Raw genomic sequence first — 62,389 nt, forward strand, 5'->3', positions numbered from 1 at the left:
TATTCCATTACATGTATTCATCAAAAGGGGGCATCATTTTTTGAAAAATACGACATGATACAGAAGGAAATTCATGGAAATACTATAAGCCATCTTTTTATATTTGTAATAACCAATAAAGTAATGTTAAGTCCAATAAATGCGATTTAAAGGTTCTGAGGGTTGGGGTGCTACGCTTTGTTCAAATGATTTTGAGAGTTCGATTAGTTTTGGACAATTTTCAGATAGACATTGTCAAAAAAATACACCCCACACGTTCACAAAATTACGTACTTTTGTTCGTGTGACATAAAAAAAATTCCAACAAAAAAATGTGTAACTTTTATGACCGCGATACCGTTGAAATGTGCGTTTTTTACCGAATTAGATAATGCATTTTGAAATGATTATATTCTCGTAACAGTTTCAATTTATTGACCATTATATTTGACCTGTCACCTTACTTCCGAAAGAAGTAAGAAAAACGTGATCCTTAACTTTTGTTGTGCCTAATCAACTTATGATCGAAACTACATGCTTTTAATTACATCACGTTCCATGTATAATGGTGTAGCATGAAACTTTTTTATTTTTTAATATTAAAATTTCACAGAGAATCCATCTATAATAACATATACTTCCTGGCACCGCTACCGTACGTTTTCTTGGCTGAATTATAAGGGATAATAGTTATTTGTGAGTAAATTGTACGAATTACAATGGCAAATGTTTTTTTCATAAAGGTGCTCGTTAAAAATTCACATTAATTTTCCCCCTAATTACAGGCGACCCTTTGCAAAAATACAAAAAGACTCTGCGCAAAATAAACGTATAAAAGATAGAGGTACCGTGTATTTAATATAAGGAAAATAATCTGCTTAAGAGAAGCTTTAAAAAATGAATAGGCAGCTTGAAGCCCCAATGCTCATTAAATTTTATTTTTTTATTCAGACCGTTTCTGTTGAATTCGTAATAAAAAGGTGGTGGCTGGTTAGGTACGTCTTTTTCAAAACGTTAATTTTCTCTACGGGATATTTATAGATACTTATGTACCTACCGTCTTGATATTGACAGAATGATTAATATAAATATCATCAAATGCATTTAAAACAGCCGAATAAAGCAAAATGTGTGAAAAAAGTAAAAGTTTCGCTATTCGTATTCCGTAAATAATTGAATTGTGTGGAAAAGAAAATAATGATCCCCACAGATAAGTTCTTGATGCAAAGATAAGGACTAATCTCATCAGATATGAGAAAAAATCATTGTTCCATTAAAATAATTTGTTCTTAAAAAAATCTACCAGACAATAAAAATTCTTGAGAGCGTTAACTTAATGAACCCTGTAGTTTTTGAGATGAAAGGATATCAAATATTAAAAAGAATCATGAATAGTCTAATCTTAAACTATTGATCTTGTATAACGATACTTTAAAGGATGTGCTTGAAGCTAATTAAATGGTTTATAAGTTTTATGGCATCATTAACAGTTCCAAACAGTCTGATGTATTTTTCATTTAAAATTGAAACGAAATATTAATATTGTTGCAAACATTTATTGACATTATCTTTTCGACTTTGTCGGCTGATAGAACTTTTATTATACCTTTTAATAGCTAATGACAACTTGCTCCGCTGGGTTTACTTTTAAAATTGTTGTAAACGTTTGTTTCGTGGTCGATTCGCAATCCCAAATGCACACCAAAATGGAGAACTCTTGAAGAGTATAGGCAATTTCAAACATTGTTATGACAGTGTATGAAAATGCCTTAATTTAGTGCCAAAACCAGCTCCACCCCTAAAAATAATGGTCCTTGTACATTCATGAACATTATCGATTCTTCGGGTTTAGTTCATATTCTACCAAAGGACAATCTCAGGTATTCGAGAACATTCGGGCTGGAGATCATCCTCGAAATATTAAAAAACACTATAGTACATATATAGGTACATTCTCACATTCTAAACGGGTGTTTGGTGGTCGGTGGAGGACTCACAAACCCAGATGACAAATTAGTAAATGCTTTTGCGGCCACTAAATGAACTGATGCTGTTCTGAATCGGGTCTAAAGGCCGTCGCGTATTGTAGTTGCTTTCTAACGTTTTAATAAGTGGCAAACTTCTTCAAAGATCCTTCCATCTCCGATGCTGGGACCTGGAAACCGATTCCGGTTCTAGAACATTCTGCTCAACGACAATTCTAAACATTCTAGCTGAGAACAAGGTGAAAAACATTCAAGAGCATTCTAAACAGGTGTTTATTGGCTAGTGGTCGACTATCAAACTCACACGCCCATTGTAGGAGATTGCGAACATTTTTAAAGTATTTTGGACAAAAAATAAAATGCCCATTATTTATATATTGATTAATACTAAAAATTTATTAACAAAAGTTTTCAGCTGTCTATAAGCATTATCAGAAAATGTGTATATATAAACAATTAAAAATACGCTTTCGTAAAATTATGCGTAAGATTAATTATTCCCCATAGAACTGAAGTACATAGACTACGTTGTATTCCTTCCCAACGATTTAACCTGGTAATTGATCATTACAAACGGCCATAGCACGTGTATTACGTACATCGCGTCGAGAGGGTGTTGATGATAAAGGGAAGTAAAATGTAAATGGCTGAAAAATGATATCTATTGGTGAAATACGAAAAAGAATATTTACTGTTTTTCGGATTTATATAGTTTATGTTGTACGTGGTAATTGTAGCTTTGTATATTATTTAACTGAAAAGTAGAGCGAAGGTAGATTTTTCCCTTAGGGGGTGCGAAGTAACTGCGAGATAAAATGAGATTTGTGGGGTTCCCTATGTTGCTTAAGTAACTGTGTAGTAGTTTTTGTGAACGTGTGTACAAGTGGTGGAGTAGTATTAAACGTTAAAATCCGGGATTATCCGTATTCGTCTTACATAGTACCAATCATACCAATAATTGCTACGTTGGGTATTATTCTACATGACTACCCATCAGCTCTTATGTTTTCAGAGATTGAAAACATGGCCAGCAACCGACTGTAATCGATTTTCCGGTCCCCTGTATATGCTTTCTTCGATATCCTCTTGTTAAGAATAATCAGTTTTTAAATTTGTTTCCTTCACGTAAATTGAGAAAAGTGCAATACTCTCAAACTTTTCCGTCGCTTGTGAAAAACCGATTATGAATCGATGGAACCGGGAAATCCGTCAGAACGATGCTGCTCTCCTAATTTCAAAATAGACCACCATTGCAATTGTGATTCTTTCGACAACATGATTTAATCCACTTTAAAAAAGTTAGCCGACCGAAAAAAAATATCATCACTATAACAGGATCGTTTGTCCTAAGACGGTGTCTAGCTCTCTTCATAGATACTAAGTCAGCGACTTCCAATTTTTCCTCTCCCATTCACTGTTCATAATTTATTCAAACTTGTGAATAGTATTATTTATGTACAAAATTCGAAGTCAAACTGTTACTTTCAACTGCTCGACTAAAATGTACTTCGAGTTTTAAATTATTTATTATACTAATCATTGACGCAATTTTTGTTTTTTTTTATGTCGTCTAAAAACATGGTTCCTTAAAGTCACTCTTTATGAAAATTATTGAAATATATTATCTAATGTTTCTACTGAATTGTTCCCTCAACATAAATAACTGCAATAGAATCTGTTCTAGATATAAAGAGGAGGGAAGTGGGTTGATGAGGAGCAAAAGGTTTGATATAATCTGACCAGGGTTTAAAAGAAGACGTAATGACACTTTTGAGAAACACCATGAACTCAAATGGGAATATTCACAAAATTTGTTCCTAAAATTTTATTTTTATAATTTTTATTTCTTCACTGCTGGCGTCACTAGATCTTCTACCAAAAACGCTCCAATGAAATTCGTACTATGTATGTTGATTAGGGTTAAGTTACGTTAGTTTCTTTTGTAGTATATAGTAGTAGCTCATCAGTTCTCAATTTTTTTTTTGCTACGGAACCGTTTCTGACCCACCCGTTTTTGACGTAACCCCGTCTCTACAAAAACGTAAAGTGATGAAAGTTTTGTACCTGACTCCTTACACCTTTTTGGGTAGGTACATATTATTCAAAATGAATTTTGAATTCAAAATCATTATTGCAATTATATATTTAATGTGCACACTTTGTGTTTACAATAGCGTTAAAAATTGATTAATGTCAGACAATTAAATTCGAATATCCGGAATGATATCCAGTCTAGTTTTGAATTTGTTTTTAGTGTAAGCGTAAACTGAAAAGCTCATCTGTAATCTAAAGTCGAAATAAATAGAAACAAGAACCGTGAAAACCTTTTCAACAACTGCAGGATATCCGTCGTTAAGTTTGATCCAAAGGTCATTCAAATTTGTTTTAGGGAGGATGAATTCCTAATATCCATCATGTTCTCATACTCCGACATGATTAACATTGATGATTTAGTATAATTTTTGAGCGAATTCTGTACTCACAATCACTGGCTATCCAGTGACTGTGTGACTCCTCTAGAAAATATTCTTTCAAGGATTTTTTGAGTTTCAATAGATGTTCGTTTATGGTTAGATATAGAATAATTGCTTTTCGAAAAATTTTGTATATTTTTACTAGGACAAGAAACGGCGTATCTCGCGGAATCCATGTGACCACCAGGGTTTCGTGGAATACCATTTGGGATCCGCTGCTATCCCTTTAAAGTTCGAAGAAAACGCGTTAGTCATATGCCAGTTGTGCATTGCTACAGGTTTGGACATTTACACTCGTCCAAAGTCTGTATAAGAACTGTAAAATTTAAATTTTGATCGTAACGAGACGCCCAATGGTATAGGAGTGGTATACGGCCAATAGCTCCATGATTTAGCCGTTTATTTTTGTCCCAAATCGGTGACAGAAATGATAATAGAATGTTCAATCATCAACGAAAATGTGTATCATCTGGCACGTCTTGGTTTGCTTATGACACAATTTTCCCCTGACGTAATGAGAGAAAATTTTTTATTTTCCTTATTGTCGCGAAAAATCTTCCGTATGACAATTCGATCGAATTAACTTTTGCTTAAACAGATAATAAAAATTATTTTAATTATTAAGTAGTTATATTAAGAACACGATTGCGTTGTGAAACAGCATTTGTTGAAGTGATTTCAGACAAGATGATACGGATTTTTTCACGTATGTCTTTATGGTCGGTTCTGACTTTCAACCTATTTGTAAAATCGTATCGACCATAAACGGATTTAAAATGCCTTCACTTTCATAAAGGAAATCTAAAAAAATGTGGAAATAATGGGAGCAAACAAACCTGAGAAACGGATTCCGCATGACGACAATAATTATTCTTCTTCTTAGTTATCTACCAGGGCTGTTCAAAAAAAATTCGATATTCTAGAAAATTTTAACTACAAATTAATATTTTTACATATTTTCATATATGTATATTACTGTATGGTAAAAATGCAATTTTATAGTTTTTGGCGATGGTTTTTGAGATTTTCTTTACCCGCTTTTAGTGCAAATTACCTTTTTGTTTGTTCAGCGGTTCTATTTTTTGAGAAAGAAACAATCCTCTTTATCTATTTTCGAGTTTATTAAATTTGTACTCGTTGTAATTTTGTTTATTTAAATTGTTTTTACTTAAAAGTCGTTCTTTTTTTGTGCAAATTATTATTAGGGTAATGAGCGATTTTTGTTTGAATTGAAGTATGCCATACGTCTTTTTTGCTTTGGCAAAATTTCACGGTTGATACTTCCTATCGAAAAGGCATTTCATAAAATTGGTCACAGTTCTTTTATTATTGATAACGTGAGATAGATTTTTAATTAAACGTAAGTTGTAATGTTCTTGTCGTTAGCTGTCCCCTTCTTAATATGCCCGATCTGGCACCTTACGGGGATATTAAATAATTAGAAGGTATAAATAGAGATCTGTTCAAAAGAACTGCGAGTGCTCCTGCCCAAACAAACAACCTAAATTTAACTTTCCGGTAGGTGATAACAGTGATAACGAATATTGTTTTTTTTTCTTTTTCATTTCGCGTTTTTGTGCTTTTCTTCTGTTGGAAAACTAATGAAAACTGTGTTTCAGAAATCGGGAAGTACGACATGTTCCGCTTTATCGTCATTGCATTTTGCGCGTGTAAGTATGAAAAATATACTTGCAGTTTATGATTATGAAAAAAAATTCCCCCCAGAAATAGGATATATACTCAGTAGCCCTATTCGAAAATTAAAAAAAAATCATTAAAGTATAGGAAGGGGGTGAGGGTAAAATAGAAACCTTTTTGATAATTTTATGTATTATTAGCTAACCAAGATTTATGGAGATTTTTGTTTGTTAAACTCATATCTTTTTTGAGATACGTACAGATACATTTTCTCAATGTTTGAAATCATTTAGTTATGCTTCACTAAGCGTTAATTTCTTAATAATAATTATTTTGAATTATTCAAAAAACTTTTTAATATTGTCGCATACAGCGTGCAACACTGAAGCAACAAAAACTTACCATTAACAGTATTTCATGCATAAAGATTTTAATTTTGAAATAATTAAAAAACCAAGTTAATAACAAATGGAAACTTATACCTATATATTATGTTATTTTTTGAACTTTACATGTATCGTTCAAAAATAGATTTAATAGGTTCTTTTATGATTTTAAAATAAGGGAAAACATTAATGAAATAAATAATTTTATTTATCATAAATTTATATATTAATTAATTTGTCTAAATTTACTATTAATTTCTTTCTGTTCCAGTCGCGCTGGCAGCATGTAGTCCATCTGCGGAGAGGCAAGAATACGACAGTGACGATACATTTGGATCTGAATCTCATCATTTTCATAATGTGGACGGGAACAGCGGTAAACAAGGATACAGTCAGGGCGCAGGATTACGAGCTATAGCCCAAGGATCGGCCGATCAAGCCAGCATAGCCGTTCAAAATCAGAAAAGTGCAGCAGAGCAGGCAGCCTATGTCGCTAAAAATACTTTAGCACAAGCTGCTAACCAAGTAAGTGTTTTTATTTTATGACCGATGTTATTCTATTTCAGTGACGTGGAATTTACGTGGTTTCCTATATTCACGTATGTATTCCTCTTGGTAATCTATAATAACTACTAGAATAATACTACAACGCATTGGCAAATGAATTAATTTATGTTTTCCTAATTACTATTATACGACTTTTAATGCCTTTTTGTCATTTACGATACCATTTCGTTAACCATCATCGCAATTCTAAATATACGACAGTAAAATTATTATTCACCTTACCGCGTAAGTACATCGTTGCGACATCTTTGGTCGGAGTACTACAGTACTAAGGCGCTCGGGATGCTACCGAAATGACCGCTGTCAGCTATTATTTATATATATTTTACGTAGAACATAGTACATAGTACAGATTTCAAAATAATAATCTTCAATATTATTAGGTATACAAATTTAATAGAAGGAATATTTAATAATGAAACATTTTAATTAAAAATATGTTTAATATAATATCTACTTTAATTTAATGATTCCAAATTAGTGTGAATTACCTGCGTTGGTTCTACTGAAATGGGATAAATACACTTGAGTTTTTATTGTGGTAGAAAGTAATGATATACGCATATTTTACTTTATTGACTGCTAAGGTGTTTGATAAGGGCGGTTTTAAGGCGAGTCTTCGGTGATTAAAGGGGCAGATTCATAGGTAGGTTTCACTGTTCCTTCAGCTTTTCTTAATTTTATTCTGACGCTGTTTGAGTTAATTCGTGTTGTATTAAAACTTCGGTTCCTCTCATAAATAATCTTTGTTAGTAATAGTTCAAAAATTCACGTATGAAACAAAAACATTTCCATTTGTCGAAACCCTTTGAGGTTTTTTTATGGCAAAATTTATTTCAAAATGAAACGTACAAATTTGATTTTGGGCATCTCATATAGGAAATTGGTCATGAAAAGAGACCCTATAAAAAATGTGACATGTACACGAAGAAAAAAAGCACGAAGGTATAACGAAAAACAAAAGAACTTGTATAGAAGTGTCGTACTGTTTTTAGGCTTCTGCCACAGCCCAAGCAGCATTAGCAGGCAAACAGGTAATTCTTCAAGGCATAGAACAGCAATTACAAGATGCCCAAACGGCACTGGAAGGTGAAGAGCAGCAGTTGCAACAAGCTCAGAGATCAGCAGCCGTGGCTCAACAAGCTGCACAGCAGGCAATGCACCACGTTAACGTACTAACAGCCGCTTTGAACGCTGCTCAAGCCACCTCAGACCAAGCAGCCCAAGCTGCATCTGAAGCAGCAGGAGAATTAGGCGCTCAAACAGCGATGATCGGTGCAGCGAAGCAGAGGGTTGCAACGTTGGCAGAACAACTGCATGGTGCGCGAATTGATTACGAGGCAACGCTTGCAGCTGCACAAAGAGCACTTCAGGCTGCACAGCTAGCACAACACAACGCTGCAGAAGCTGCAGCTATAGCTGCCAGTGGACTTAACAAACCACCCCAGCCTCTTCCGCCACCACCACCTCCACCACCAATATCTGGCAAAGGTGGTGCTGGTGTACAAGTCGGCCATAACGAATTATATTCCATTTCCGCGGAAGGTTATTCCGGCTATCATCGTTATTAATAATGACATTAGATAAACATATAACGATTATATTTTTTATTTTGCTTTTTAAGTGTATATGACTTTTGTAAATTTAATAAAATATTATTCTACTCTGATTAACTAAGAAATCCACCACCAAAAAAAAGTGAAAAGCGAGCAATCATCTTTGAAGAAATGTTTTTCGCACAGAACGTCGTAAAGACACCTGGAAAAATACAATTTTATTAATTAAAATTCAGTGATTAAGATGATGTAATATCTGTTAAACAGAGATTACCGTTGAATAGATGATAAATAAATATATTTATCCATTGAAGGAGACATCAACTAATTAAATTAAAAAAGTTAGAAAGTATATATGAAGTGCTTTTTAGAAGTTAAAATTACAATTGAGCCTCGGATCACTGGTGAAATTTGGAAAATTACAAGTTTTACTTTAAACTGATTATATTATTAGAGAGAGCTTTGCGACGACAGAATATTAAGTTAATAAGGAGTAATGATTTAATTCTTGAATAACTTAAACTGCATGGCAATCGTAATTTTGATTTAATCAAATTAAAAAGATAAATAAGAGAATAAAGTAAAAAACTGTTGGATTTTATTTTTTATAGCGAATAAAGCTGTAGCAGTTTAGCCAAATTAAATTACTTTAAAATTATAATTTTTGTATCAGAATTCAGACAAATTGTTTTTTTATTACTTTTTTGAAATATTTTTATAGGGATACGGTAATGTTTTTGTATTTGGCATATTTTCCAACATCCTCCCAAAAAAAAAACAATTTATGGTCTTACAACGAGACATATGAGATGCAAAAATGTTAAATAACTGTCATAAGTAGAACTGTATGAATTTATTAGTTAACGTTTAATCAGTTTTTTTACAAAACTGCGTAAGCACGTCAATATTTGCCAATCTTTTTACTGGTAATAAATCAAAAAATGCATTTATAGTTAGTAACGAATAATAAAGTCCAAATGTGTGAGAAATTTATCAAAAATTATATTTAATTTGTAACTGAATATTAATTTTTTTTAATGTTTATAAAAATTCTCAAAAAAGATTTATTTGTAATAGAAATTCGAAAAAGTTCGTGAGTATATGGCAATATGTTTCATTGTCTTCACAAAAAAAATATTTTAATGTTTATGAGACAAAATATAATAGTCAACGTAAAGGAATAACAATACGTAGAGATATAAAGAAATAAAGATGTAGTTAAAAATTATTTGAAATTTATAAAGAAATATTTATTACAGATTATACAACAAATTGCCGGCGATTGTCAGTTTAATCGATTTAATGGGTTTTTGTTATAGTGGTAAATTTGACTGGAGGAATATGTAAATTCGGCCGGTTTGTAGTCAAGTAACACTAAAAACATTTTAATTGTCAAATGCGGATGATATTAAATAGATCTCTTGCAGTAGGGGTAGGCGGTACTTGACAATTTGTTGATAAAATAATCTAAACAAGGTATCAGTATACTAGTTATACTTTCACTAATTTTATGCATTGATATTTTAAACATTATCAAGCGTGCATCACATGCAATCAAATAGGAAATTGCAGTAATGTATATTAAAAATTATTTTATCTGAAAGTGGAAAAGAAATTCTAGTTTTGGGCAATCGTAGGTACAATTTTCGGGAAAAAATAAAAACTTAATGAAAAATGGAGATGTAAAAAAAGCATACTGATAATTATATCTATTAATTAAAGAGACTGCTATTTTCTTAGATAAAGTTTTGTCTATGTATTCCTTATATTTGAATTTCAATAACTAATATATAAAGCAGTATATAGAATGGAATGTTTCTGCAAAAAAAAATACATAAAGGTAATTTTTTCGACCGAATTTACTCAATCATCGGCACATGTGTAGAAAAAGGTCAACTTTTTCTACCTGCCGTAATTGCATAAGGATAATAATGCCTAAGGCAGTAAAAAACTAATGAAAACATAAAAAGGCGAGTAGCGTAAGTGCCTAACTTTGGAGAAAAAAATTACAATTTGTATTAGGTATTTTTAAAATCCTAAACAGGAAGTTAGTTGGTCAATAATTTGCATATAGGTATTATATTCGGTTGTCTAACTTTCTAATAAAAATGCACAGGAATAATAATGGCGAAGGAATAAATGAAAGTCAGAAAATAATTTTCTAATATATTTATAAAAAACATAAAAAGTCTGATATCCAACAAAATATGAAACGAGAAACTTCCCATTTGATAAATACAAACCATGTAGCAAAACGACTAACAAACATACAAAAGTGTATAAAAGTAATATAAAAACAATACACTAGTAATAAAAACTTTACATTCAAGATAAAAAAAATATAGTTCTACTTTGGTGCTAGAATATCGACATTTTCCAGATAAACAGTGGTGGAGTGGTTATAAAGTCAACAAGTAGGTTTTGAAACAATTGACTATTCTATATGACGGGCTTTACCCAATATTGCACTAACGGTAACTACAAGACATAAACCGAGCCTAATCGAAAACTCGGTTCAGTTAACATCGCATTGTCGAAACTTACATTAAAATATACCTATCGAACTAAATTGTTGTTCGAAAAAGTTATAAAAGTAAAAATATACTTGAATTTTTCTTTTAATAAATATACCGCTCGATAATAAAAATTTATTTAATAAGGAAATTAATTACTTACCATAAATAATTAATAATATATGCATCTATTACATTTTTGTTTTATGAAACAAATTCATTTATAGTTTAGCATAATATTATAAAAAAAATGAATGGTACAACTATTAAACAACATCTAAATTTAAAGAACAGATTAAAGTAGGTAGCATTTTTATTGCAATTGTTAGATAAAACGTTTGATCTAAAGAATATGCTATGTGTTTCACTTCAGACTAATGAACCTACGCCCAGGAGGCGAGCAAATATATAAACAGTAGAAAAAGGAGTGTAAATCTTTACAAATCATATCAATACATATTTGTACCATGTCGCAGATGGTTCCCATCTAGCGCGGTGGCCACAGCACAGAATCAACCACATTTTCCTTTGTGTCTCTTTGTGCCTAGTAGCCTACTGCAATTTTATCGCTCCGCGCCTTTTTTTTTTTTGTTTTAACTATTCTCCTAAGATTACCTAGGAAATTTATTAATCAATTCGTTAATTACGGGTAAAGATAAAACTCTGCTGCGCCAAGCGGAGACTGCTCAGGGCGTTATTGCATACATCAAACTTCACTAATTACCGTTATAACAGTTTAGTATAAAAATTCAAATTTAAAATATACATAATCTCCTAATGAACCTCCACATGTTCACTTCTGGCCCACGTCCGTTTTTAGATAAGTTTATCGAATCGAACCATTCAACATTTTTTCTTTTTTTTTTTTTTAAATTTAATTTAATAACAAATTCTTATAAATAGTCAAAATTGCAACATACAATTACATAGGTACATCGCGAATATCCAAAAATATTTTGTCGAAATTTAACAAATCGTTAATAGTAATTCGTAAAAGAATATATGATGTGCTCCTTAAAATTAAAACAGCTGATAAACATTATCTAGGCGGTTACACAACTAACCTTGAATTTTAATAGACATTGACAAATCTTGTCAATTACTATATAGTTTTTTAAAAAACAGCCTGGCGATCTTCTTAAAAACCTACTGTATAGCATGTATTATAATAATTAATTCAACCACAGAGCTCACGCGTAAAAAGATACAGTCGGTAGCACAGTTTTTTTTCTTTTTCAGCAACTTCAATATTTCTTTAATTTAAATAAAATTCATTATATTATTATTTATAGAATGCCCTATTCCGTAAAAACTGAGCGGAATACGACAAATAAAAGTTACAAATAAATAAATAGATATTTTTTCCCTTTTTCAAATTAGAACTTTCCGGTAGGTGATAANCTCGCGACTAACGTTTATATAAAATATTTAAGCGACTGCGTTCAATAAATAATTTAATTGTTAGATGAATCAATTAAAGAAGAATTACGCCTGTTTATCGACAAATAAGAAAGTTAAAATAATAAGAAAGTTTTCTCTATCCTATGACTACAGTATTAAAGCTTGTTTTTTTTTTTTTTTAAGTAGTATAGTACGAAAAGTTTCGGTAATTCTCGTTAGTAATTAATTAGCAAAATCTACTACAAATATTCTTCAAACCGGCTGAAGTTGTTTTTTATTTGAATGAATCGGTCGATTTGTAAGTGATCATGTGAAGGAAATTCATTGAATACATTAAGACGTCTATGATATCACACACCAAATAAGGGATGTTAGGAATACATGAGGACAATAAGCAAAGCAGCGGTTTTTGGGTAGAAGACGGGAGCAGACTGGTCAGGTACTTGGGGCTAAATACAGGGTCGAATTTAACGTTGAAATGAGATGCGGACCCTTAAAATATTTACTTCTTTTGACTTACGTTCTACCACCCATAAAACATTTAAAGAGCAGAAAATAAAGACTTTGCAAAGGTAACGTCCCAGGCATCATCGCTGTCCCCTTAAGTCCGACCCTGTCTAAGTGTTTTGCCGCAAGGGAGAGCTAGCTCCCTTTACTTTCTGCACAGCGCTATAGATTAGACTAGTATTTACAAATACCCTGAAGTTAAAAAAAAAAAGAAAACAAAACGTTCTCCAAATCTCGTAAAACGAACATACGACATCCTTCTGTGCAGGTGAAAGGGGGGTCTACGAGGTATGTCAATAAACAAATGAGACTCGATTTCAAGTAGTAAAATTGCCTTGCAAAAGTTTAAGAATAAAACAAATAAATTAGAATTATTTTAAAATGTTTTTCAAAAATAGCATTTCGATTATTAATCCCCGATCTAATCAAGAGAAGGCACACCTTTGCTCTCATTTTTTCACGTTTTCATAAGAATAAACGTGTTTGGCAACCGTTGGGGGGTCCATGTCTTTTCAAAAAGTGCGTCAGAAACTGAAAGAAGTCAACGTCTGTCTCAGTATTTTAGTGTCACACCTCGTATTTCACATTGAACAAGGTAAAAAAGACAAACGTCGCCTGATATACATCATAACTGTTCTTAATCATTTCCCTATCGTCAGGCGTCTTATTTAAAGAAGATAACTGGTTACATATGTATTTAAATATGTATAAATTGCTACTATAGAATTATGCCTATGCAAAAAATAGCATGCCGTCTGTGGTAAAAAAAAGCCAAAACCGACGGCAGCCATACTAAGCGCTCCTGCGTTAACACCAGCGGAAGGGTACTGCTCGGGGCCTGTCTGCACCCTCTTTTACTAAAGGCTTATGAAACTCACGACCAGGCCTTGAGTGGATAGTTGCCCAACAGTGTTCACAATAATACTACAAATTAAATTAACACATTCGACATTAATTCATTTACCTTTCTTAGTTTCTTTCTCGTCGTCGCAGCGACTATAGAATTTAATTTATTGAATCGCCTTTTTCTTTTGTTCGTTTAAAACTAAATCGTCGAGTACAATTAATTTGTTCTTCACAAGGAAGTTTAATCATTACTAGAGCGTAAAAAGCAAAATTACTTCTTGAATTGTATTACAAAACAATTTTTTCCAAGAGTTTACTTATTATTTATCTACCAGCAAACGAATTATTATTGAAAATCACTCGTAAAAGTTACTACTTCTTGTTTAATTAAATAAAATCGATTAACTGCTTTTTCTTTTTTGCAAATTGATCGTTCAAGCGACGAAATACTTTTAGATAATAATAAAATCTCGTAAGATTGAAAACATTTCCAGACTACTAAACTGAAGTTGTTTAAATTCCTTTTTGACAAAATTCATCAGAGCCCAAAATGTTAACCGGATGTACTCAAACAACATAAAAAATTGGAAGAGCTAAATGGTGCTTTTTGATTTTGAATCGTTTACGTACATACCTGCAAACATGTGACATTTGCACAAAAGAAAGGTGCAAACTTCCCACCGCAGCGTTGTCCCTGGCATTCATCACACATTTGGTCATCTAGTACGTATGGCTTTACTTCGACTCGTTTGTCTATATCACCATGTTGTAACTGCACAAATCGTGCACTAATGGCTGCAATATAACTCTGCTGGTTACTAAATGCAACCCTTCCAGCTCCTTTAGGATATTTCAGTTCGGGATCCGTGTCTATGCCTGCATAGCATACGCCTCCATACAACCGATCCATTATCATGGCTAGTTCAACTAAAAACAACGAATCTTTTTTTATTGAGAGGCATAACTTTTAGGGTTCTACGGCAAAAGGACATAAACTGAACATGTAAGTAAGCATACGGTAAGGAACCTGAAGAAATTGAAAAACTCTTTATTTTGTGATATTGAAACGTTTGGCTTTAAACTTTACTTGAATCCAAAAAGGACTTATTATGTTAAATGTTATTGAAAAGAACATTCTCACTGGAAAAAACAAGTTTAAGGGTTCCACAGTGAAACGACAAAAACTGAATTTGAAAATGATGATGATGCGGAAAGGAACCTAAAATGATTGGAAACTCTTTATTTTATGATGTTCCAGCGTTGAGAATTTTGATTTTAGTGAAATAGAAGCTTAAAAATTGAATTTGTGAGTGAACACGGAAAGTAACCGGAAGGATTGGAAACGATTTATGATGTTAAAGCGTTTGGCTTCTAGCTTTATTTTAATCCTAATAGAACCTTATTACGTCAAATATTTCACTGAGAAACACACGTTTTAATGTTCCACACCAAATCGATAAATTCAAAAAAAAAACCTGGAAGGATTGGAAACGATTTATGATATTGAAACGTTTGGCTTCTAGCTTTATTTTATATCCACGAAACGAACATTTTCACTGAGAAACACAACTTTTAGGGTTCCACAGCAAAACGACAAAAATTAAATTTGTAAATGATTACCCTGAAAGAATCCTGAAAAGATTGGACATTATTTTGTGATGTTGAAGCGTTCAGGTTTTTGGTTTATTTTAGTGAAATGGAAGCTCAAAAATTGAATTTGTGAGTAATCACGCAAAAAGGATTAGATTATTGTAATGTTGCGGTTTTCGGGTTTTAGCAGTAAGTTACTCCAAAAAGATCCTTATTACGTCAAATATTAACGAAACGAGCATTTTCACTAAGAAACACAAGTTTTAACCGACAAAAATTGAAATCGGAAATTAACCTCGAAGTACTGGAAACTCTTTATTTAATGATGTAAAGCGTTTCGCATTTAGCTTTATTTGAATCCAAACAAAACCTTATTATGTCAATTATTAATAAAACAAACTAACGCAAGTTTAAGGGTTCCACTCCAAACCGACAAAATTTGATTTTGTGAGTGATGACATGGGAGGGGATTGTGAGGGATTGGAAACTATTTATTTTGTAACGTTGCAGCGTTGGGATTTTAATTTTATTTGGGTCCAAAAAGAACCTAATTACGTTAAATGTTACTGAAACAAACATTTTTAGTTAGAAATGCAAGTTTTTGTGTTTTACACCAAACCGATAAAAAATGAATTTGTGAGTGATCACAGGGAAAGTAACCAGTAAGGATTGGGAATAAATATTTTGCGATGTCGAAGAGATTTTAGGTTTATTTCAGCCCGAACAGAACCGTAATATGTAAGGTATTAATAAAACGAAAATTTTTATTGAGAAACAACTAAATCTGCTAGTAAGAAGTCAGAGTAGCTTCATTAATTAATGTTCCATTAAGATTTGAATAATGTGATTTTGAAGCCCCTTTCGAAAATTTAATTTTCAGTCATTTGAAAAGTACCTACCTGCCTTTTCGAAACAATCTATAAACTCTTACAGGAAAACTGAAGAAAGCTTTCAATTAATGAAATTTATAAACTGTTACGAAATCTGAAAAGTGTGCATATCCGAGACGCAATTGTCCGTTTTAGTTTTATCGAGTACAAATAAAGGGCAAAAAGAAACATTTGAAATTTGCTGCTAGTCTTGTAACTTGCCTGCCTTCAGTGGACGTGGTACTCCTCCAACAAATACAGTCTTTCGGGGGTCTAAAGGCATCGAAGCATCTAAAACGAAATCAGCATCGGAAAGTCTCCATGGCCGAATTTGAACGGGCTTGTCTTTAATGGTAGGTGAAGAGACACAAAGATATAATTTATCTTCGTCGGTGATGCAGGCGTCAATTAAACTTTGTACAGAATTTTCGTCCTAAAATTAAAAACATGTACATCGTCTGTATATAAGCAATAAGTATCAAGAAAGTTTTTTTTTTATACTACGCATTGTACGATAATAATATGGAAAGCATTATGACTTTTTTTACTACGGTAAACGTTATCTTGTTATTAACCCACGTTCTATTGTAGATTTATATAGGCCAGTCCACTTTAGGTTTCATTAACTTCGTTAAACACCGGGGCAATATTATTGCTGCTCGACAAAATGTGATTACAGTATCCCCTTAACTGCCAGGATGGTCTTATTTATTTCTAAATTAACTTGACGCCTTTTAGGGTGTAAAATATAATGTAATAGGTTGTTTAAATAACCCACCTATCGTCGTGAATGCTTTTTAACTTATACACGATATAATATAATTTAAAGGGCAGGTAGATAAATGTAATAGTATATATATATATATAAAAGAACTCACCTGAAATAGCAAAAACGCATACCCCTTTGGTGGAAAATAGGATTTGCTTTCGGCTTTGTGTGGCCAATCGACTACGAGTGGTCCAAATCGTCTAAAACTTGCTGTTATTTCATCTTCATCGATGTCAGGTGGCAATCCACCGACAAAAACTTTCCTGGAGAATCTTTCTCCTCCCTCAGAACCTTGCGAATGCGGGGATGATCTAGATGGAGAACTTAGGGGTTGGGTACTTAGGGTACTATCTGCAAGATGACTAGGCTCTTCTAACAGTACTGTCCCGGCTTGGTCATCCAATCCAGGGAAATACGGAGCTTTCCCTAAAAAATTCATTTCTTCTTCACAACGTCTTACGTCAGCAATTATACAATATTAAATTCCGTAGGACATTTATAGTCATTCGTACTTTAAATGTTTTAAAACAAATGAATTAAACATTAAATATTATTATAAATAAAAACTAGAAGGTAAAGCTTACTGGAATGTATATTGATTTTTGTCATAGTCTAAAAAAATTAAAATAAGTTTAAGGTGTGTGGTACTGTCCTTTATAAGAAACGCTTGCGCCAGCACATGTTCTTCAAAGGGCAATGGCATGTTAGCACGTGCGTTAACAACTCGCTACATTTTCTATATCATTAATGCCAACGACTAAAAATGTGCACAATCCATGTGATTAATTATTATTTTTTTGTTTAAATGTGCGAAGACTTCATTGACTTGTTAATTAACCGTTTTTTTTTTTCATGACGTTAGGTCACAATATTTTACACAATATAATATTGACACGATTTCATATAAAATTTAGAAAGCAGTACAGTTTGTGCAATATGATTTGAGTAGCCAAACCAACGTGCTAATCATTACATATTTACTCTTTGCTATCTACCACTTGTTTTAGGTATTTGTGTAGTTTTCCGATGTTAATTTATTAATTACCTAATATTTCCAAGGTTTTAATACTTACCATGTAACTGCGTTAGAGACTGAAACGCACTTGTGTTGCAATTTATGAAACCTGAAAATAAGGGACAACTATTAGTGAAAATGTTAAATTAGGGTTGCAGGTTGTCAGGAAGTTGTAATTTTCAGGAAATAGGTACAGGTTGGTTCGCAGTAAATAGTTGATGGCATTCAGTGTAACCTTAATAAGGAACATCCTTATTTTATCTAATTGTACATGCCATGTACATGTGTAATACATAAATATAATATTATAGCTTGTTTGGTTAAGTAGATAGATATACAAGAGAAATATTAACAACAAATGTCAACAACAACAACATACCTACTACAGTAGATTTTTATTCATTATTGCATAACTTTAAAGTGGATCTGTTTTTAAGTTTTAACGCGTTAGGACAAGTATTTTTTTATAATGATTTTAGAATTATTATAAAGTATAATCGTAATATATACAAATTACGTGTCACGTTGTTTGTCCGCAATGGACTCCTAAACTACTTCACCGATTTTAATCAAATTTGTACACCGTGTGCAGTTTGATTCAACTTGAAAGATAGGATAGCTTAAATCTCAATTTATGATCGCAATAGTATATAAAGTAAGGGAGTTTGGTCACGGTGGGTGGACGTGGGTGGCGAAAATGTGAAAAAATACATATCTGCCCCTTTCTAACATATGAGACCTTTTGGAAAGTTCTAAAAATTTCTGAAATGATCCAGAAAACTCCAGAATGTGTGCAACTGTTACAATCGATCTAGAATGTTCTAGAAGGTTCTAAAAATTTCTGGAATGATCTAGAAAGTTCCAAATTGTGTGCAACGGTTAAAATCGATATGCAATTTTCCAAAAAGTTTTAGAAATATCTGGAGTGATTTGGACAGTTCCAAATATCCGCAATTAATTATCAAAGATTTCTAGAATTTTCTAGATTTTGTCCAAATATTCTAGAATATTCTAGAACGATCTACTATTATTAAGAAGTTTTATAAACGTACAGGGTGGTATCTAAGATAGAAATGTATTATTATATTATTTTAATCAGAGCAACGCCGGGTTTCGCTGCTACTTGATATTCTATAATTCTATATCTGTTTTACAGATGCTTGATGAAGTCTAAATAAAAAAGTCGAAACGTTGCCGAATCAATAAATTAGTGGTTTAATATTGTCCCTTCATATTCCTGCTACGTATTTTATGTATTAGAATTATTTTCTAAAAAGGCATGTAGTTTTATTTTTTCACCTATATTACAAACTTTAACAATAAATAACTACACGTCAGATAACATTATCTATCACAATTTTGTTTGGAGGTCTACGCGACATGTATATGACTAAATCTGCTAGTAAGAAGTCAGAGTAGCTTCATTAATTAATGTTCCATTAAGATTTGAATAATGTGATTTTGAAGCCCCTTTCGAAAATTTAATTTTCAGTCATTTGAAAAGTACCTACCTGCCTTTTCGAAACAATCTATAAACTCTTACAGGAAAACTGAAGAAAGCTTTCAATTAATGAAATTTATAAACTGTTACGAAATCTGAAAAGTGTGCATATCCGAGACGCAATTGTCCGTTTTAGTTTTATCGAGTACAAATAAAGGGCAAAAAGAAACATTTGAAATTTGCTGCTAGTCTTGTAACTTGCCTGCCTTCAGTGGACGTGGTACTCCTCCAACAAATACAGTCTTTCGGGGGTCTAAAGGCATCGAAGCATCTAAAACGAAATCAGCATCGGAAAGTCTCCATGGCCGAATTTGAACGGGCTTGTCTTTAATGGTAGGTGAAGAGACACAAAGATATAATTTATCTTCGTCGGTGATGCAGGCGTCAATTAAACTTTGTACAGAATTTTCGTCCTAAAATTAAAAACATGTACATCGTCTGTATATAAGCAATAAGTATCAAGAAAGTTTTTTTTTTATACTACGCATTGTACGATAATAATATGGAAAGCATTATGACTTTTTTTACTACGGTAAACGTTATCTTGTTATTAACCCACGTTCTATTGTAGATTTATATAGGCCAGTCCACTTTAGGTTTCATTAACTTCGTTAAACACCGGGGCAATATTATTGCTGCTCGACAAAATGTGATTACAGTATCCCCTTAACTGCCAGGATGGTCTTATTTATTTCTAAATTAACTTGACGCCTTTTAGGGTGTAAAATATAATGTAATAGGTTGTTTAAATAACCCACCTATCGTCGTGAATGCTTTTTAACTTATACACGATATAATATAATTTAAAGGGCAGGTAGATAAATGTAATAGTATATATATATATATAAAAGAACTCACCTGAAATAGCAAAAACGCATACCCCTTTGGTGGAAAATAGGATTTGCTTTCGGCTTTGTGTGGCCAATCGACTACGAGTGGTCCAAATCGTCTAAAACTTGCTGTTATTTCATCTTCATCGATGTCAGGTGGCAATCCACCGACAAAAACTTTCCTGGAGAATCTTTCTCCTCCCTCAGAACCTTGCGAATGCGGGGATGATCTAGATGGAGAACTTAGGGGTTGGGTACTTAGGGTACTATCTGCAAGATGACTAGGCTCTTCTAACAGTACTGTCCCGGCTTGGTCATCCAATCCAGGGAAATACGGAGCTTTCCCTAAAAAATTCATTTCTTCTTCACAACGTCTTACGTCAGCAATTATACAATATTAAATTCCGTAGGACATTTATAGTCATTCGTACTTTAAATGTTTTAAAACAAATGAATTAAACATTAAATATTATTATAAATAAAAACTAGAAGGTAAAGCTTACTGGAATGTATATTGATTTTTGTCATAGTCTAAAAAAATTAAAATAAGTTTAAGGTGTGTGGTACTGTCCTTTATAAGAAACGCTTGCGCCAGCACATGTTCTTCAAAGGGCAATGGCATGTTAGCACGTGCGTTAACAACTCGCTACATTTTCTATATCATTAATGCCAACGACTAAAAATGTGCACAATCCATGTGATTAATTATTATTTTTTTGTTTAAATGTGCGAAGACTTCATTGACTTGTTAATTAACCGTTTTTTTTTTTCATGACGTTAGGTCACAATATTTTACACAATATAATATTGACACGATTTCATATAAAATTTAGAAAGCAGTACAGTTTGTGCAATATGATTTGAGTAGCCAAACCAACGTGCTAATCATTACATATTTACTCTTTGCTATCTACCACTTGTTTTAGGTATTTGTGTAGTTTTCCGATGTTAATTTATTAATTACCTAATATTTCCAAGGTTTTAATACTTACCATGTAACTGCGTTAGAGACTGAAACGCACTTGTGTTGCAATTTATGAAACCTGAAAATAAGGGACAACTATTAGTGAAAATGTTAAATTAGGGTTGCAGGTTGTCAGGAAGTTGTAATTTTCAGGAAATAGGTACAGGTTGGTTCGCAGTAAATAGTTGATGGCATTCAGTGTAACCTTAATAAGGAACATCCTTATTTTATCTAATTGTACATGCCATGTACATGTGTAATACATAAATATAATATTATAGCTTGTTTGGTTAAGTAGATAGATATACAAGAGAAATATTAACAACAAATGTCAACAACAACAACATACCTACTACAGTAGATTTTTATTCATTATTGCATAACTTTAAAGTGGATCTGTTTTTAAGTTTTAACGCGTTAGGACAAGTATTTTTTTATAATGATTTTAGAATTATTATAAAGTATAATCGTAATATATACAAATTACGTGTCACGTTGTTTGTCCGCAATGGACTCCTAAACTACTTCACCGATTTTAATCAAATTTGTACACCGTGTGCAGTTTGATTCAACTTGAAAGATAGGATAGCTTAAATCTCAATTTATGATCGCAATAGTATATAAAGTAAGGGAGTTTGGTCACGGTGGGTGGACGTGGGTGGCGAAAATGTGAAAAAATACATATCTGCCCCTTTCTAACATATGAGACCTTTTGGAAAGTTCTAAAAATTTCTGAAATGATCCAGAAAACTCCAGAATGTGTGCAACTGTTACAATCGATCTAGAATGTTCTAGAAGGTTCTAAAAATTTCTGGAATGATCTAGAAAGTTCCAAATTGTGTGCAACGGTTAAAATCGATATGCAATTTTCCAAAAAGTTTTAGAAATATCTGGAGTGATTTGGACAGTTCCAAATATCCGCAATTAATTATCAAAGATTTCTAGAATTTTCTAGATTTTGTCCAAATATTCTAGAATATTCTAGAACGATCTACTATTATTAAGAAGTTTTATAAACGTACAGGGTGGTATCTAAGATAGAAATGTATTATTATATTATTTTAATCAGAGCAACGCCGGGTTTCGCTGCTACTTGATATTCTATAATTCTATATCTGTTTTACAGATGCTTGATGAAGTCTAAATAAAAAAGTCGAAACGTTGCCGAATCAATAAATTAGTGGTTTAATATTGTCCCTTCATATTCCTGCTACGTATTTTATGTATTAGAATTATTTTCTAAAAAGGCATGTAGTTTTATTTTTTCACCTATATTACAAACTTTAACAATAAATAACTACACGTCAGATAACATTATCTATCACAATTTTGTTTGGAGGTCTACGCGACATGTATATGTGTAAGTGTATAGTCTACATATGTATTTTTTTTTGTGGATGGTCTTTTATATCATCAATTTATCATGTTTTGTAAATGCTTTTCCTTTTGATACCATCTTCTTTGTACGTCTGTACATATTACAATCTTTATACATGTGTCTGTGTTGGGTTAAAGGTGAATAGTTCCTGACATAAACGGATAGGTATAAGGAAATCAAAAGAATTAACATATTTCAAAAATTGAATGAAAATCGAATAATGCCTATATTGCAATAAATTCCTACATTCAATCCCTTCTAGGCGTTTCTGAAAGTCGTGTTAATATGGTTTCAAAATCGGCTAAAGTTTTTAGCTGATTATAGTATCGCAATGAGTAGGTCATGTTATAACTAAAGATTCGCAAAATGGTTTTTTAAAAGTATTTAAATACAAAATGCAAATACTTTTTTGATATTAAACAATAAGAGAATGAAATAGAATCCATAGTTTCTCTAGCTTTAAGTTCATCCATTAATTGAAGTTTTTCGAATCGTTTTCTAAACATTTTGGATTATAAGCATTTATTAGCACATCACAGTATCTTGTAATTTTCAGTTTTACACAGCTGGCATATATCAATTCGATATTGTTTTGCGGACTGTTTCGTCGTAATTCATAGAATTTAGTAGTTTCTTGCTAAAAGTACGATAAGTGGTGATTTAGCAGGTGCTGATATCAATTTGGAACTTCAAAATTCCATGGACCATGACATTGAACCCGGAAAACAATATCGATCCAATATTTTAGATTATCCAATCTCAAGGAGTTTAGAATTTTTTGAGCTCTCNGATCAGAACCAAAATAGGGTTGCAAATAATTTTATTGATGTAAAATTAACATCAATCATTTAATATCAAAATATTTACAAGCCCATTTTGTTTCCGATCTTTTACACATTGTAATAAGAGAAAGAAATGAAATCCATAGTTTCTTTAGCTTTGGCTTCATCTAATAAGTAAAGTTTTTCGATCGTTTTGGAGTATATGCATTTATTAGCACACCACAGTTAAAGAATTAGAAGGCATTCATGGAATGTCTCTTTGTTGCCTTTTTAAGCTTCTAATACCTTCATTAGCCAATGTGAGCAACTTTCATTCATCATTTTGTATATTATTTGATCGGTGATATTAGCAAAACTTTTAACGGCGAAAACGTATTTTGCATTTTGCAAATAGAAAATACGTTTGGAAAAATATTTCAAATAAAATACAAACTGCTTTTTTCAAAAAGTATTTAAATGCAAGATAAAAATAGGTATTTTTATTTCCGGCCTGGTACCAGATAATGACGCTGGATAAAAATTGAATTGAGATAGGTCGTTTTCATCAGTATGGCGGAACTGTTACAATTTCTGTCGCTTGTTGGATTGTAAGGTTTTGATTAACGATAACTTATTAATATGTTTTTATCACCTTGCAGATTTTTAATGTTTATAAGCATTATAGGATGGTTTCAACTAGACCTTTTCGTTGTAAATTGCCAACCAAGAAAATTAAAATTTTATTAGTTCAGTGTTTAAAACGACTCTTTGATGAGGGTGGCATGATATTTAATGGAAAGGTTTAACGGTAAAACCACTATCCATAAAAACCTACTGTTTCATTTTTAAAAATTACGGTGTATGTCCTAATCGAGGAACCCAATTCATATTTTTTTAACCTACGGTTATATGTCTCCCTTCTAAGTGAAATAGCAAATTATTAGTAATGGCTACGATATCGACAACGGTAACAGTTTTTATTTAACTAATAAAATATTCAGTTTAAGGGCGCTCTAAACAATGAATTGAAAAATCATTTTACCACAATAGGTGCCTTCAACGATTTTCTTGTAATTTTCGTTAAATTACACACCCACGAAGCAATACAAATATAAATCGACAGGAAAAACTATTTAATTCTACTGCTATATAGGAAAACATATTTCATAAAAAATTGATACACACATGCATGACCTGGATTTTGTCTGAACTCGATAATGTGAAATCGATTATTAGTCTCGAAGGAAAACGGTAGTTTTTATATGATAAACACACAATTACATACAAATAAAGAACGGGTAAACCTACCCGTAACATATCTATACACATATACCTAAACAATAATATTGATTGGATTTTAGAAAACACCTTAAACACAAGTTTTAAATTAAGCATTAGTTATTAATTTAAGGTTAAATAATTACTAAACAGTGTGACACAGAAATTTTTAAAAAACCTAGAAATGAATTAAATTGTTGGTCATCATCATAAGGCCTTTAGTCGTAAGACAGGCACCTCCACTTTTTCCTATCTTAAGCTAATTTTCGCACTTCCCTAAAACAGTAATCTAACCAAGTTCTACCTCTACTCCTCTTAACTCCTGTTGCTTCTTATATGTCTCTGACTAGCCCTTCATACCTGAGAAAGTGTCCTACCAACCTATCTGTCATCTGTTCTCCTATTCTTTGTAATACCTCTTCATTTCTAACCTTCTCTGTCCACAGCATCCTCATCATTTGCCTGTAACATCCCATTTCGAACGCTTCTTGACCCTGTGCTCTTCTCTGTTTTATATATCTACTGCTCCATCCATCCTGACTTATCTGACTTACCGTATATCGAAAATTAGCTACTTCTTCTAATTATTCGCCTCCTATCTTTATATTTGCTCTTTCCCTACTTTTTCTTTCCTTTAATACCAGTATTTCCGTTTTACTTTTATTTCTGTTCATACGATACTGTTTTGTCAATACCGCTTCCAATTTATTTAAGGCTATCTCTAGCTCCTCCTTGCTAGACGCTAATACTGCTGTATCATCGGCAAATCTAAGCATGCGCTAATCTTTTGCTCCTGTATATCTATCCCTACAGTTGTCCTGTTTTTAATGATGTCAACATTTTCTTCGGTGTATCTCTCTATCTCATTCCTACATTTTGAAGTTTATTTAACATCTTGTCCCGTTCAACATTGTCAAAAGCTTTTTCTAAATCTACAAACCCTATGTACGCACCGTTTCCTTTTTTCTATAATTTTCTCTATTGTTACCCGTAAAAATAGAAGCGTTCCTCCATTTCTTCTAAACCCAAATTGATGTTCCCCTAATAGTTCTTCCGTCCATTTCTCCATCCTCCTCTGTACAATTCTAGTTAAGATTTTTGACGCATAAGAAGTTAAGCTAATTGTTCTAAATATATTGCACCTATCCACGCCTTTCTTTTTAGGTATGGTTACTAACACGTTCCGTTTATAATCCTCCTGGGCTTTCCCCTTTTGTAAATATGACTAACTAGTCTAAACTTATGATCTCTAACCGCTTGTCCTACATTTTAATGCTTCATCAAATTCTTCTCTCATTATTGGATAACCTAGCTCATCTATCCACACTATCTTCCTTCTGTAATGTATCTCCTAACTTTCTCTAAATATTCTTTCCACCTATCCGCCTTTTCCTCATTTTCTAACAAAATGACCCCTGCTTCGTTTCTTATATTATTACTACTGTCTAGAATTCCTTTTAACTGTTGGTAAAATTTTAAATTTTTAATTTGTTTCACTAAACGATTTAAATATACTCATCTAATTTTTATTTTTATATAATAGTTTAACCTTTTTTGACATACTGTTTTGATAAATAATAATTTTTAATTTTGAGAATTTTTAGAATTAGACAGATCGTAATAGTAAGTACCATATATACGAGGGTGGATTGATAAGTTTCCGGCCTGACCAAGAAAAACAAGGTTTTTAAAAATTTTTTTTTTTTATTTCTCAACATAATCTCCTCCAAGGCTGATACATTTCTCATAGCGGTGTTCCAGTCTATTAATGCCATCTCTATAGACTGATTCGTCAAGCTCCTCAAAATAACCATTTACAGCTTCGATTACTTCTTCATTGTCCGCAAATCTCTTACCGCCAAGCCATTTTTTGAGATTAGGGAACAGAAAATAGTCACTCGGGGCTAGGTCTGGAGAGTAAGGAGGGTGCGGCATCAATTCAAACTTTAGATCGTTGATTTTAGCCGTCGCAACGATTGACGTGTGCGCTGGTGCGTTATCGTGATGAAACAAGATTTTTTTCTTCGCCAGATGAGGTCGTTTAATTTTCACCTCGTGGCTCAAACGTTGCAATAAGTCTGCGTAGTATTGACCAGTGATAGTATTACCCTTTGCAAGGTAATCAATGTATATAATACCTCTTGCATCCCAAAAAACAGTAGCCATAACCTTGTTCGCCGAAAAAATTGTTTTTGCCTTCTTTGGAGTTGGTTCCCCTGGTCCAATCCACTGTTTAGACTGTTCTTTGGTTTCAGGAGTGTAGTGGTGGACCCACGTTTCGTCAACGGTTACGAATCGACGCAAAAATTCGCTTGGATTACGCTTATACAATGACAAATTTGCGGTAGAAATGTTTTTTCGAATCAATTTTTGGTCGACTGTTAGCAAACGCGGCACCCATCTTGCACAGAGCTTTTCCATATGCAAATGTTGGTGCAAAATATGTTGCACACGTTCATATGACATCTTACAGGTCTCAGCTATCTCACGCACTTTCAATCTGCGGTCTCCCAGCACTATTTGATGAATTTTTTCGATCATATCTGGAGTTGTGACCTCAACGGGGCGTCCTGAGCGAGGCCCATCAGAGGTGCTCACACGACCCTTTTTAAACTCGGAAACCCACTGCTTAACGGTTGAATATGACGGGGAGGATGTCCCCAGTGTTGAGTCCATCTCTTTTTTAATTTCCTTCGGCGTTAACCCCTTCAAATAAAAGTATTTGATGACAGCACGATTTTCCTGCTTTTCCATTTTTACGAAAACCACAGAGGCGTCTTGTTCAGCGTGCTGTCAAACCTACACTAGCAAGGAGATCGGGCTGAAACTATAGCTACAAGCTATCCAAGGATGGTACTATAGAATGTCACCTCAAGGTAGGCCTAGTGGCGTCATCTCTTGGTTAGGCCGGAAACTTATCAATCCACCCTCGTAGGTAAAAAAAGTTGCAGAAACTATTCTTCACGCCTAATTTCTATCCGATATTTCATTAATTTCTTGATTAGGTAATAAATATCCACTTGCCTAAAGAACTAAAATAAAACGTTTCTTCAAAAACCCACATTGTAATGCAGACAAATTCATGTATTATCTAGAAACCTTTATCTAGTGTAGATAGTGTTCCTTTTTTAATTCATATGGTACATACAAGTTTCGAAAAAAAAAATCATTGTAGCTCATCAACCTGTATCGATTTAGATTTAGACAATGGATATATATTAGGCATTTGAAAAAGAGCAATAAATACGCGAGACTGTATATTGCAATCAAGTTTGTCACCTTGCTCTGCACATGTTATATAATATCGCGAAAACGAAAGTAGATTTAGCTGTTAGTTACAACGGAAACCGCTAAACCAAAAACCCAACAAAATACATAGAAATGCTAACTTATTTACACAGTATTTATCCGAATTAAATAATAGTAAACATTAATTTGAATGTGAAAAGAGATTTGTGTGAAATATTACTTGTCTCGTAAGCGTTCACGGTCGTGTTATAGATGAATCAATTTAAGATTCACGATAGTGTTACCATGTCCTGAAAACGTTTCGCCGTTCTTAAGACATGGCATCTTCAGTGTGGATATATAAAGCAAATTACGTGTAAATTATTTTCGTAGGAGTTTATAAAAAATTAGAATAGAAAACAATACTACAGATAACGATTATATGCATAAGCATTGTTTTTTTTGTAAAAGTTTTCCCGAATTTCGTTTTTCTTTAGGGCTGGTCCACACGAGAGGTTTTTAACTGCGTAGCCGCGGCGATAATGTGCCCGCTTCGATGGAACACGTTATTTTAAATACACCTGAGCGCACTATCGGCTATTTAACCGCAACGATTTTAAAAACGCAACATGTTCTATTTAAGCAGCGGTGCGGTTACCCTTTCGTCATATGTAACAAATGGTATATTACGGAATAGCGCGAATGAGCATGCAAAACATCGCCTAATGTCCGCTAGTCTCATATAACAGGACTTGACGAAATGCACGTGGAAATGAACCGTGATTATTACTTTGATAGTGGAAGTGAAACTCTGAAATACCCACAAATAGATCACATAATGACGCTTCACCTCTAGTGCGTTCACCAGCGGTCACCTCACCGGAGCGGCTTTATAGAAGAATCTCTCATGTGCACCAGCTCCTATACAAAAACTTGTTGTGTTTCATTCCCATCGGCCACTAATGCTGGTGGATGGGCAATCCCTCGGGACTACGCCGAAAGGTAGGGCGGAAGGCCCGCTTCAGCCTCCTTTCAGGAATCGTAGAAATGGGTGGGTGGTGGTTCGGGTGAGATAGATGAGACGGACGAAATGAAGACAGAAGAAAACAAAAGATTGTCTCTGGAATATTACTGTCCCAGCATTTACCTAAATGCAGTGGCGGATTTGCAGTCCTAGCCGCTCTAGGCCCCAGGCCATGTACCGCCCCTTTTCCAGCACCCATCATTATAGTCTAAGTACATAATTCATGAATATTTGTTATCAGCAGTGATTTTTTTTTGGCACGATTTGCCGCCCCTAATATCTGACCGCCCTAGGCCCGGAACTGGACCTTAGGGCAAATCCGCCAATGCCTAAATGACCCCAGGAAACCACAGAAAAACTTGGACCGACTTGAATCAAACCAGCGTCCTCCCGAATGCTAAGCAATGGTCTAATACCTCTACGTTATACCGCTCGGTGCTCTTATACAATAGACGATGTCTATTTAATAAAGTTTATTAGCTGACTCCCTCCCAAAACTATCTCATATTGTCAATTCAAATTTTGGTGGAAGTTGAAACAAACAGAAAACTAATTAATTTATGAAAATAATAATATAATCATTCATCACATGAAGCAGGCCGTTTTTTTCAAGTGCAACAAATAAATTTCTTGAATTTTTTTCTTTCGTTTGTTTTAAATAAAAAATTGTTCACACAAAATATTTTACAATCACTGACCCAAAACCTCTTTTATTATCGTTTATTCTTACGTGAAATTTCAAATATTGTACTTGTTGTTTATGGATGATGACACTTTTTTATTAAATTTCAATATCGAGGTCGCTTGGCTAAATCTATACGGTAGGTGGTAATCAAGAAAAAAATGCTGGATTTCACATTAAAATATTGCCAATACTGGCATTAATACACAAATCTAAATGGTATGTTGTTAAAATTATTTACGCAAACAATTTTAAATGTTTAAAGGTCAGCTGGACTTGTGACGTTGCCATGCAACATAAAACTCATTTATTTCGTACACTCGATATGTCATTATCGCTATTTGTACAGAAACGAATTTTTAAACAAGCTTTTAAAAATCCAATTTGAATAGAATACCTAAACTAATAAAAAGACAATTACGATGGTAAAATAAAATAATTGGTAATATCAGAAAGTGATACATTTTTTAAATCGATGCAAAATAATTACGATGTAAATGTCAATAAAATTAGTAACTGCGATATTTTCAATATCTTTTGGAGACTGAAAAATCTATTTTTTTAAGATTACCAAGTGTTTATGACGTTAACTTTGTGTTAAGGACGGCAAATAACGGTATGGTATTTCGAGACAGAGGCAGGATTAGAAAATCAAAGTAAAACAATTACGATATCAATAATTAATAAGTGTTGTATTTTCATTGCCTTTTATTTATTTTAATTATCTTTTAGAAACTGATAAGTCATAGTTACTGTTACCGTGGGCTTGCTTATCTTAGCTGTTTCGCCATTCTTAGCAGCTTCAGGGCAGATACGCAAATTACGGATGAAATATTTTCATGTTTAAAGAAAAAATTAAATAGNTTATTTTAATTATCTTTTAGAAACTGATAAGTCATAGTTACTGTTACCGTGGGCTTGCTTATCTTAGCTGTTTCGCCATTCTTAGCAGCTTCAGGGCAGATACGCAAATTACGGATGAAATATTTTCATGTTTAAAGAAAAAATTAAATAGAAAACAACGAGTATATGCTATTTTTATTATTGTATTCCCGAATTAAATTATCATAACTTTCTAAAATATAAATGTGAATTTGTTTTAGAAAATACTACAAATAGCGCAGTAAACGCCATCTGTAGCACGATGCTACATTTTAGGATTACGTATACAGACCACTTCGAATTATTTTAGTGAATTTGTTTGTCTGTTACCATTTCACACCTTAACTACTCAATCGATCATCATGAAATTTTGTACAAACATTGTCAGGGGTACAAAAAATAATATCCAGGAAATAAATACTGTTCCCGAGGGATAGAGAAAAAAATAATTATATTATTATAATGTTTAGGACATAAACACAAGGGAAGCCACGAACAAAAGGTAGTTCTGCATAATCGACATTGTATACGAGTACTTAATGGTTTTTATTGAACCGATTCCTTCCAAAACTACCGCATTTGAAATTTTGGTAGTTACGATTGAAAATGGTTTAAACCTTGATCACATAATTCAAAACAATATTTTCAAGTACAAAAAATAAATTTAGTGAAACTTCTCTATTTATGAAAGCCTTTAAAATAATGGTATTTTGAGAAGAAAGTGATAGATACCTTTTTCAAAATTCAAACAAAACGATTACAATATCAATAACTAATAAGTTACCTATAGCTATGTTTTTCTGTAGCTAAATTTTAAATATAACAAGAGATGACAGCCTCTAAACTAAAGGTATTTCGAGACAGACATTAATATTAAAAAGTGATACCTTTTTCCGAATCGATGCAAAACAACTACATGTAAATGTCAATATTTAACGACTGTGGTGTTTTCGATGTCGTTTAGAAACTGAAAAATCTTTTTTTGCAATACGTAGTAAATAAAAGCCTAACTAATGGCATTTCGAGACCAGATACTATTAGGTGATGCTTTTTTTTAAAATCAATCCAAAAAAGAACGAGATATTTGTCAATTTGACAATAATTAATAAGTCTTTTAGAAACTGCAAAATATTTTTCAATAACCAAATTTTTCTTTCGTAAATAATAATAGTATTTGGAGACAAAAAGTGATCTTGTTCAAAATCGACGCAAAGCAATTACGATGTCAATAATTTATAAGTGCTGTATTTTCATTACCTTTTATTTATTTTCATTATCTTATAGAAGCTGAAACATAATAGCTAAGTTTTTCTGTCGCTAAATATTAAGTATAACAAATGACAGCCTTTATTTGAAAGTGACATATCTCTTTCAATTTAGGATGTAGATTAATAACTGTGATATTTTCAATTTCTTTTACAAAACAAAAAAATATTTCTTTTATAAATATGTATGGCAAATGAAGCCAAATTAACAACGGTGGTATTTTTCACCGTTAGATATAGTAAATAAATATGACTATATGACAAACGAAAGCTTTTTAGGTAATGATTTTTCGAGGTAGGTAGGTAATATTAGAAAGTGAGACTTTTTCAAAATCGGTAACAAAAGGTTTATTGGAAGCATTTTTTTTTTCCTACTGGTAGGTAGTTACATTAGTAGCGGTAACACGGGTTCGTTGTACATTGAAAATGTTTATTAAAAGCCTTAAATTTTACCTGCAACGGTACAGTTTCGAAAAAAAGTTGTTTTTTAAGGTGCAGTCAGTCGATGTAGCAGCAGCTAGCGTTTTCAATAGAGTGAAAATTACCAGAAGAGTTGAAATATCGATTGTGCGGTTGGTAAGTAAAGTACCTACCCAAAGCGTGCAATTTCTGCTGCAATCAACCGTTTTCGAACGAAGCTTCTTTTTGTAATTGAGAGACGTATTTTTGCGTTTGATTCGAAATTTTAAATACGAAAGCTACATGTGACAAAGTTCGTTAAACTTGCGATATTTTTTTAAGACTACTTAAAACTTGCTAGAAAAACGTCCAGTTTTAACTTCCTATTGGATATATTTCAGTGGAATAAACTCGATAAGTCCTTTGAGATACTTTTAACACGTAAAGTTTTTAGTCATTTATTTGAACGTGCTCCATAATCCATAACAATTTTAAATTTATAAAGTTAAATTAAATTATAATGCATATTATTAAACGTATGCTACGAGCTTTATCATTTTTGTTGTGCAAACAAGGAAATGACGCACCCTAATCTTTTTCAATTACTTGCATTTAGATAACATACCAAATTTGTAACATTTTGATTTGAATTATAAAACTACCACATATATAAAAGACTTTTTTGTTCATTAAATTAGGCTAGGCCATTTAAAATTCTCAAGCCTAACTCATTGATTCCGATAATAGAAATTTAGGGTATAATTTTTCTTTTCTGCAAGATATGGTTGAACCACAATTATTGAAAATATTTCAGAGGTTCCACGTATCTCGAAATAATTACAAAGAAAAAAGTTTTAAGGGAAAAAAGTGAATCATTCATCCTTGATAGCCATGACGGTTGGATGCACACGATGAAATAAATTCTCACTAAATTTAGTATTCTACAGTACCCACGATTTGCTCAAAACTATCTTGTTTCCAAAGTTTAGGTAACAAACTTTCTATGAAGTAAAAGTGTTAATACTGAGTAAAACTTTCCTAACCGACCAACAACGTAAATTAGTTCTACAAATTCAAATTCGTTGATAAAAAAAATGGTTCTTGTTAGAACGCTTCCATTATTGTAACGACGATACATACAAAAATATATCAGTGTGTAATCTATTTAACGTTATGTACTAATGACGAGTCCTTGAGTCCTTGCTCATATGGACGTATGTATGTACGTGTGTAAGTAGGCAAATAGATCTGATGTTTGCTCTTCAATTTATTCTACATAGGTACCTGTATTTTTGAAGCAAAATACCTACTACCTATAACACTTTGAAAGAGAAACAAAACTTATTACGTAATAGGATAAATTATTTATTGAAAGGAAAAGGTATGGGCGTAGACGATTTGCGCTCCGCGGTCAGTCCCTAAATGAAATTATTTAAGGATTTTTGGGAGGTACAATCCGAGACAAGAGTAGGTACATAAAATTAGAAATTCGTGATTAATTAGTTAATTCATGAGGTAAATAAATACTATCTACACTTAAAAAAAAAGTATACGGTTTGAGAGAAAATTTGGAATTAGACCAAAAACTTTGAATAAAATAAGAAATAACGAATAATATGGAAAATTTTTAACTGACTTGGCAGTCAATGTGCCTTGATTTCAACTTCGAAATAAAAAATATTTAGTTTCAATCTTTATTAATAATGAGCGTAAAACTTTTTAATATGTTTAAATAATAATTAAAACTTTAAAATTGCATTTATTTCAGACAATTATAAATATTATCATTATATTATCAAGTAAAAACGAGATTTTCAGCTAATTTTTCATTTTTTCCTCGATAACCATTTAGTGAATTTGAATAACCTTACGCTAAAGTGATTCTCCAGAGTTCAAGTTACTTATTATAAAAGTTTGAAATTTCTGGTAGCTTTTTTTCTGTTAATAAAAATAAATTTAATCTGTTCGGTTAACGAATCTCCATAAAATGACGTGTAAAATTACAATTTTTTAAAATTTCAATAACTTTTTAACGGTTTAGTGAATCGATTTGCAATTTTTACAGGAGTTTTAGAATTGAATGTTCTGGTAGCTTTTTTTCTGTTAATAAAAATAAATTTAATCTGTTCGGTTAACGAATCTCCATAAAATGACGTGTAAAATTACAATTCTTTAAAATTTCAATAACTTTTTAACGGTTTAGTGAATGGATTTGTAATTTTTACAAGAGTTTTAGAATTGAATGAGGAACGTTCTTCCAAATTTTTATTTGTCTCGTAGCATTTTGACATACTTCCCAAACATCCTTAATCTCCAAAAAGGTTATGGTATAGTTGCCCCCCCCCCCAATATCAATTTGTGTATAATTAGGTAGGTACCTAGGTATATATCTTTACGATATATTGGTATATAAGATTATTCTTATGTCCTTTATAGGGTGAATCTGGCTGTTCGCCTACCTGCTTTAGATCTCGATCACTTTTTTAAATGTCAATAATAAGTAAAAAAACCGCCAAACATGATTAAAGATTTTATTGAATTAGTTTTCGACCACTTTATCCTATATAAAACTGGGGTGCCTCTCTTCAAAGCTATGTGTTTCATCCCGTGAAAAATAAGTAAATATTGAGCACATAGGTAGAAGGTAGAAAAAAGATATTAAAATTTGTATTTTTTTCCATAAAAAACATTTGTTTACAAACATCGAGAACCAACTTGAAAGTGATCGACAATTGCGATGGTCCTAAACAGGGTAAACGTGCATTCTTTAGAATATCATCAATTAATTTATCAATTACAAATAAAAACCCGNGTAAATCTATCTAAAGACTTGATATATTCAAATAATTATATAAAATATTTATTACGTCAATAGAAATTTTATGAATTTGGGTTCAACTGACCGCGGGGCGCAACTTATATATACCAAAAGGTACAGTAGGGTGTTGGCAATCGCCAGTGTGCATGTACCACTCCTAAAAATTTCGATGACCTATCGAAATTCCTACTTGCTGTTACTATTATTATTAAAAAAAATATTATTATTTTATTCTCCTCTAATTAACTTTCGTCATAAAAAAATAACATGAAATTGTTGTTGCCAAAAACAAAACGAATTATCGATCGTTTTTTATATCGAATTGTATTAACATTGTATCGGTTTTAAATTACGCCCACACAAAAACGCCTTAGCAATGTTAAACATTTGTGAGCACCAATTTACAATTCAAAAAGTGGCGTTTTTTTTTTTCGCGTTTTGACGATTTGTAAATAGTCAAGTGGGTGCCATACATATCACTCACTACAACAATTTGTAGAATTATTAAATTCACAATCCGTTGAGTAATAACTTAAACAAACTTGCCCGACGTTCTTATCGAAATTTATCGGAACACCTTTTTGGTACCTGTAGTTACAACGTTACGCATGTGTTACTTTTGAAGTAGATTTCTTCAAATAATCAAAACTAGTATTATGCCATGTGAGATAGGTTCGTGTAGATGCGGTTGTATAATAATAATCAATCACATGAGCACGATTTGATTTATCCACAGATAGATATGTATGTACTTAAGTGTGATATACAGTAGTACCTCTTTACTATTACTGCTCATCTTATATACACAACGGCCAATGCCCTTTTCGAAGGAAATAGAACCGGAAGAATAACTTTTTTCAACAGCAGCAGCAGCAGCTCATTCATTATTATTTCGCGAATAGGTAAATAACTTTACATTAGATTCTGTCTCGCTTGGCGCGCCACCTTTAACCCCGAAACAAAAAATCAGTACGATATGAAATCGGCCTTCTTCACTTAACAATAACAACAACAAACATCAAATGCAACCAGGTGAATAAGAAACAGTAAAAGAAAAGAAAAAAATCGCAACAAGCAGTCAGTTACATGTACGTATGTATGTAGTAGTGTGTCGATTACTGCAACAGTTACATCATTTGCTAATCAAAAAAGAAACACTTGTGTGACGCAGTTGCCGATTTTTTGTAGTACAATTTAAACTGTACCTAAATGTACGTGTTTGAACCGATTTGAAATTAGACAGGTTCTAACCTTTGATAAGGGGAGGATATGCTGGCAATCCCCAGGATGTTGGTTCTACCGGTGCATTAGTGTCCACCAATGGGGAGGTACCGAAAGCACGAAACATCGTGCAAATAACTTTTGACGAGAGTTCTACACTCGCGCAATGTTGGTCACAGACTAACTGTGGTGTAGTTTTAGCTTTTAAGTTCCGCAAACACAGTAATATAAACGCTGTCTCTCCCCGCACTTGATATACATCACCAGCACGGAGTTTTATGCACTCCAACGCGCCGATGTTACTTAAGCCACTTCTCTCCGAAACCACCTAAATCCATCGTTTTTTAATCAAATCCAAAAAAACGGTCATTATATTGTATTTAGAACAATGACAGCTCATAATATAAAAAAATCAGAACATTATCGAACAATGACTGAATAAACCCAGCATATCCATAAGAGCTAGGAAACTGCAGAACACATACAATATCAGGCATTAATTAATTATCATCATAATTCCTAAGACTGGTTGGGTACGCACCGCGAGTTCTTCCTATCTTGAGCTAATCTCCACATTTCTCGAAAACTAACGCATATCTAAATCTTTAACTATTTGCGAACAGTAATTTGAAACTCCTATTTCTGTTTCTAATATGTCTGTAACTAGCCCTTCACGTCTGAAGATGTATCATACTCTATGTCGCCTATTTCTTATTGACTTCCATTACGCCCTATGTTCTCCTACTCTTTCCGAAACCTCATCATTTCCAACCTTTTCCTTTAATACCACATCTCACAGTTTTAATTTTTTCTTTTCCGCAGCGCCCACCGTCCACGTTTTATACCCATAGAATTCGTTCTAACGGATCATCTCGAAACTGCGCGCACAATGCAACCACATAACCAAAATGTGTTCACAGCGAAAAATCGTGCTCATTCCTTTATCTTTTTATGGTACGTGATTTAGTATGCAAACATACATTGTATGTAGGTTTAATGATCGACTCGGCAGCGATTCAGTTGATTCCTACGTTAACAAAAGTTTTTATTTTATAAAAATAAAATTATAGTAAAAGAACTTAAAATAGAAGTGAATATAGGAAAATTAGTGAAGAAAACCTAGTACGTAACAACTTCGTAGATATTGGTAATAATAAAGTTTTTGTAATTCTATCAAAAATATCTAGAATATTTTTGAGACGTAATATTAGTAAATAATTAAAGTATTTGTAATAAGGATTTCGGATAATAGCGGTTTAATTTTATTGAAGTAGCTAAAAAAATATTGCTTATAAGCCCGTTCTCGCCTATCCATACGTACTTATTATAATAACAAATGTAATGCTAAGCTGTTAGAACTAGATTAACTAAATGAGTTAATGTGTACATCGGCCGTTATTGCTTACTATACCTACTATTGACACTGAAATTTTACTAAAATATGTATTACACATTACGGTGTAAATTAGGGCTTAACTACAGACCGTAGTAGGTACCTACAAGTACAAAACAAAAAAGTATTGCTACATTCAGAAATGTCAATGCAACATTGTGTATTCATCATCTTTATTTTATTTTTTGTTCCTACTAGAAAAATAATAAAATAAAAAACGATTTGGAAACGTAGTCGAAGGCAATAAATTTGTTTACGGAATATGCAATAAACAATATAACAATCGAAAACAGAAGCGAAAAATTATTTTGAAATTAATTATTTATTCATTGGTAGATCAGAGGTCGTTTATATTTAATGGCCATGAGAAATATAGAGTACATTAACTCCATGAAAGGTGAGTTTTTTTCATATCTATAACAAAAAAAAATCAAAAGTTAACCTATAGTTTCCTTATTATGGTAATACCTATGTATACGTATTGTACTATACGTTGATTTCATATTATACATATTTATGTATAGGTACGCGATGAAAATGAATGAATATAAGTGATTGACTTATATGTAATTATAACCTTACATAAAAGAAAGTTTCCAAAAATTTATTTGTAATTTTATTTGGAACGATTGGTTAAAAAGATGAGAAATATCTGGCAACAGCTTTGGTTGTTTAAAATTAACCATTGAAAATTATGTAATACCTACCTATAGCGGAATTCGTTTCCATTTTTAAAGGCTAAAAACGCTTGATTTGCTCTATCAAAAAGAATAGTTTACTTACAATTCACTTTCATCGTTAATTGTTTTTTTTCTGCTATCAATTTCTTTACGACTACTGATGCAAGTAATTTTGCTTGCAAAAATTTTAAGCTCTATTTTACTTGAGCACGATTTCCTGTAGAAAATTGTCACAATTATTTATCGAATTCTATTCTTTCAAGAGAAAGTGTTAAATGAATAATACTTAACTTGACTTCAAAATTCACTAGAACATTTCATGGATCAAAGGACAAATCATTTACTTTACAATATTTTATTATTCTAGTTATAAAATTATTTGAAATAATTGAATAATTATTTAGTCTTACCTTGAGGAAAGACTGCATTTATTTTTATATTATTTTTTTATAAATATAATACATTTGACCTTCGCTACACTTTTCGATAAGCAGAACAGCAACAAATTTTGTATATGTATTATTAATACGCTTCAAGTAGAAGTAATGCATCAGTGATAACTGAGATTGATCAAAAAATTAAAATCGAAAGCTATAATATTCATAATGAATACGAATGTAAAAATAACGATTACGAATTATACATATACAGTGAAAATTGTGTAACTCGAAATCTTTTTTAATTCGAGTAGTTTTTTTGTCCCCTTGACATCCATATTGCTTTGCATTTATTCCAAACCCTTCAATTACTATCTCTTAATTTCTCTAACTCGAGATTCGAGGGCGGGATTTACATTGTAAATTGTACCTTTAATTCAAATTTCTATTTAATTTTCATCGGAAAAATCAGCCGCAGCGATAATCGAGTTGGCTAGAGTTGGCTTTAAGCGAAACTATGTACTCCTAGCATAAATTTTCACAAGATTGTACAGTAGAACCTCTATAACTATCACATGAGAGACGGCAAAAAATTCGAGTTATGGTGTTTTCGACTTATGAAGGATTTTGATTCGACTTGTAGGTTGTGTACTAACACTGTCGGTAAATTTACCATCGTATAGCAAAAAACCCATCTAAATGTAATAAGAACCGTTTGCTATGTGTATTTTATGTTATTGTTATCATACAAATACAAATAGCACACAAACAATTTCAATAACGCGAAAAATTCCTGAATTATCTTGTTATCAAAGAAATTTTCTACATTTGCTGAAGAACTTTGTTTCTTTTTTTTTTTTTAAAGAATATATATAGTAAGCAGTGTAAATTTATTTTACACGTAATTTTAAAAAAATATATGTGTATCAATAGCAAACATTGAGTAACTGATTATATGAACACGTTATTAGTAAAGTTGTTTTGGAATGAGTTCTTTAATAATACAAAAGCCATCAGCTTCGAATTTAAAACACGTTTATGCGTATTTACTAAATGTTAATAGGTATTTGTGCAGTCGAATGCACCAGAAAGAAAAACTAACCTTCGTTTGTTGTCATTTTCATATTATTGATAACAATAATAGCATATGTTATGTAAACTAAAATGTTTTTTTTACAATCATCAAGTTTGTCGTACAAACAAACAAATTTTTCTCATTTATGCGGATGTTGCAAAAAATTTGCTATAATTGAAAAATGATATAAAAGTAGTAATTTTTTTTGGTTTACTATTAGTGAAAAAAAAAATAGTAACTGTGCTGTCCTCCTTTTTGTATGCAGAATTTTTAAGTACAATAATTAGAATTAATTGCCAATTGATTTGTGTCCGTTGATGCAGCAAAATATTAGTGACAAACAATTAGCAACTAGATACAAATAGATAAAATATATTTTCTTTTTAAAAAGGATCTTATTGTCAGCCTTGAAATAAACTTAACCTTCATGATCGCGAAACAGAAGTACGGAGTAGTTATTGATTTAATTAACGTATAACCATCAAGGCACTAACCAGCGTTACACGTTTCTAAGCCGCTGCAACCTTTAAAATAAATATAGACAGTGTATAACATAATATAACGTAAGTAAATAGAGAGTATCTATTCATATGTACGTGTAAGTAAATGTACATTTACACAAGAAAATAATGTAATGCTCGTATAGATTTTTCATATTAAGGTTATGAGCGACCGAAAAACCGTTTTTCAAAAAATATTACAATTCTGTCGTTTTGATGGGCCTGAGCAGAAATTATGTAACGCAAATTGGAGGGAGGGGGCGTTCCGGTCTTCTTACGTGGGAGGAGGTGAAGGTCAAGGTGTGCGTTACGTGGCGATTTTAAAACCGAAAAGTTGGCGATATGTAGCATTGTCAAAATAAAATTCTGTCATCTTATAAATTAATATCCGTCGTTCAGAAATGTGACGCCACATAATTGCCGTTTGTATTGTTTATTTGAATGTAAATTATTAATTAGAAACTAAAAAAGTCATTCTTCACCGAATTCAAATCTGAAACTTATACAATGCGTTAGGTAATAAGCGGGAGGAGGGAGGTTGGGCTTTACGGTCGTGTTTCGTGGGTGGTGGGGTCAGAAATTGAGTAATTTTACGTTTTTCTTTATAAAAATTAAAAATTTAAATTCTTAGCAGCTTCAGGGCAGATACGCAAATTACGGATGAAATATTTTCATGTTTAAAGAAAAAATTAAATAGAAAACAACGAGTATATGCTATTTTTATTATTGTATTCCCGAATTAAATTATCATAACTTTCTAAAATATAAATGTGAATTTGTTTTAGAAAATACTACAAATAGCGCAGTAAACGCCATCTGTAGCACGATGCTACATTTTAGGATTACGTATACAGACCACTTCGAATTATTTTAGTGAATTTGTTTGTCTGTTACCATTTCACACCTTAACTACTCAATCGATCATCATGAAATTTTGTACAAACATTGTCAGGGGTACAAAAAATAATATCCAGGAAATAAATACTGTTCCCGAGGGATAGAGAAAAAAATAATTATATTATTATAATGTTTAGGACATAAACACAAGGGAAGCCACGAACAAAAGGTAGTTCTGCATAATCGACATTGTATACGAGTACTTAATGGTTTTTATTGAACCGATTCCTTCCAAAACTACCGCATTTGAAATTTTGGTAGTTACGATTGAAAATGGTTTAAACCTTGATCACATAATTCAAAACAATATTTTCAAGTACAAAAAATAAATTTAGTGAAACTTCTCTATTTATGAAAGCCTTTAAAATAATGGTATTTTGAGAAGAAAGTGATAGATACCTTTTTCAAAATTCAAACAAAACGATTACAATATCAATAACTAATAAGTTACCTATAGCTATGTTTTTCTGTAGCTAAATTTTAAATATAACAAGAGATGACAGCCTCTAAACTAAAGGTATTTCGAGACAGACATTAATATTAAAAAGTGATACCTTTTTCCGAATCGATGCAAAACAACTACATGTAAATGTCAATATTTAACGACTGTGGTGTTTTCGATGTCGTTTAGAAACTGAAAAATCTTTTTTTGCAATACGTAGTAAATAAAAGCCTAACTAATGGCATTTCGAGACCAGATACTATTAGGTGATGCTTTTTTTTAAAATCAATCCAAAAAAGAACGAGATATTTGTCAATTTGACAATAATTAATAAGTCTTTTAGAAACTGCAAAATATTTTTCAATAACCAAATTTTTCTTTCGTAAATAATAATAGTATTTGGAGACAAAAAGTGATCTTGTTCAAAATCGACGCAAAGCAATTACGATGTCAATAATTTATAAGTGCTGTATTNAAATAACTAGATAAATTCTAAATTATTCACATCGTCAACTAGTTATTGTATTTCGTAATGAAACGGTTAATTTATTAAGTATTTAATAAGTAATAACAAAACGGTGGTTAAGTATCGAGCATTGACATTTACTTTATTAAATGTTTTCACAGAGACCGTGTAAATGTGATGCTAGGAAGCTGTCTATGTGTCTATTTTGAATTTCTGAGCTCTTTTGGTAAAGTTCATTAAAAAGAACTCTCTGGCTGCATTAAAAATACACGAGGTCAACGAACCTATGCAGAGTGCTCAAGTTTTATGAGAGAAAGTGGCATATGTACATAATTCAAGTGCAAAAAAAGGCATTTTCATTTATTTTTACACTACAAATGGTTTGCTAGCGTACACCTTCGCATAATTATACAGACACACATACATAGAACTCTCGAATTATAGGCACGCATGTGTGATATAAAAATAATATGCATCGACAACTGAACCTTTTGCAAATATTCGTAGTAATAATCTGTATATAGTCCACAATCTACGGGGATAACTTGGTATGTATTTACAAAAATTAACAGTCTATTTTTATTTTATTCGGAACTATAAATGTCAGAGATGTCTTTTTATTTTTCCTGTAATATTTACGAAATTGTTTACCAGTGCGAGTTACTTTACGTTTTTAGTAAACAAGTAGGAGGTAGGCACATTTTTGGTAAATTAGAATGTGTGTAAGCATTGAATAATGCCCGTTTACTTTTAAATTTCGCCACGCTTTTGCTATAAAAATTTGAATGTTTTTATGAAATTTTCCATCTGCAATAGTTCTGCAACGATTCCATCTCATTCTTTTTTGATGATGAAACAACTTGAATCCCTCCGATTTTTACCAGGCATTGTATTATACACCAGATTAAGATATCTAAAACGTTTTTCGAATCGAAAGGGATGAAAAAATCCAATTCTTTCGTAATAGTTTAAAATTTATACGTAAGCATTAATAGCGTATATTTTATGTATTCAAATTAACTATGTCTAAATTATTAACATCCTCACCCCTAAATCACCATTCTTGTCCTTATATTTGCATAAGGAATCATTGCCGTGTATTGGTGAGGTCAAGAACGTTGGTAGTGTTAATAATTTAGACTTCCCTAATTCAAATGTGTACATAACATTCTTTTTTCGAAAAATCGCTCCTATTATGAGTTTTAAACTATTGCGAAAGAATTCTGCAGTGTAATTATTTATTATTTTAATTGGTATCGTTAGTTATTTTTATGCACTATCAAATCCGACAGGTTGATTACTTTTTTAGAATTTTTTACAACCACATTATTTATACTAAACTACCGTATTTTACTTTTAAACAATTATTTATAGGTCTAAAATTCGATGAAGGCAAATTATATTCTTTCAGAAATAGTTTAATAGAAAAAAATCGTCATTAAATTAATTGCCAGTTTTCTTATCTTCAGTTCTTGTAAAATAAGATAATATTTCTTAAAACAATTACCTTATACAAATGCAGTTACAAATAATATAATGTGGTGTTAAATTCCTATAAAAATTGAATTACTTCTCTAAGGCTCTATGCATTTAAGCCATCTAAGTCATTTACGAAATAATTTGTATCTAAGCGTGTACTTAAGGGATTAATATAAAAAAATTATTACAAGGTTTAAACAACCTTCTTCCCTCGATATATGGCTGAGGGAGTGAGGGCATTGTTTAATATTGTTATCATCATCATCATATCATCGTCAATCCTAAGACTGGTTGGACACGCACCTCTACTCTTTCCTATCCTGAGCTAATCTTCGTATTTCCCTAAAACTAAAACATCCCACATCCTTAACTATTTGAGAACAGTAATCTAATCTAGGTCTACCTCCACTCCTCTTAACTCCTGTTTCTGCCTCTAATTTGTCTCTGACTAGCCCTTCATGCCTGAGAAGGTGTCCTCTGTTCTCCTATTCTTTCTTCTAATACCTCTTCATTTCTAACCTTCCCTATCCACGGTATCCTCATCATTCGCCTGTTAACATTGTCATCCCGCAAATATTTCATGTAAAATTGGATCGAGGGTGACGGGGAGGTGGTTGTTCAAAATGTGTCCAACATTTTTAACACCCCGTTTGCTCCCCTTTCATCCTCAATCTAATCTTGCATGAGATATTTGCGGTTTGGATCCAGGGAGAGATGGGGAGGAAGGGGTTGTTTAAACCTTGAACATATCTTTAACAACCCTCTCCCCACTTTCCTCTAACCCTTACCTTAGTCGAGTGATTTGCGAGATAACAATAATACGTCGTCGTAGTTTTTAATTTTTCAAAGTTGAAAAAGTAGATGAACACGTAATTTCTTCGCCCAATATATATGATTACAGTGGAATTCGTTTATTATGACTCCGCCTATACTGACCAACCGCTTAATATGAAATAATTGCAGTGTTAAATTTGGTTTTCATATTAAATTCTCTATAGAAAAGTTTGGATATAAAAACTGACTCCGTTTAAAATGACACATCGTTTATTATAACTGATCCTCAAGAAACCATATCCGGCTATAGTGACCCAAATGATTAATAATAACAACATTTTTCTGATCCTTCTTATGTATATTGATATTAAAATTCATCGTTCTTTTTCTTTTTCTGTTAATAAATATATACAATTTGTAGTTTTTCTCCCTATTAAACTAAATAACTAACCAAAATAGAACGTTGTTTATTTTCTAAGACTATGCTTTGTATGACATGGTTGTCATTTCCCTTCGATGTCATTATAAGCGGATTCTACTGTATATACATATTCTTAATTAACCTGCTGAATAGTGCAACACACTAAAACTTCAAAAACATCGGAGAGGTATATAGTAATCTCTACCCATTACCGAAATTTTTGTAATCTGACCTTCAATAAAAATTATGTCACAATTAAACTATAACGCCGTTGTTTGAAATACAAATTGCAATACGTATTGTTAACGAAAAATGTATACTGATAACAAACGAAAATGAATATAATAGGCTGAATAACAACAAATGCAATTACTGTTTTATATTACGATACTTACCTAAAGTACCTTATACGTTATAACTTTTATATGTGTAATTTAAACATTATTTGATCTCTTAAAATTACGCATCCTCTGATTGAATTCATTCTATTGTATGTATTAATAAATAGGTACGTATGTTTTTTTAATTACGCCTCCTTTATCACACATGGTTTCAAATGACGTAATTAATACTACCATGGTTTTGATTCATGGGCACACATCCAAACGATTTCCTCATATAGACAGTATACGTTTCCATTTTCAAATAACGGACACTTCAGTCATTATAATAATACGTATTATAATATCAACGTATTTATCGTATTTGTTGTACACTGGATAAAATTAAAAATGTAACTCGAGGTATGTTATACTATCTAGTCGGGTTAGTAGTGTACTGATTATTTTAATTTTCTTAGGTAAAGTCTTTTCTGAAAATTCTATCACTCACATATATTATGTTATGGAACAATCAAAAACTTACTTCTCATACAGTGGATTAAATTAAAAATGTAACTCTCAGGCTTTCGTTAAAATATGTTGGTTTGTTTTAGTCTTTGAGAATTGGATTAATTATGTACTTTTTATTAATGAACGAATAGTAATTATCGTGTTGTGCAGAATATCGACGTTGGACGTGGATGGTCATACGAATTTAAACTGATCTGGACGTAAGCCAAGAAGTCCACGTTCCTGTACACGTTAACTTCGCGATATTTCGAAACCCCACATTTAAATTGGAATTGTGACGTCACCAGCGTGGCGCGCTCTTTTCTTTTACGTCGGTTCTGTACGTCACTTTACGTCGCGGCAGGTTTACATTAATATAATACCTTGCAGTTGGATAGCAAAAGATCGATTTTTGACACGTTTATATGTACCTGTACATATCGCCAATGTAACAGTCAGTTGCACCCGTCCCTCTTTTTTTAACTTTACGAAATATACAGATGAGCTTCCGTACCTACCTGTATCCATATTGGCTTCATCGAATTAATAACAAACGAATAAACAATATGCTATTATTAGAAGAAAATTCTGGTGTAAAATAAATAGTTCATTTTTAGAAGTAGGTCACAGTACAATCAAATTTCCGCCTATTAACACCACATTTTCTTAACTGCCTAATGTACAACAAGCATACATACCATATATATATACACAACAAACAACATGGGCGACAGACACGATTAAATTTTATTGTTTATTGTAACAATAATGTTTACAACAGTGTTAATATGCAAAATCAGTGCAAACAAAATATACAATGAATAACTAGCAACACATAAAGTTTGGTCAGGAGATAAAAATGTAAACCTGTCATGTTTTTTTTTTTAATTCTGTAGGCATCGATGTATTCCATACTAGAAAAACAAAAAGACGACCGAGTGAATGTAATAATACGGGAATAAATACATGATGTGTGTCAGTGCTATGTAGTATCAGTAGGACAGTGGAAAATTTCAAAATTAGTCATGCCTCTCGTCTCAACTTTATTTATGTGTGATTTTTTTTATTTGGAAGTAAACCAACCAAACTTTCGTGTTTAACAAAAACAAAACTACAAAAACACAACAAATAAGTAAATAAATAATTAAATAAATAGTCTACTAGCCAAACGAAATGGAACAAAATATCACAGACAACAACAAAAACAACAGCATAAAATAGCCTAAACTGTCACAGCAAGCAGCAATATCAGCAGCAGCATGTATGTAGGTAGTAGCATCAGCACAGAGATATGTATTAGCTGGTGGTGAATGTAAACCGAAGGGGTGTGTGCGGTGCTTGCTACAAGGTGCCACAAATTACCTGATAAGGCAGAAATTCACGGGCTTCGTCCATATTAGTAATTTCGAAAGTAGGCGGCTGGGGAAATGGTCCTTTTCCGGGGTACGAAGTGCTGCGTCTAAATTTTACTGGTGACATTACCTGCTGATGGTTAAAAGTGGGGCTCGGTTTCCGTCCAGCGACCCCCATCTGTTGAAGGGGATTAAGATTAGGCACACTTCTTCCTCTATTCCAAATTGAAGTACTGGCCGACCAGTTTTGACCTGGATTCGTCCACGAACCGTATCCCGCTTTGTAAAGAGGATGACTCGTTTGTTGTCTTCCCAAGTTATGCGGGAAATTATGACTCGCGGTTATCGCTCTTCTGCCTCCTTGGTTTTGATTAACGGAATTACCGAACAACTGGGGCTGAGCAGTTGATTGAAAATTTTGAAATCCAATATTACCATTAACACTGGGTATTGTTGGTACAAAACCGTCTTCGAAAGCTGTCGACCAAAGACTTCCTGGTGTACTGGGCTCGCTCGAGTGAAAAAGGGGCAAAGCCGTTGGAGCCTTGTTGGTATTGTGCGTTATTTGCTCATTTAGTTTGTCCGATAAATCGACGGACGTAGTAGTAGAGTTCGTGTCAACACAATCTTTCGATTTTTCTGATGTTGGACTGCTAGGCAGATCGTCGGATCCAGATCCGCTGACAGCTGTTTTGTCAGCAAGTTCATCTTGCATTGCTGCGCGAGATTGCGTCTTTTGCAGGACGGTTGTATCACTCACGGACGAAGGCGTGGTGTAGAAAAGCGAATTTTGATTGTTTTTGCTCGAATTTACAGGTACTTCGACTGTGCCTAAACCGATATTACCATTTCCACTCAACGTAAATTCCCCCATTAGTTTTCACTGTTTTTTTAAGGCCGCCCGTTATGTCACACGCCCGCAGTCACTCCGCCAACCCACCACTTTTTTATGACACTTCACCATAGAACGACACTGACGTACTTCACATTTAGAAACTGCGATTGCGATAACATTGAGCGACTGAAAACCTGCGTCGTGGAGCAGCTATTGCGTTTCTCACTTCTGTACTCATGTTACCAAACTCTCATTAAATCTATATTTACCCTCCGCTCTTCTTGTCGCTTAGTTTTTCCTCTCAAACCAAGATGGCTGCTCATGTACTGTTCCTTTTCTTTTTAAAAGTTTAATGTTCGTTTTTTTTAACAATGATAAATCGCTAATCAATACACAAATTATTTTTTCCTAAAACCAAATTTTTCTGTTTTATATTTATATCCTTTAAGTACAAGGATATAAGTACTTACTGACATCTAAATATTACATATGTACATGTCTGTATGCATTAGGCATATCAATTAAGTATCTTATTATAATTTATCAATATATTTATCATATTTATCCCATTCGAAATACATGTCCGGCACGTCCACCAAAATCCATATATCCACATTATTATAGTATTTGCGTACAAATCATCAAAAATTAATTTTATTTCTTGGTATATTCGTTACTAGCCAGACTTATAAAATATTGTTTAGAATTTATACTATTTGTCGGACGTATTAGTAGATNGACGGAAGGCTGAAGCCAGGGCCGTACCTACCGGAATTTCCTCCGATTAAGAAAACTTTAAGGGCCTGTATCTCACTCACATTCATTTTTAAACAAATAATAAACAAAATTCTAGTAAATACTACTACACTACTTTACTTGGTGAGTACTACCTACCTGACTAAACTTCATGTCTCAATTCCAATGTCAACTAATGTAAAAAATTACCCATTTTGTGTTTTTTTTTTACAGAAAAAGGTGTTTATAGTATATCAGGCAATTATTGCTGTTTTGGGGCTTCTTCCTATCCATGCCTATAGTGGTCATAGTATCCAGACTCAACTTTGGTGATACGAACGATTATATGGTGCAAAATAGGACTTTGACCAGTATGGATACAAACAAATGGAATCATTAGGTAGAACTCTTTGAATTTAATGAATGAACTGTTTTTGCAGTCAATTCTTGGAACTGATTTTCAATTGTTTCTGGTATTTGCTTTGTTTTTATCTGTTATTGTATCTTGTTAATTTAATAATGTATTTAATTTGTGTTTGTTGTACTTTTCAGTTCAGTTATGTATGATATGAGAGCACTTAAAATTTATTTCACTCTTGTCGGTATATATATGTTCATGTTCATGCAAAAAAATCAAAAGAAGTTCTGCAGGACAAAGGAAATAAAAAACTAAATACTTAAATCTAACATAAAACACCTTTATTTATTTATATTGACAATTTTTATTTTTTATGTATCTGATCACAAAACTACAGGTATGATTGTCAAGCAACAAGCAGTTACAACAATCTTCTATGTTTGGAGTTATGTTAACCAAATAAATGTACTAAATGTTTAGTTTTTAAATCACTTCTATAAGTTTAGATTTTAATTCATTTATTTGATACCACTGTAGTTTACTGCATACCCACTGAGATAGCCGGGTTGCATAAACACAATTCAATCAATTATTAAGTCTTTTAAATCAAAAAAAGGAAAACTGTTTCAAAACCTATTTAAGATGTCATATTTTAATTGACGCCAATCGATTGCGCGTCATTTGTGCTTGAGTACTGAGCTGTTATGGTAAGTGAAATTTATCGTTATATTATTTATTGTAAATAGTATAACGATAAAAAGAAATACTATTATACATTCACGACATAGATTATAAATTATTAAAAATCTTTAATCAATGATCATATTATCTACGATTCGCCATTCACGTTTAGGTATCTATGTGAGATCTTTGTCTGGTTCATTGAAATAATTTTTTAAACGGAATTTAGTCATTATATTTATTAGTAATAATTACATATACACATAGACAAGTATAATACCATAGACATATGTTAATGGACGTGGCTTAGCCGTACGTCCTTGTAATAATTTGTTGGCTCGAAAAGTGAGGGAGATGGCGTATGGTTTCGGACTAGTGCTATTTCTTTCATGACACGCTTACCACTATCGTGTTCTTTCTTTTGTTGTATCACAATTCGGACCGCTAAGGCATGTCCATTAGTAAACGTCGATGTATAATACTTAATTTTTCATTGATATAACTAATTGCGTACGCCATTGGTAAATCATAGATAAATATGATCATAGTAATATCTCTGAAAAATTAGTGTTAAGCACAAATGACACGCAATCAATTAACGTCAATTAAATTATCATATTTTCAGTAGTTTTTGAATAAATTGACATTTAATTTCCATCTACACCCGAAACAATTTTTAACAGAACTAATGGACGCACAATTATGATACTTACATATTTAGAACCCGCAAACGGTACATAATTTATTAGTAAAGTTCAAACCAGTGAATTATTTTTGCCCGGCGCCAAATTTATACGACTTATCTCTTTTGGATATCCCTTATCTATGATCATTACCATAGATCACTGCATATGACCCGTGGAATGACCAGAAAGTGAGACTATGGCCTGGAAATAATAAAATATCCAAAGGGACCTTATTTAGTCTTAACTCCCGGTGGTGAAGATACTTATAATGTAAATTAGCGAAACATTTGTCCGCAGTTTTTTAAATAGTGGGGTTAAGTTCTTTTGATTATCTTATTTGTTAATAAAAATTAAATTGTTTAACTATTTATACTAAAATTTGCAACAACTTACATAAGTGATATGCATCTGACGCAAAAATATTCTTGCAAATTCCTCCGCATAACACAGACAGAGATTGTTAAAAGTTTAATTTTGATCGTAGTCTCTCACTTCTTTTTAAGTATCTATCCATCTAATAAAATTATTCAAATTTTACAATCTTAAGGTAGTAAAATAGTAAAATCAAAATTATATACATTTCCCTCGAGTTCAGTAAAGAATCTATTTATTTTTCATTTGTGTTCATTAGTTTCTTTCACATATGACGTTAACAACGTCATAAACACTCGAATTATAAAATGAAACTATGCCAAAATTGTGATGAAGGCTCCACGTCCTTAATATTTTTAATGGCTCACAGGCCTAGCCAATTATGATAAAACGTCAATGATATAACCGATATCTGTAGTTATGGTAGGGAACCAGTGTGGAACATTTTTCGTGGTAAAAATACTTCATTAATTTTACATTTGATTTAGTTTATCAAGTATATACGACCTTACGGTATTATAACGAGGCTTAAGACATTTTGTGGTCATTTTTTACATTAGTTGACATTGGAATTGAGACATGAAGTTTATTCAGGTAGGTAGTACTCACCAAGTACAATCGTGTGGTAGCATTAATTCCGTGCGGAAACCAATGTAGCTTGAGATACAGGCTCCTAAAGTTATTTAATCGAAGAAAAGTTCGATTGGTACGGCCCTGGCTGCAGCTCTTCGTCAACTGTTCTCGCCAAATATGCATTGATGACGTCATTGTTTAGTTAGGTAGATGTATGACAGACTTGAGTTCGTTTAATGCTCCTGCCCGCCGAAGGCGGGCTGATACATTAGAATAATGTTAGGAAGATATGTTTTAGGACAAACGATGTTTGGCGGGAACAGCTGACGTAAGGCTGAAGCCAGGGCCGTACCTATCGGAATTTCCTCCGATTAAGAAAACTTTAAGGGCCTGTATCTCACTCACATTGACTTTTAAACAAATAATAAACAAAATTCTAGTAAATACTACTACACTACTTTACTTGGTGAGTACTACCTACCTGACTAAACTTCATGTCTCAATTCCAATGTCAACTAATGTAAAAAATTACCCATTTTGTGTTTTTTTTTTACAGAAAAAGGTGTTTATAGTATATCAGGCAATTATTGCTGTTTTGGGGCTTCTTCCTATCCATGCCTATAGTGGTCATAGTATCCAGACTCAACTTTGGTGATACGAACGATTATATGGTGCAAAATAGGACTTTGACCAGTATGGATACAAACAAATGGAATCATTAGGTAGAACTCTTTGAATTTAATGAATGAACTGTTTTTGCAGTCAATTCTTGGAACTGATTTTCAATTGTTTCTGGTATTTGCTTTGTTTTTATCTGTTATTGTATCTTGTTAATTTAATAATGTATTTAATTTGTGTTTGTTGTACTTTTCAGTTCAGTTATGTATGATATGAGAGCACTTAAAATTTATTTCACTCTTGTCGGTATATATATGTTCATGTTCATGCAAAAAAATCAAAAGAAGTTCTGCAGGACAAAGGAAATAAAAAACTAAATACTTAAATCTAACATAAAACACCTTTATTTATTTTTTATTTATTTATTTGGCTGACAGGCACCAAACCTTTTAAAGCAGATACGATTAGATACAGTATGTGGGATTTCTGATTTTAAGTATTTTATTTATGCGTGTGTATATTTGTTAATCAAGAATTTATATTTGCAGTTGGAATATATGCTATTTAATTTTCAATTTAGTATACATTCGCATTTTTTTTATGTATAATTGTACAATCTCATTGTGCATTTTTAATTTAAAATTTTGATAACAGTTTGATGAAATGGTAACTATGTATTAAAAAGACAACTATATATCCAGATCACCACAAACGGACTTATTTATGCATTACGTTTTAACGTTCTGTTATCACATTTTTTAACTGAACTAATTGTATATTTAAATATTGTTTTAATTGTTTAACAGGAAAATTGCACAATCTTTGGACATCATGTGTAGTTGGTCTGTGATAGTAGCAGTCTGTATTTCCTTCCAGTATGGAGTATTATCCTTTTATTCAATGAAATCAAAAACAACAAGGGTAAGTGACAAACTTTTAATTTGTAAGATAAAATGAAAAGGCTTGGCAAAGTGATGATTATTCTGCGTAATGATTACTAATTTTATTTCGAAACACTTTCTTTGTTATTGTAAAAGCATTGTTCACTAAAAAAGAGAATCAAACTCTAATGCATATTTGAGGTAATTTATTAGCACGTTTTATATTCATGTGAACATTGGAATAAACTAATTAAAAGTCAGGATCAATAGTATATTTGTGTGCTGTTAAATTTTTAATTTTTCTTCTTTTTTGCTCTACTAAAAACGTATAAGTGTTAATGTTAGTCGTAACATTTTTTCGTTTTTGTTTGGCAGACCCAAATAATCATAAAATTGATTATTTTAATGATTTTGTTTGTTGTGCAATAAGAAGCGTTTAAGTTAAGCTTTTATGACAATTTCGGAAATACATAATTATTTTAGGGTATTTATTATAGACACGTTTTCGCTTTGTAATAAAGGGCAGAGCGTGAATAATTGATAATTTCAGATGTAACGCATTTTCTTGTTAAAAAGCATTAATGTTTGTAATATTTTCCTATTTCATTCTGTTTCCAACTTAAAAGATATAAATAATATTGTTCATTTTATGGGTGCGAAAACTAGTTTTTAGATATTACAGTTTTGGAGCGCTTATCAGTATGCAATTGATTTTACACTGGTGTATGTATGGTTGCATACGATTAGGAGTGGAATTTATTAATCTGAATTCTAAAAAATTATCTTCCTAACTGAACCTTTTACGGGCGTGTTAAATAATTAAAATTCAAAAGTTATAATAATTTTTGGAATTATGAAATAGCAAATGCATATAGTTTTGTTGTTTTTTGCTCAGAATATTTTGTTAAAGTAATTAATATTTGATAAAACTTAATAAAAGCACATTTGAATGTTTCAGGCGCAGAATTTATTAAAATTAAACATAAATTATTAATTAATTAATTAAAAAAATAGTCTGAAAGAAGAATTAAAAAAGTTATACTTTTTTTATATTTCACAATTCAAGAAATGTTTTTATCTTTAGAATTTTAATTATTCCGCGCCACGTTAGAAAGCTGCCATTTTCCGTTACGCTCACAGATTATCTCATTACCAGTTGCAGTTGTGCTATTATTAAGACAATAATGTCTCGTTTTATCCCTCTGTGTATCTATTATCTATGGTTTTATCTAATTATCGTGATAATTAGTGACAGTGAATGCATTTAAATTTTACCAATGTATTAGTAAAAAAAAGAGTACATACTAAATATAATATGTATTAGTACCTTGGGTAAGATTAACAAATATTTTAATCTTGTCGATGACGTGTTTCTTTCTCGCTCACTTGTTTGATGCTGCTTCTACGTTTTGTATGTTTTGCTAGTGGTATTTTGTGTGCATTTTTGGCATTAGTATGTAACAATTAAAAATAGTAGATGAGGTCCTAGAATCCTCAATTTCTTAGACATTTATAACTTACTTTCAATATGGAGATTTTAAACAACGTTTTAGAAATGTCAAAAGCAGAATTAATGTCGTTTCTGACAATGTGAATGTCAATATGTTATCTATACTTATATTTTGACTTTAATTTTAAAATCAGAAGTAAAATGATAAGCGTTAAATATCATAGCAGATGTTTAATTCGCTCATTAATGAATGGTACATTGTGGGTATACTATTTTAGTAGGCACCTTTAAAATATTATTGATTAAAAGTTTTTAATATTTTTTTTTGTCCGTTTCTATAGATTGGCTAATAAATTGGGATGTTAATTTTAACCCTAACGATGACGATATGGATTGTCTGCATTGGTATCCTCTCTGAATTTGGTTTACATTCCACACATGTAAACGTTGGAACGTTACTTTCTACAGTTAATTCAGGTAATAATCCACAGTCACATTAATATTAATTACACTTTATTCATTTGTTGTCAGTTTGATTAACGAAAGACGTAATGGGAACGTAATGCATAGGATGACGAACGTACGTTACTTCTTTGTATAATACCGTTAGATTGTCCATTGTTTTGCTGGGGCTAAATATAATTGCGAACTTCAGTTTATCCATTTTTTTTCTGAAAAGGACAGGTTGGCGTTTATAGCCCTGCTACATTTTAATGACTGCCACAAAAATTTACAGAGAACATCGATTTGCATTTGCAACCCCCAATTTAAAACGCTTTTATGTCTTGATTATTAATATTTTAAACCCTGATTTTGAAAGCCGACTCTTTAATAAATAAGGAATTCAGAACTGCCACTGCAGCCTGACATTCAGAATACTTTGCAGTGAAGTGGGTTGCTTGTATCAAAGTCGAGCAGTCTTAGCTATATTTAAAATTTAAAAGTAAATATATTTTAAATCCATGTTATGATGTTATCTTTCCGCAAAATTAGAGTGTGCACTGTAGTCTAGATAAAAATAAAGATGTTGCAGTGCGAGTTGAAACTAAATTTTTGGATTTTAATAAAATAATCTAAATTTATTTGATACACAAGCAATCAATGAAAATACATATGATTTTGCAACACAGTACTGTTTTTCATTTTGTTTTGTATATTTCTTTAACGTGAGCATTTTTACCTTCTGTCCTGTACATTTCAATTTTTTATATGATTTCTGATAGCAAAAGTTAAATATACGGACAAAAAGGTGTTAATTTGATTTGAAAAATTTGTGATGAGCTTGAGATTGGGAAATTTGAAACACTTGTTTATTTTGTAGGCATCTAAAGTCTAAAATTTATTTCTACGTTTTCAAGAAGAATTGTATTTTAAAAATATAAGAAATGGCATACCAAGGAAAAGAAATGTTTTAATTATAAAACTGTTGTAAAAAAAGGCATGCACCTTCGTTGGCTGGTTGTAATTTTGAATTATCTCAAATGAAATTGAAAATTTTCCACCCTTATACGCTTATACCAAAGAAAGATGCTTGTCAATTTGTTTACGATGATTTTATAAGTAAAACTTATTACGTTTCTGCATAGGATGAATAATACCTTCTAAATGTTTTTTTCTTTTGTGATATGAGCAATAGTCTGTGTTATCTGTGTCATCTTTTGGTTTTCTTTAAACACCTAAATAAAATTAATTGACTCTGCATTATGTAGACGTATACAAAGTACATATTATCTCATCTTTTGAAACAAAATAACTACAAATTGTAGACGTTACCCAATAACTTGATAAAAGCTTCAAATTCTTAATAATTTAAATCGACAGATTTTAACATTGTGTATAGTATATTACACATCAAGAGAATACAGAAACTGTTTGTTAATATACTAGAAAAACTTCAATTGGGTGCAATTTTTTAAAAAATAACAGTAAGGTACTTCTAAAATGTTACGCTGTGTTTCTTAGGTTCATTCGCTTAATGTATAAAAATTCAACTTCTTGACCGGTCGAATTTCATTATACCATAATGCATAAATTTTTGGAGTTGTGATCAGGCTTATTAACAACATTTCTATACATGATTATTCTAAAATATGGCTTAAAATTACAGTTTTTAATGCAGCAAATTATACTACAGGACTTTATACAAACTCTGGATACCATTTATTGTGGAGCATTGATTGTAGAAGTTCACCTTTTCTCCAGAAAGCAGCAATACATCAAACAACTGTAAAAGTGTCTTTTTACCATCACACTTGTTCATTTGTGACAATGAATTGTCAATTATTATGAGCGCACACACAATCAAGAGGTCAAAATATGATTCTTTACATAATGCCTCTTGATGATGTTAGATAGTTAAATGGTCCATACACGTCATTAACGAGGGTTGAAGTTTATCGTAGGTAAGATGTTGAAACTTGTTGTAAATCATAATAATGTTTTTAATTTATATAAACAGACAAATAATAATAAATAGCTTAAAACAGTTAACTTTATTAAATAATGTCTTTCATTTCAGCTTTCAATTGTTAATGTAGGCATGGTATTTTTTGCAATTAGTTTAATTTAAAAACAATTGTTATATTAAGAAGAGTTATTTACTATAAAGTGTATTACGGCCATTATAATTCTTTGCCAAAACATAGCAGTACCTGTAAATAATTGTAAAAGTCATATACAACATATTTATTTGATGTTGAAAGAGAAAAGCGTTGGGCGTTACTCTAATATTGTATTATGTATGTGTTTTAGTAGGGAGGCTAAGTCAATAATATCTGAAAACTTTCATAATATTTTATTTTGCAGGAACATAAATACTCCATATTTAATGTGTTATGAAACATTGGTTGTATCAGTACTCTTTTACTCTGGAATGTATACCTGAAGTATTGAGAAAGGCGTGAAGGTGCGTTTTTTCCGTTGGGAACGAAGACAGTGTGCGGTAGCAGAAGGAAGGATTTATGACATTGAACTGGTAAATAACAGTATCAATCAGAAATAGCAAATAAGGTCCCAGAAACTTCAATTTCTTAAACATTTGTATCTTGCTTCAAAAGGCCTTGCTGACATTTGTAGCTCCACTACGTTTTTCTGATTTTGCCACAAAAATTCATAAAGAATATCGATTAACACTTCTAACCCCCAGTTTAAAAACGCCTTTATTTCTTGATTATTAATATTTTTTTTAAACCATGATTTTGAAAGTCGTCATTAATAAAAGAATTAACTGCTACTGTAGCCTAACACTCAGAATACTCTGCAGTGAAGTAGGTTGCCTATATCAAGGACCAACAGTCACCAAAAATATTTAAAACAATTTGTATTTTAAATTCAAATTATGATGGTACCTTCGCGCGAAATTAAAAGAGTACCCTGTAGTCTACATAAAGATAGAAATATTACAGTGCGAGTAGAAATTTGTAAGCCACTAAATTTTTAGATTTTAATAAAATAATTTAATTTTATCTGGTGCATAAGACGTCTATAAATATAATTGATTTTACAGCACTTAACACTGTTATTGTAAATGAATTTTTATCACTTTGTTTTGTATATTTCTCGAATGTGCATATTTTTACCTTGTGTCCTGTACATTACAATTTTTTATAGGAATTCTGATAGAGAAAGACGATGATACTTAAATATGCATACAAAAACCTGTTATTTTTATTTAGAAAATTGTGATGAGAGTATGAAAATGTAATGAAGCAGTGATAGTCAAGGAGATAGATGCTTCTTAAACAAAGAAACAATTGATTAAGAATAAAAGTAATATACCACCTTTTTTAATAAGCATATAGTATATATAAGAACGAAACAATAAGTTTTTAATCTTCCGTCCGAAGATTGAGTAATTTATAACAGTTTTTTTTTTGTAGGCATCTCAAGTTTCAAGTTTGCCAATGTAAATCTGAACTACAAAAAGGAGTATAAAGACCAGGATAAAAGAATACAAAAGCCTATGTTGCCTAGGACACAGAAAAATTATCAGTAACAAAAGAGGAAAAAAAAGTAACAGAAGATCAACACTTAATACGTTCATGTTTTGGCAAAGAACAACCATTACCATTCCCGCTTGTACAGAGAAGCCATTGAAATATATAAACACAAGAATAATTTCAATAAAAAAGGAAGAGGGCACCTTTCAGAACGATATAAATACGAGCACGCTTGTCACCGTTTCGCATCAGAGAAGACTTCGACATCGCCCTTGAAAATGTCCACCACAGTTGTGAATGAAACGTCGAGAAAACAACCCAACAGACCACGGCCCATCAGCCGGGACAACAACTCACCTATATTCGACACCGGTCGTGAAAACGTACAATCAACAATACCTTCAATTTGTTAGGCATTTGTAACTTGCTTCAATAGACAACTTTTAAGAAACGTTTTAGAAATGGCAAAAGCAAATTTAATGTGGAACGGATCTTTCCATGAGTGTGCGTGTTACTGATTTATACTAATTTACTTGAATTAAAAATGATAATTAACTACTTTTTCTTGCCTGTTCTTATATAGATTGTCTCACAAATGAGAAGGAATTGCAGTCAATTTTGATGCTACTGAAACAAGCGATGCTTTTGACGTGTTAACATTATGCCGTTAATTTTTCCTGTAACTATGGGAGGCAATCGGGAGTTAATTTGGAAGCAACTGAAACAATCAACTGTCTATAGTTGTTTCCCTCCTAGATTTGGTTTGCTCATCACACTGGTAGAGTTTAGAACGTTACCTACTACAATTAATTAAGGTGAGAATACATAACTTCAATAATATTAATTGCTCTTTGTTAATCTGTTACAGCATTTCTGGTAACAATTATCCATTATCGACAGTATAAATTGAGGTTATTGTACATCTACATTTCTTTGACAGTTTTTATTTTCATAGAGTAATCGACGTTTATCATTGATCTATGGAGTTTATTCATAATCTTTTTCTGTTGTCTGCATCGTAAATTGACGTCGTTATTTGAAATTTTTCCTATGTCATTATTTTATAATTCAGCTATTTTACTTGGTTTTTGGTGCGTTTTTATGTATTTTACTTGTGTTTCTTAATTAATATATCTTCTTGTCCGTTTCTGTAGATTTTCCAGCAAATGAGGGTGATATAACTTCAGTATGGTCGTATTGAAACAGTTGATGTCTACATGGGTGTTGTTTTTCGTGGACTGTACTCTTGATTTCCTGTTTTCGTTTTCGCCTTCCAACATCATACAGTGAATTTTTAACCCACGAGTGAGAGCAACTGGATATTTGAATTCCAATGAAACAACAAATTGTCTGCAGGGATATCCCTTCCAGATTTGGTTTGCTCAGCACACTGGTAGACTTTAGAACGCTACCTTCTACAATTAATTAAGGTGAGAATACATGACATCATTAATATTAATTTTTCTTTATTAATCTGTTATGACATTTCTGTTAATAATTATTAATTGACAGTATAAATTGCGGTTGTGGTGCAACCATATTTCTTTTGACTGTTTCCGTTTTCCACAAAATAAATTGGTATTTATCGTTTATCTACCGAATTTCTTTTTAACCTTTTTCGATTATTTCATAAATTGACGTCGTGTTTTTGACATTTATCTATGTCGTGATTTATGGTTGTGATGTAAAATGGCGTAAAGGTAACACCTTGTCAATTTATTATTCAGCTATTTTACTTGTTTTTTGGTGCGTTTTTATTTGTGTTAAATGTGTTTAATAAGTTTATAAGTAACTAATGTATTTATTTGTCCGTTTCTACAGGTTATACAACAAATGAGAGAGAATTAATGTTCAGTTTGGTCATACTAAATCAGCCAATGTCTACATAGGTGTGGTCTTTCGTGGATTATATTCCTGATTAGCTGTTTCGTCTTCACCTTCTATCATCATGCAGTTAATTTTCAACCCATGGGTGAAAGCAACTGGATATTTATTTGAATTCCACTAAAATAACAACTTATCTGCTATGGTGTTCCTCCTGGAGTTAGTTTGCTTTTCACACCTGTAAGCTTTAGAACGTTACGTTCTACAATTAATTAAGGTGAGAATACTTCATATAATAATTTTAATTGCTCTTTATTAATCTGTTTGCCAACGTATCTTTTTCAGATCGATGTTGGAGAAGACAAAGATGACCCCGTAGTTGAAATAGTTCTTTATCTTGCATGCTCTATCTAGTAGAATTCATTAAGTTGATTTTATTCAAATTAATTTTTATTTTGCATGCTTATTTTTGTTCATTTTATTTGAAGTAATTGTTAATTGTAGATGCTTGTTTTTTTGTATAAAGTAGTAGTAAAACTAACACGTTTAGTAGTTGTAGTATAGTCTAACATGTCTCTTGCTTACCTCTTCGCTTAGCTTACTGCATATTCTTACTATAAATTGCTTTGCATTTACCCTACGAGTTCTACATGATTCAACGTTTCGTTATCGTGTGTGTTTCTTCTCACCCTTGTGGAATTAGGGAGGGCCTCCCCGAACGACTTCCCTTGGGCTTAGCTATTTAGTTGATCTTAAAAGTGTCTTATACACTTTTCGCGAGTCTACTCTAGCGTTACTTCCTTTCAGACAGGGTACAGTGGGTTATCTGGAATAGGAGCAATAGGCGACTGCCCAGCTTGCCTTGGCGAAATCTGTCCGATCTTCTCTACCAAAGCTATTAGTATTTGTCGTTAGTCCTTGTAATTGCACTATTCGCTTTCAGGTAACCGAAGAAGACTGAAGACATCGTATTGTTTGCTTTTTATTGTATTTTCTTTGAAATTTCATGTGTTTTCTTGTCTTTCTCTTACAGGTATTTTGTTTTTTACTGCATAAACTGTTATATCTTTATAATCATAACTTAGGTTGATATTTAAAATGTTTCTAAATTGATTTTTTGGTATAATTGTTAAATTAAATTAATTATTTGTTTACGCTTTCAAAATTAATGTTCGTTTGGGTGGATAGGGTGGCTATAAGGGGAGATGCGGAGGCCACAGAAGGTTAGGGAGGCTTTTTTCTCCCTAATCTTGCATTTAAATAATAATGGTATGACAGTTTATGTATAATAAATGTATTTTCTTTGAAATTTTATTGATTTTCTTGTCTCTCTTACAGGTATTTTATTTTTAACTTTTATAAGTCGTTAAAATGTATTATATCTTAGACATTTTGTTTATATTAATGTATTGTTATTTGAAATAAATTTGTACTTTGTTATAATAAATGTAAATTGTATTTCTAAATAATAAATGTATTTTCATTGTATTATCATTCATTGGTATTTAAATAAATAAATAAATAAAGTATGCCTTTTTAATTTTATTCTCAGCCTTAAACATCAGTAAAGAACAAAATAGCACAAATACTGTAAAAAGAAAGATAATTATGTCAAGTTTTGGAAAATAACCAGAGCCATCGTATGCTCAGGATCTGAACAATTTGAAAGAATGCTGAAGTTAATCCCGCGCTTTATTTCTGAATTTGGAAAAAGACCCGATGCAACTTATGCTCTCCTAATACAAATATCGAAATTAATGAAAATTTTCAGTTTTGAACCAAATACAAGGGTTGGTCGAAAAGTAATGAAAAATTAAAAGTTGTTTTTTGAAAAAGACCCGATGCAACTTATGCTCTCCTAATACAAATGTCGAAATTCATGAAAATTTTCAGTTTTGAACCAAATACGAGGGTTGGTCGAAAAGTAATGGAAAATTCAAATTTTTTGAAAAAGACCCGATGCAACTTATGCTCTCCTAATACAAATGTTGAAATTTATGAAAAATTTCAGTTTTGAGACAAATACGAGGGTTAGTCGAAAAGTACTGGAAAATTCAAATTCTTTTTTTAAATTTGGTTTTTCCGTAACTTTTTGACCAGCCCTCGTATATCAAGCAAAACTGAAAATTTTGTTAAATCTGAAAATTTGTATTAGGAGAGCATAAGTTGCGATAGTTCTTTTTCAGAGTTCCAATTTTTAGTGAGGGTTCAACTATATATGGCAGTTTTGTTTTCTGTTATTCTACGTAATTCGACCTCGAAACGTTTGCACTAGTATAAAATAATAGAAATTTATTGCTCGAATTGCGTTTTTTTATGGAAGTTTAGTTTTAGAATTCAACTTTTAGCGAAAATTTTTGCTTAATTCCTCAATAAATTCTTTGTATATTTGAGATTATTCAATAAAAAAGCTAATTAAATTAAAA

The 62,389-nt window shown here is 32.0% G+C and overlaps 3 protein-coding genes and 1 long non-coding RNA gene across 14 annotated transcripts in view; 2 read left to right on the plus strand and 2 right to left on the minus strand.

Moving 5' to 3' along the window:
* LOC108739297 (mediator of RNA polymerase II transcription subunit 15-like) overlaps positions 1-8,782 on the plus strand; it is a 66,045-nt gene extending 57,263 nt beyond the window's left edge. For 2 of the 3 annotated variants that reach the window (XM_018473139.1, XM_025974976.1), the window contains exons 2-4: positions 6,058-6,108; positions 6,734-6,987; positions 8,025-8,782. In XM_018473139.1, the coding sequence (XP_018328641.1) occupies positions 6,058-6,108; positions 6,734-6,987; positions 8,025-8,600 (881 nt within the window). In that variant the 3' untranslated portion in view covers positions 8,601-8,782. Of the gene's footprint in view, positions 1-5,919; positions 5,957-6,057; positions 6,109-6,733; positions 6,988-8,024 lie in introns of those variants that run through there. The other variant, XM_018473141.1, reaches the window with a different exon arrangement.
* A 3,725-nt stretch (positions 8,783-12,507) lies between these two features.
* LOC108739266 (translational regulator orb2) lies at positions 12,508-36,524 on the minus strand. Of its 2 annotated transcripts, XM_025974701.1 has the most exons (6): positions 36,357-36,524; positions 21,419-21,469; positions 20,455-20,771; positions 19,799-20,009; positions 14,487-14,779; positions 12,508-13,930 (listed from the first exon to the last, which is right to left on the minus strand). In XM_025974701.1, the coding sequence occupies exons 1-6, from the start codon at positions 36,451-36,453 to the stop codon at positions 13,814-13,816; spliced, it is 1,086 nt and encodes a 361-aa protein (XP_025830486.1). In that variant the 5' UTR covers positions 36,454-36,524; the 3' UTR covers positions 12,508-13,813. The 2 variants fall into 2 exon arrangements, with proteins under 2 accessions (XP_025830486.1, XP_025830514.1); XM_025974729.1 differs by lacking the exons at positions 19,799-20,009; positions 20,455-20,771; positions 21,419-21,469; positions 36,357-36,524 and adding exons at positions 16,534-16,744; positions 17,190-17,534.
* A 10,477-nt stretch (positions 36,525-47,001) lies between these two features.
* LOC112904910 lies at positions 47,002-47,886 on the minus strand. Its single transcript, XM_025976262.1, has one exon. The coding sequence runs from the start codon at positions 47,884-47,886 to the stop codon at positions 47,002-47,004; it is 885 nt and encodes a 294-aa protein (XP_025832047.1).
* A 1,698-nt stretch (positions 47,887-49,584) lies between these two features.
* Positions 49,585-60,383, plus strand: LOC108739305. Of its 8 annotated transcripts, none has more exons than XR_003231337.1 (12): positions 51,674-51,718; positions 51,809-51,974; positions 52,677-52,791; positions 54,543-54,678; positions 56,309-56,603; positions 57,007-57,175; positions 57,811-57,969; positions 58,080-58,643; positions 58,723-58,954; positions 59,008-59,230; positions 59,294-59,569; positions 59,961-60,383. It is a non-coding gene; the product is annotated as an uncharacterized LOC108739305 (long non-coding RNA). The 8 variants fall into 8 exon arrangements; XR_003231328.1 differs by lacking the exon at positions 59,008-59,230 and having other exon boundaries at positions 59,961-60,240; positions 60,309-60,335; XR_001938116.1 differs by lacking the exons at positions 51,674-51,718; positions 59,008-59,230 and adding an exon at positions 49,585-49,647.
* The last annotated feature ends 2,006 nt before the right edge of the window (positions 60,384-62,389 follow it).

Source organism: Agrilus planipennis, unplaced genomic scaffold, assembly GCF_000699045.2.
Source record: "Agrilus planipennis isolate EAB-ADULT unplaced genomic scaffold, Apla_2.0 scaffold181, whole genome shotgun sequence".
Classification (NCBI taxonomy): domain Eukaryota; kingdom Metazoa; phylum Arthropoda; class Insecta; order Coleoptera; family Buprestidae; genus Agrilus; species Agrilus planipennis.

Bases quoted from the DNA above. Each gene is read 5' to 3' on its own strand.
- LOC108739266 (XM_025974701.1), bottom strand. From the start codon at position 36,453: ATGTTTCGTGCTTTCGGTACCTCCCCATTGGTGGACACTAATGCACCG. The intron at 20,010-20,454 runs GTGAGTTCTTTT...TTTTAATTTTAG, and splicing joins ATGCGTTTTTGCTATTTCAG to GACGAAAATTCTGTACAAAG. The intron at 13,931-14,486 runs GTATGTACGTAA...TTTAATTTGTAG, and splicing joins CAAATGTCACATGTTTGCAG to TATTATTGTGAACACTGTTG.
- LOC112904910 (XM_025976262.1), bottom strand. From the start codon at position 47,886: ATGGGGGAATTTACGTTGAGTGGAAATGGTAATATCGGTTTAGGCACA.